The 71,195-nt window shown below is 38.0% G+C and overlaps 6 protein-coding genes across 12 annotated transcripts in view; 1 reads left to right on the top strand and 5 right to left on the bottom strand.

The window, feature by feature from the left end:
- Positions 1-1,112, bottom strand: part of LOC127425338 (cytosolic non-specific dipeptidase-like) — a 10,997-nt gene extending 9,885 nt beyond the window's left edge. Inside the window, exons 1-2 of one of the 3 annotated variants that reach the window (XM_051671194.1) lie at positions 1,084-1,112; positions 1-80 (exon numbers count right to left, since the gene is read on the bottom strand). The exon at positions 1-80 is cut by the window's left edge and continues 36 nt beyond it. In XM_051671194.1, coding sequence (XP_051527154.1) covers positions 1-24 — 24 coding nt within the window. In that variant the 5' untranslated portion in view covers positions 25-80; positions 1,084-1,112. Of the gene's footprint in view, positions 81-465; positions 595-1,000; positions 1,020-1,083 lie in introns of those variants that run through there. The other 2 variants (XM_051671195.1, XM_051671192.1) reach the window with 2 other exon arrangements.
- Positions 1,113-7,467: 6,355 nt separating this feature from the next.
- Positions 7,468-14,326, bottom strand: LOC127425382 (activity-dependent neuroprotector homeobox protein 2-like). Its single transcript, XM_051671310.1, has 4 exons — positions 14,126-14,326; positions 11,345-11,462; positions 11,134-11,226; positions 7,468-11,000 (listed from the first exon to the last, which is right to left on the bottom strand). The coding sequence occupies exons 2-4, from the start codon at positions 11,450-11,452 to the stop codon at positions 8,304-8,306; spliced, it is 2,898 nt and encodes a 965-aa protein (XP_051527270.1). The 5' UTR covers positions 11,453-11,462; positions 14,126-14,326; the 3' UTR covers positions 7,468-8,303.
- A 2,691-nt stretch (positions 14,327-17,017) lies between these two features.
- LOC127425534 (nuclear transport factor 2-like) lies at positions 17,018-22,895 on the bottom strand. Of its 3 annotated transcripts, none has more exons than XM_051671631.1 (5): positions 22,759-22,895; positions 22,452-22,613; positions 22,198-22,269; positions 21,161-21,259; positions 17,018-17,359 (listed from the first exon to the last, which is right to left on the bottom strand). In XM_051671631.1, exons 2-5 carry the CDS (start codon positions 22,548-22,550, stop codon positions 17,243-17,245), a joined length of 387 nt encoding a protein of 128 aa, XP_051527591.1. In that variant the 5' UTR covers positions 22,551-22,613; positions 22,759-22,895; the 3' UTR covers positions 17,018-17,242. The 3 variants fall into 3 exon arrangements, with proteins under 3 accessions (XP_051527591.1, XP_051527592.1, XP_051527593.1); XM_051671632.1 differs by having other exon boundaries at positions 22,749-22,859; XM_051671633.1 differs by having other exon boundaries at positions 22,768-22,827.
- Positions 22,896-23,263: 368 nt separating this feature from the next.
- LOC127424905 (peptide-N(4)-(N-acetyl-beta-glucosaminyl)asparagine amidase-like) lies at positions 23,264-37,462 on the top strand. 2 transcript variants are annotated; one of them, XM_051670445.1, is made up of 11 exons: positions 23,264-23,282; positions 23,837-23,951; positions 24,117-24,350; positions 25,388-25,550; positions 25,805-26,024; positions 26,199-26,320; positions 34,087-34,343; positions 34,448-34,624; positions 34,887-35,075; positions 35,303-35,480; positions 37,193-37,462. In XM_051670445.1, exons 2-11 carry the CDS (start codon positions 23,937-23,939, stop codon positions 37,366-37,368), a joined length of 1,731 nt encoding a protein of 576 aa, XP_051526405.1. In that variant the 5' UTR covers positions 23,264-23,282; positions 23,837-23,936; the 3' UTR covers positions 37,369-37,462. The 2 variants fall into 2 exon arrangements, with proteins under 2 accessions (XP_051526405.1, XP_051526404.1); XM_051670444.1 differs by lacking the exon at positions 23,264-23,282 and adding an exon at positions 23,471-23,647.
- A 653-nt stretch (positions 37,463-38,115) lies between these two features.
- Positions 38,116-53,433, bottom strand: LOC127424904 (histone acetyltransferase KAT2B-like). The gene is made up of 18 exons (XM_051670443.1): positions 53,015-53,433; positions 52,112-52,250; positions 51,467-51,612; positions 50,487-50,573; positions 49,209-49,390; positions 48,027-48,218; positions 47,837-47,934; positions 47,434-47,559; positions 46,927-47,066; positions 45,695-45,903; positions 44,636-44,762; positions 44,396-44,506; positions 40,382-40,525; positions 40,181-40,295; positions 40,033-40,063; positions 39,844-39,907; positions 39,663-39,747; positions 38,116-39,457 (listed from the first exon to the last, which is right to left on the bottom strand). Exons 1-18 carry the CDS (start codon positions 53,213-53,215, stop codon positions 39,264-39,266), a joined length of 2,391 nt encoding a protein of 796 aa, XP_051526403.1. The 5' UTR covers positions 53,216-53,433; the 3' UTR covers positions 38,116-39,263.
- A 1,375-nt stretch (positions 53,434-54,808) lies between these two features.
- LOC127424906 (ras-related protein Rab-5A-like) lies at positions 54,809-70,453 on the bottom strand. 2 transcript variants are annotated; one of them, XM_051670446.1, is made up of 6 exons: positions 70,284-70,453; positions 62,995-63,227; positions 62,757-62,908; positions 62,368-62,490; positions 62,180-62,273; positions 54,809-56,750 (listed from the first exon to the last, which is right to left on the bottom strand). In XM_051670446.1, the coding sequence occupies exons 2-6, from the start codon at positions 63,158-63,160 to the stop codon at positions 56,635-56,637; spliced, it is 651 nt and encodes a 216-aa protein (XP_051526406.1). In that variant the 5' UTR covers positions 63,161-63,227; positions 70,284-70,453; the 3' UTR covers positions 54,809-56,634. The 2 variants fall into 2 exon arrangements, with proteins under 2 accessions (XP_051526406.1, XP_051526407.1); XM_051670447.1 differs by having other exon boundaries at positions 70,293-70,452.
- Positions 70,454-71,195: the final 742 nt, after the last annotated feature.

Below are 71,195 nucleotides of genomic sequence, written 5' to 3'. Positions count from 1 at the left end.
GAAGAGAGTTGGAAGGTAAGACATTTCTGCTCCACAGTGATCCAATCACTCAGTGACAGAAGACCAACTGAATTTTTTCTCTATAAGAAAGGGAGATTGACGTGAAATAAAGATTTAGTCGTGCTGAGAGAAACAGAAACTCCTCCCAGCTCTGTAAGTGCTGACATACTCATTCCCTCTGTCAATGGATAACAAGGATGAGAAAAGGGCTGCGCTACAAAGTAACAATCTATTCAAAACAGAACACAGTGTGACATTTTAATCGCTGTTAAAAATGTGTAACATTTATTGTAGAGTTTAAAAATCCGTTAATATAACACTTTCAGAAGTACGTTGTCGCTAACTAATAATTCTTACTGGTAACTTATAAATCACTCTCCGTAATCCATTTATCTTGCAATGGCTACTAACAATCAAATAAGCAACATTTAACAAAATAAAGGAACTAGATAAAAAGCACGTTACATCTCACTAAAGTCATAAGCTCTCTTCGCAAGTGGTGTGAAACCCCGCTAGTAGAAGCAACAACCTGACTAATGTTTTCAGGGTTGGGTTGCATCAGCTGTGCGTATGTTCTCACGTAAGTTAGCACGTAGAGTTCACACTTAGGGCTTAGTAACTACTAGTTATTAAGTGAGTGCTTAATTTGGATGCACCACCTGTTCTTAAGGCAATACTTTAGTAGGTTGTAAGCTCTCCCTAAAGTAATGCGTAGTCGCATAATATGACGTTTACCTGTCTTTATCCCATAAGCAGCCTTCATATTTATACACAGAAGTATTAAAAATTTCAGGTTTCATGCTGAAGAGCCACTTAAAAGTAAGTTGTTTTTTTCTCTCTCCCGTAAATGCAAACATCATACTGTATGTCGAAATTATTGATGCCTGTCACGCAAAACATGAGCTCATTGATGTCATAAAATATCAGTCTGCTTTTTTATTCCAGCCGTTACTCTTGGTCTTCCGTAAATATTTAGTTTATAAGTAGGGTTACATCCTACCTAAGTTTAATGGTGCAACGCTCAGTGCGTAAATTGTGACTTAGTGCCCATTTACGCCACAACTAGGCTAAGTTTTAACTTACGTATAGCTGGTGCAACCGGCCCCAGAAGAGACTCATGATTTTCAAAATAAAAGTCCGAGTGAGGCGGATGTATGGGTTGTTTTAAATATACGTAACATAAATGTAACATACATGGGCAGTTCTCTCACTCAGACATTTCAGTTTGGGTCAAGTTTGTCATTGGTTTAATGAAAACTTATTTAGACAAAGGCCCAAGCGTCTGGAAAGATAACGAGACTTGAGTCATTTTGTGAAAGGTGATGTTTAAGGTACATTTCTGTAAGATTTAAACATTCTATCAGACAAAGAATGTCTTTAAAAGTGCCACTTTTTCATTCAGCATTTGGAAGTGTAATCAAAGTTCCATTTTAATGTGATCATTTGCATTTTATTGGTGTGCATATGTAATACACCGTTCAGCCACAACATTAAAACCACCTACCTAATATTGTGCAGGTCCCCCTCCTGCCACCAAAACAGCGCCAACCCGCATTTCGGAATAGCATTCTGAGATGCTATTCTTCTCACCACAATTGTACAGAATGGTTATCTGAGTTACCGTAGACTTTGTCAGTTCAAACCAGTCTGGCCATTCTCTGTTGACCTCTCTCATCAACAAGGCATTTCCATCCGCAGGACTGCCGCTCTACTGGATGTTTTTTGTTCTTGGCACCATTCTGAGTAAATTCTAGAGACTGTTGTGTGGGAAAATCCCAGGAGATCAGCAGTTACAGAAATACTCAAACCAGCCCATCTGGCACCAACAATTATCTATGCGATTATCTAATCAGCCAATAATGTGACAGCAGTGTTGTGCATATAATCATGCAGATACGGGTCAGGAGCTTCAGTTAATGTTCACATCAAAAATTAGAATGATGAAAAAAATTTGATCTCAGTGATTTGGAGCGTGACATGATTGTTGGTGCCAGATGGGCTGGTTTGAGTATTTCTGTAACTGCTGATCTCCTGGGATTTTCACACACAACAGTCTCTAGTATTTACTCTGGGGAAAAAAAAAAAAACATCCAGTAGAGCAGCAGTTCTGTGGATGGAAATGCCTTGTTGATGAGAGAGGTCAACAGAGAATGGCCAGACTGGTTCGAACTGACAAAGTCTATGGTAACTCAGATAACCGCTCTGTACAATTGTTGTGAGAAGAATATCATCTCAGAATGTTATTCTGAGATGCAGGTTGGCGCTGTTTTGTTGGTATGAGGAGGACCTACACAATATTAGGCAGGTGGTTATAATGTTGTGGCTGATCAGTGTATGTATGTAAAATGATTATGCCAGATAACAGATTATGCCATATCCCATATTGACAACCATTCAGATATTAATCAGGAAATCAGAAATTAAAAACCAAGTTGATAGACTGAATGGTGTTTTGACTGCGAAAAATACATTAGACTATGATTGCCAACTTCAACAGAGACAAATAATGGACACTGTCAGTGTCTTTTTAGGAAAATATGGGACAACCCATTTCTTCACTCTGCATATGCAATTTGAGATTTAACACAACCCTTAAAACAAGAAACATATCCAGTTACATAGCTTCTACTACCACAGCAAATTATAACACCATATATATATAACACTAGATGGCGCTAGGAAATGTAATCAAGCTTGAAATTATGATTGCCAAGTTAACTGCTGTTGTGAAGATTTTTCAGTGAAAAAGGAGTTATATTTTGGTCTGTTCTCACCCAAAACCAATTAGATTGCTTCAGAAGATATGGATTACTGTTATGCTGCCTTTATGTGCTTTTTGGAGCTTCAGCGTTTTGGACTCCATTCACTTGCATTATATGCACCTACAGAGCTGACATACTCTTCTAAAAATCTCAGTTTGTGTTCTGCAGAAGAAATAAAATCATACACATCTGGGATGCATGAGAATAAGCAAATTAGATCATTTTTATTTGGGGGTGAACTGTCCCTTTAAGGTGTTTCAGTTCAACTGTGCCTCGCCTTTGCTTTAAGGCAGGCACCGATCGGTCTGCACAGTGACTTAATTTACAATATCTCAATCGTTGCATTTTATTTTTTAAGATGGGCTAATGTCAATAATACAAATTCCCAACTTACCGATAAAGCAATTAACAGTTTAACACTAGTTTCAACACAAGCCTTCTCTTCTTTGTCGTTAATTCATGGTCATTCTAGTTGAATCCACAAGAGGGCAACGGTGAGGTGGCAGCTGTTCAAAGTCGATGATTTCGAAATAGCATACTACAACTCTTAATACTTGTGCCATATGTGTCTATGGCAGAAATAGTATGAGTAGTATGGTAGTATGCAAATACAAACTCAGCTTCTCAGTATGTATATACTCATCTATGGGATATAGTGTAGATATAGGGCAAAATTTGTCATCGTATACATATACTTTTGATATAGCAAGACATTTTTGAGTAACATTTAAGCAAATACTACTTCAACAAAGACTTTTTACTTTATCTGTTCATTTTAGTCATTTTGGCATTTCATAACATGCACGACTCTATAGAAACTGCAGTATTATTATGCTTTTTGTAAGCAATTGGTGTATATATTGGAGCGCCAATGTTAGTACATATTTTATAAATGAATCTCCACTGTGATTGGAGCAGTCAATGTAATCCCACATTGCAACAAATCCCAATGTAAAACCCTGTCCTTGCATGAGCTCATCAATAAAGGCAGTTCATTTTGATTTCACACACATATTTAGTTCTGATTTTGGTATTTAATTTGGATAAAATGAACTATTAGCATTGCCAGGGTAAATCAGATCTTGGAAACACAAACAGCATAAACACAAACATTAATTAATTAATTTAATATAAAGTGGCATATTCAGAAGAACAAAACTAGAAAAGACACATTTCTGGTGACCATAATTGCAACAGTGCGACATTTAAATATAGTTGAAAATCCCCATGACCTTATTGCTGAATGCTTGGATCTTTTCCAACCAAGATGTTGATGAGAAGAAAAATTTTTATGAAAAAATAAAATAAAATAGGTGCACAGAGATTAGTATCTATATTTTGTGTAGTCTTTAGGGGACACCACAAGACCTCTTCCTTTTCTTGGCCCCCTGTAAACCGTCTCAACAATGTCTATCATTTCCTGTTTGTCCTCCATGGTCCAGTTTATCTTGCTGTTGTTACCAGTGCCAAGATCAATCATGATGTGCTTGTTCCTGAGATACACATGAAAAAGCATAAACAGGCATGTTAAGGAAAAGCATGCACTATAAAACTTGCATAACCTTTAATGGGATAGTTCACCCAAAAATGAAATTCCCTCATCATTTACTCACCCTCATGCCATCCCAGATGTGCGTGACTTTCTTTCTTCTGCTGAACAAAAATTAAGATTTTTAGAATATTTCAGCTGTAGGTCCATACAATGCAAGTAAATGGTGACCACATTTTAGAAGCTCCAAAAGCTCATAAAGGCTGAATAAAAGTAATCCTTATGACTCCAGTGGTTAAATCTTAAGAAGCGATATGAAAAGTGTGGGTGAGAAACAGAACCATGTTTAAGTCATTTTTTACTATCAATCTCCACTTTCACTTTCTTTTGATTTTGGCAATTCACATTCTTCATGCATATCGGCACCTACTGGGCAGGGAGGAGAATTTATAGTAAAAAGGACTTAAATATTGATCTGTTTCTCAACCCACACCAATCATAAATCTGATGATTATGAAAATAAGAATTTAAATTCATTTAAACTGTGTACAAGACATTGATACATTCCGCACTACTCAGTCCAGTGTTTGGAGGGAATCTGCTTGGAAGATACAAATGAAATGTTTACAACACCTGTTACACACAATATATTTAGGGTAATCAGAATAGCAGCTTTGAAACAGATGGAAAAAAAAAAAAAAGAGAGAGAGAAAGAAAAAAAATTTGGCTTAAACCAGAACCCCCACAATTTCAAAGATGGAGAGAAACAATTTCGGAAATATACCAAATGGAGAAAGTAACATTTAAAATTAATAATAAAAGTCTGGAATGTGAACATAATTGGGGTTTGCTTAAAAAATATTATAAATTAATTTAGATTGATTGTTTCCCTCAGATTCTTGATTTTGAACAAAATTATTTAAAATATGAGGTATGATGTCCTATATTCCTTAAATAAAAGGAAGTGATGCCTTAACTTTCTTTCCCCTTTATTTGAAATAAAATATAACATGTAAATGAATGAATTATAATATGTTGTGAATGGTTATTTGATATGGTTATTCAAAATAACACTGTTTTTTTTATTTCTCTTTCTTGATGTACAATTTGTACATTGTCTTTAGTAAAAAAAAAAAAAAAAATAAGAAATTTAAATAAAAATTTAAAAAGAAAAGCATTAAAAAAGCTACTATTGATTAATTACAAAGTGAGCACTTGGAATACTGTATGCAAAAAAACAGAAACAAAAAAATTATATGCAATAATAAGACGTATTTGTTATTTTTTATAAAAGACGTATTTTGTGTACTGCTTATGTTGCTTATTGCTTTTATTATTATAACTTCAAGTAAAATACTGTATGTTCATCTCGAGTCCATGAAAGAAAGAATGGGTTTGGGTGGCATTCACCTCTTTCCATTGCAATCTTGAGCTTTTAATATTTTAAAAACGATTATTTTTTGCAGGTATTAATCCATTTTACTGGCTGTTTTATATGTAGCCTAATATATTATGTTTCTATTTTCAAAGATATTTTTTGCTATGGCTAAATAGGGTAAATGAAATAAAATACAACACTCTATCTGCTGAAAATCTACATTTAGATTCTCAAATAAATAATTTGTCATGAAGGGTCGATTTTGTGGATTTCTAAGATTGTATTTGTAAAGTGTGCTTTAAGAGACACGGGGGAGTGGCTTGATTGCGTCAGAGATGTCATTTTACTTACAGCTGATTGGTTCAGCATCTGTTAGCGATCTGTAATCCAGAACGAAACCTGCTCCGGAGCAGGTTAGCCGTGTAGTGTAAATTGCTATGACAATGAATTGAATACCGCTAAAAGCAAACCAACTTTCATGGTACCTAAAACCTGGGGTTGAGGCAGACTAAACTAAAATGTACCTGGCTAGCCACCGAAACCGGCATCATGGTCATCTTGCCAGCCATTGTGAAGATGAGGGAGCATGTACGACATTTTGATTGCGATATAAATGTGGTCCTATAAAATCACATGAAAAATTGGTGTTCAACTTGCATGCATGCGAACCATTCAAATCTTATAATGGCGCTTATAACCCATTTCTAAAGCATACGCACACGAGAAATAGAGGAACATTCAAGTTATAACATAAAAATACGACACGGATTGTTTACATTTTAAAAGTTGGTTTCTAGTTAGCTATTAGCATTTGCTTTGAACATTTTGGAAAACACTGACATAGGTTGCAGGATATCTTCAATGAATTTGCTCTAGAGCAATAACGAGTAGAAATTGGAATTGCAGTTCTTACAATATAAATTAGGTTTCAAATGAGTTTTGTGATTTTATTAACTGTATAAGAGTGCTTTATGGTGTTTTAGTACTGCACCACGGCTGTAGGATTGTGTCCAGAAAAGAGAGTAGGACCATATTTAATTTTTGACGGGAATGAGAACAACTCGTGTTTTTCTTTTTGGGTTAAAACAAACAAATGTTTGTTAGCAGAACGATCAACACTGCATCCCTTACTCGCCTCATTTTGATTCACGTCAAATATTAAATGTGGTGCTACTCTGAATGAGGTCTATAAAATATTTTAGGATCATCAATTGTTAATGGCATGTGTTAAAAGTCGAAATTGAATTTCCATTAAAAATAAATCAATAGAATGGACTTAAAAGAGTCACAGCTCGAAGATGTGTGGAAATTTGCCATTAATTTGGTCATTATACCCAATCGTTTAGTTTTTTTTTTTTAAAATCAGTGGACGGAATACCCTTTAAAATTAATTGTATTAAATATTTCTACTATTCTAGATATTTTTCAAAAATTAAGTTCTTTAAATAAAATATGTTATCACATTAAAGGTATTTATTTTCCCAAATGCGTTTAACTGATGATTTTTCTCTTAATGAGTTCACCCAAAAATCACATTTACTCACGCCCATGTAGTTTCCAAACCATATGACTTTTTCTACCACTGCACACAAGAAACTGTGAAGAACGTCAATGCTGCTTTTTTACCCCATGGTGACTGAGGCTGTCAGCCCCTAACATGTCCTTTTCTGATACACAGAAGAAATGAAGTTATACAGGTTTGGAACAACATGAGGGTGAGTCAAAGACAGAATTTGTATTTTTGGGTAAACTAATCCCTTTAAGTTTCCGAAGTTTGACAAGGCCCATTATTAATTAACACATGGAAAGTATAATTAAATGAAGTGCACACACATATATACAGTATATGCTGTCATTTATTTACTCACCCTTTATTGTGTAAGCTTGGATGTTGGCATCCATATTTATAATACTCAATATTGAAATGGGGAAATAAAATGCGAAACCAAGAGTCTACTAGATACAGATACAGTTTAAATATACTATAATAACTAATCCATTTGCAAAGCTCCACACTTCTGTAATGATCATTAGCCATTAATGTCACTGCATGTAGCATTCATTCGTACTAGACTGAGGAAAACAATTTGGCAAATACCTGATCAAAACAATAATTTGAATACAAGATTTATATAAGAATAAGGCAAGCAAAACAGAAATAAATTTGACAATACACAAAAGTGATTAATATAAAGATACATGAAAATGGAAAACTTCATAAATGCTTAAGTTACAACAAATAAATTATGAAAATGTCAAAACAAATTGTGGTTTGGCAAACAAAAAAGGTATAACAGCATACAATATCAAAGTTTTCAACCCTAGAACTATAAATGGGCTACAAAAACTAATTTTACTTTACGTTAATGAACCTTGCATAAAGCAATGCCTCATTAAAAAGTAATGATTGTATACTTTAAAATGTTTTAGTATGAAAAAAAAAAACATGTTTAAAAGTACACGTACATTAATGAACAGCAGCCAAACTCAAACACATCATTTTTGCTTGTTTCAATCTCTCAAGTTTCTACCCAAATAGCAGTTCAGTTATTTAACACTAGTTTCAGTGTGAAAGGTACATCTTTTGCATTGTTTCAAGGGACACATTACTGTTTAGGCTCTAGATAAAATTAGCATTGTAAGTCTCTCCCTTGTCTTTATTACAGTTGGGAAGCTACTCTTGCTCCATTTCTGCTTCTGTCACCGTTTCTACTTCTGTCACCCTTTCTGATTCTTTCACCGTTTCTGATTCTGTCACCATTTCTGATTCTGTCATAGTGAGCATCTTCTCCGGCTCTATCTCTGGGATAAAAAGATCATGCTTGACTTTCATCAGCTCTGCCATATTGAAGCCTAACAGTACTACAGCCTTGTTTTTCTGTATGTTCTTCAAACACCTGGTACGTTTTCCACCAATCTGACAAGCGACATCCGTTTTGTTAAGCAGTAATCGGCTACTCAGGGCAACTATCTCCTTCTTGAGCGGGTAAGGCTGCGTATTAAAATACTTGTTGACAAACTCACGTCGTTCTTCGAAGGGGCGCAACTCCATTCCGGTAGGATCTATTGCGAATGTCACAGAGGGATCAATGATTATTTCAGGTGGGGGGACAGTCAGGCCAGCCAACCTATCTTTCTCCATCTTTCTCCTCCTTGCCAACCGTTCTTCTCTCTCTCTCCTATTTGCCTCCATAGCTTCTCGAAAGGCTATTTCTAGACGTAGCTGGCTCTGTAACTCTGCTTCTGTTTCTGGTGTCTTTATGGCAGGAACAGAGGCTTGTACTGAAGCTGGAGTTGGACCAGTGATCTGTTTTGGATGGGCTGGGTATGACACATATGCACTGTTAGCTTTGGGAGTAACAGCTAATCCAGAACTCATTTTTTCAGCAACTTTTAGGCCCTTGGGTGCACTGCGACATTTACCCAAGTGGACAATGATGGCCTTGGTAGTGGTCTTCCCAGTGTAGACGCCACCACAGTAGAGGCATCTGTATGATGGGGTTTTAAGTATTGCATGCAGGGTGGGCACAATGAAGTGCTTTTCTTTGAGGTGCATCTGATAGGCTTCCATGTTCAGAAGCTTCTCGGAGCAGAAGGGGCACTCCATGTAATCAGGCTTGGGTGTGGGCATCTTGGATGGTGTGGGCGCCTTGCAAACAGCCTGAGGATTGTTGGGCAACATCTTCACAAAGATCAGATCGAGCGAGCTGGTGACCAATGCAAGATTGAGCTCTTTTTCCCCCATTATTAGTTTAGGAGCCGTGGTCCTGATGTCAAAATACGGGAAAAGCAGATTCCCTGCCTCATCCGTATAAAGTCTGTATTCTCGTCGCATGAAGTCGCAGTTGCTCTTTTGGGTCTGATTATGTTCCATCTGTATATGGTCGACAAGCTGCTTAATGGAGTAGAATATCCCTGTACAAAACAAGCAGATCATGCCATGAAGCAGGTGTTCAAAGACACCCTTTTCCGATATCAAGATCCTGCAAGTCAGGCATTTCACCGTCTTGTCTGGCATCTTTTTTAAGAAAGGAGCACGAGCAGCCAGGCCGAGTTTGGGCTTATTAGATGACTCTTTGTGAACCACTGGATGGGACTCGTAGATATCAGATGGGAAGAGTTCATTACAGATAGGGCATGTGATCCATTTCTTGGTTTGCTTGGGGACTGGCAGGGCACTGTTTTGTTTGTTCTGCTGAGTCACTGAGATGTTCTGAGACACAGGCAACGGTGCTTTGCTGACTCCTTGCGAGTTATTTGACTGGACTGATAAGACCTGCAAAGGAGCAAGAGTATAGGTGGGCAACCCATCCACTTTGTTGCCTGTGGGGATCAAATGACTCAGCAGGGACTGTGAAGTCATCATGGTGCCTCCTGGGCTGGGTTGGGGTAATCTTGGATTAACAAGTACGGACTGAGGAGCCGGTGGCCTAACAGCAGGTACATTAATGCGAACACCTGGTGGAAGGACAATCTGGCGGGATACAGGTTGCAGCTGTGACTGACCAGGAAGGCCTACTCTGACAGACACCTGGTGGGGAGCTGTAGGAGGAACAGCAGATGCAGGTCTTCCAATCTGGGGGTTCTGAAAAGCCAGTGGTACTCCAGGCCTCAATAAGCCCTTCGCCTCAGCACTCGCAAGCTGAACCAGGGCAGACGCCTGAGTGGGGAGAAATGGTTGGCTGGTTCCAGGGGTAGCTATGACAGGGGAGCTACCATTTTCCAACATTTTGATTCCACCAGCAGCCAGTGTACCAGTTACTGCTGGCTGATCTTTCATCATTACAACAGCAGAAGTGCCTTGGGCTTTTGGTGCTAGAGCAGGGTATTGTTTCTTACTTTCAGTTTCAAAAATTAGAGCTCTGATATGCACATCCAGCTCCTTGTGCTTTTCTGAAGTTAGAAGATGATACAGTAAGTGTTCAGATGTCTCAGCTGATACGTAACACTTCTTGCAGTAGAATTTCTGAGAAATATCTCCTAGGGCTTTAAGTTCCCTCTCTGGTCTCTGCCCAGCGTATTTGTTCAACGTGGAGGTGTAGTGATAAAGGAGAACATGCTTTTTTACACTGTACAAGAGAGTATCTTGTAAATGACATTTCCGACACTGAAATGTGGTGCCGCTCACAGCTCTTGGAGGCAGTTGGGGGACTGCACCAGATTCTAACTTTGGGTCCTCGACATGGAACAATCTGCAGTGCTTGGAGACCACTCTGGGGTGAGCAATAAATGGGCAGGAAGTACAGGAAGAAAGCTTGCAAAGACGCTCTTCTTCATCATGGCAACGCTGAACATGAGTTCTATAGGCATGCCAGGACCTTGCAGAGAACTTGCACAAGCTGCAGCACAATCCTCGTGTCCGATATTCCCACTGAGGACGGAGAAGGTGAGATGGCTTGATAAGAATTTCAGCCAATTTTTGTCAGACAACATTGCTCATTGTTTAAACAGATTTTGCGCAGTAAAGCTAAGCACATTCAATAAAAGTGAATTGCTAAGATCACCTTTTTTATCCAACGCCCATCAAACCCATCAGATAAATCGCACCAGTCTGTGGCATCAAAAACATTGTCTCCAGGGTAAAATTCCTGGAGATCCTGTTTAAAAGAGAGGATAGGGAACATCTTTACATTTTAATGTAATTAAAGTGAAAAGGCTATTAGGTGAACATTGACAGCAGATCACTTCATCAGTGGTCATGTTTCATTGTAATACCTCGGTCCAACTAAGACATTCTTCAAGTCCAAATTCTCCGAGAATGTTTTTCACTTTTCTTCTTGTTCTGCGGATTTTCTCCAACCCTCTAACTGGAAATTGATACATGGTCCTAAACCTGAAAGAGAATCCATTTGGAGATGTCATTATGATTTTTATTTTAGGAAGAATATCACAAAATACATATTTCTTTTAAATCTTCTTAAAATCATGCAAGTCAGTCAAACACATCCTTTATTCTAACTTTTCAGAAATGCATTTCCAAAAATCTGATTGTGTGTGTGTGTATATATATATATATATATATATATATACAGCTCTGTAAAAAATGAAGAGACCACTGCAAAATTATCAGTTTCACTGGATTTACTATTTATAGGTATGTGTTTGAGTAAAATGAATATTTTTGTTTTATTCTATGAAGTACTGACAACATTTCTCCCAAATTCCTGAGAGCATTTATTTGCAGAAATGACAACTGGTCAAAACAACAAAAAATACCTTGAATAATGCAAAGAAAATAAGTTAATATTCATTTTTAAACAACACAATACTAATGTTTTAACTTAGGAAGAGTTCAGAAATCAATATTTTGTGGAATAACTCTGATTTTCTAATCACAGCTTTCTTGCGTCTTGGCATGCTCTCCACCAGTCATTCACATTGCAGTTGAGTGACTTTATGCCACTCCTGGTGCAAAAATTCAAGCAGCTCGGCTTTGTTTGAAGGCTTGTGGCCATCCATCTTCCTCTTGATCACATTCCAGAAGTTTTCAGCGGGGTTCAGGTCTGGAGATTGGGCTGGCCATGACAGGGTCTTGATATGGTGGTCCTCCATCCACACCTGGCTGTGTGGCATGGAGCATTGTCCTGCTGGAAAAACCAATCCTCAGAGGTGGGGAACATTGTCAGAGCAGAAGGAAGCAAGTTTTCTTCCAGGATAACCTTGTATGTGGCTTCATTCATGCATCCTTCACAAAGAATCTGCCCGATTCCAGCCTTGCTGAAGCACCCCCAGATCATCAGCGATCCTTCACCAGATTTCACAGTGGGTGCGAGACACTGTGGCTTTAAGGCCTCTCCAGGTCTCCGTCTAACCATTAGACGACCAGGTGGAGGATCGGTGATGATCTGGGGGTGCTTCAGTAAGGCTGGAATCTGGCAGATTCTTTGTGAAGGACGCATGAATGAAGCAACATACAAGGATATCCTGGAAGAAAACCTGCATCTTTTGTTATTTTGACCAGTTGTCGTTTTCTGCACATAAATGCTCTAAATGACAATATTTTTAATTGGAATTTGGGAGAAATGTTGTCAGTACTTTATAGACTAAAACAAAAATTTTACTCAAACACATAAATAGTAAATCTAGAGAAACTGATAATTTTGCAGTGGTCTCTTAATAATAATAATAATAATATATATATTTCTGTAACTGCTGATCTCCTGGGATTTTCACACACAACAGTCTGTAGAATTTACTAAGAATGGTGCCAAAAACAAAAAACATCAAGTGAGGGGCAGTTCTGTGGATGGAAATGCCTTGTTGATGAGAGAGGTCAACAGAGAATGGCCAGACTGGTTCAAACTGACAAAGTCTACGGTAACTCAGATAACCGCTCTGTACAATTGTGGTGAGAACAATATCATCTCAGAATGCTATTCTGAGATGCGGGCTGGTGCTGTTTTGGCAGCAGGAGGGGGACCTACACAATATTAGGCAGGTAGTTTTAATGTTGTGGCTGATCGGTGTATATATAGTTAATTTTTGTATTTCCATTTTTGTCATATATTTTATATAGTGGGTCTCATTATATTCCCATTATTGTAATACAGAAACTTTTATTGCATTACTGTAAAATGATGCAGAAGTTTTTTTTTTTTTAAATCAGCATTAATTAAAAGCAGTACAATAACTAAAACAATGTTTAAACACTTTATCTACAATTTAAATAACCTTTTTCCTGTTACAATAATAAGAATGTTTTTCCATTACAGTGATGAGAAATTGTTTTTAACTGTCAAAGCAAAATAATAAATTAAATCGTAGTATTACTTTTGAATTTGGGGATTCGTCGAATTCACTAGGCGCTTAACATATTATTGTAAGTTAAACAGGCAGATAACACAATCTGATCAATTTAGTTAAACAACAAAAATATAACTTGTCTCACACACACATAAAATGAACGTGGAGGACTAACTAAAATAAAATCAACAACTTCACATTCCCGATTTTTGTAAATGGACAGACTAATAATGGTCATGACAAATGTACTTGGTTTGTTTCGACATTTATTGTGTACCAATATATGACCCCATGCTCAAACTAATCCCCGAATCAGACGATCAAATGCAACACTCGCTATCTCTACTAAAGTTATTGTTTTCATAGCCAGTATGCGCGCAAACGCACATCTAACCTAAATTATTTACTGCAAGCATCAACTGCGAGGGTTGACCCAACACCCGCCAAATCCACCACGTTATAAATTCGAAACAATGGGTAGCCCCCTGTAATTTTTATATACATAAAATGGAATGTATCATGTGCTTCACATCTAAACAAAATCGTCAAGGAATGATTCAAACCGCAGGACAACTAATTCGTTCCAAGCGGCGCTTTTCTTTATAACGCAGTGATGTCATAAAGTAACCTCTTCGCCGCTCTCGGTCAGTGGGATCCGTTGCACTTCCTGCACAGCACACCATCATATCGAGCCCGCTACAACTGAACGCAATTGCTAATGTTCCCATTGCTATCTAATTGTGAGGACATTACCTTTTTCAGCGCCACACCGATTCTGGGAGGGGATTTAGCTACTTTCAGCAATCCGTGTGCACGCCAAAACCGATGATAGAAGATATGGAAGCAGAATAGGACGTTCAAACAATAAATCAGCGCTCTCAACTATGATAAACAGCAACAAAGAGTAATTAGTATTTGGAAATAGGACTCATTTATTGTGCTTGCCGTTCAGAGTCGAGAAAATGGCGCATTGAACAAATGGGAAGTGATGTAAGGGAAAAATTATCATACTGCCCGCCTGGCCAATCAAATTTCAGTACGCCTGAAGTGGCAAAACTTTGTTATATATCTCTCATCTTGCTTATTAGGTGCAATCACGTGGTGTAGTATTCCAACTTTTCTGTTATTAACTTGTTTGCATTGTGGTTAGTTTCAGTCTTTCAAATATTCCTCTTTATACAGCATTTACTTAAAAGTAGTGTGGCCACAAGGGGGCGCCAATACTTGTAATGTGTAAGGCTAGCCACTAGAGGGCCATGTGAGCAGTCAGCAGGTTGCTAAGAAACAGCACTAGATGGCAGAACCCCATTGGCTGAGCACATATCACCCCACTACCCTTCAGCCAATGGGCAACGAGTAATTGATACTAGCAAAGGCATATGAAAAAACAGCTACTTGTAATGACGGTGCTTGAAATTTGTTACGATTCAGTTGTGTCCTGTCACGAAACACACAAAAATAACTTAAAGAATTCATGATAAGTAATTTGTTGTTTTATAGAAAGGTTTGATCACACGTATTTATTCTGTTCGCAATTTTCTTTTAAATTGCGATTTACGTTTCGATCCATTTTATTTTTAAGTCAATATTTATAACAAGCTTCGACATCTTTTTTTTAAACAACTTCGAGGCAATTTTTAAACAACATCTGATTTTTTAAAATGCAGTAGCCTAAAACATTTCAAAGAACGCTCTTAAGAATATCGTAACATTCGTCAAACATTTTAGGGACTTGCCACTTTTTCCCACATCAGCGCATAGATTTTTCTTTAAAATGAAGAACCCATGTGCAATGTTTGAAGGGTTGTAAGGTCCGAACTAGGGGTCAGGAATTGGCTGGTTAGCGTCACCCTGTTAGCCCCTGCTGGTAGTTGCTGGAACTTCACCATATGGTGCTAAAAAGAATGTTTCCCCAGATTGACGGCCTTGCAAAAATAACCATGCAGCTCTGCCATAGAGATGAATGGAGATGCTAACAGATAGTTGCTGGGTACCAAAGTGCAAGTTTGGTGAAATCTATCCTGCGGGTTTGCATAGTGAAACAATGTATTTTTTTTTAACACAGCTGAAATGCTGTATTGACCAATCAGCATCCAGGACTGGAGCTATATGTTTCAAAAAATCTGTATTTTTGTTTTTAGGTGGTCTCAAGCTATTTTTGTAGCCAAATATCCCAATAACGTTTATCATGTTTTTATCTGTAATGAACTCTTTTTACATTTCTGGGTTTGGAGCGTGGGAGTAAACTAAAAACACCCTTAAAAGGCAAGTCAGTCCACTCGGCGGCCATCTTGGGAATGCTGCCGGGCAGCTATTTTCTATGGATAAAAACGGCATAAAAGTAAAGCTCTTATCTACTTGAATAGGGAAAGACCAAAATCTCCAAAATGGCTGGTCAATATTATGATCAAATAAAAGTATTTCAAATAAACTGTAAAATAGGACAACAATGGTATTATAAATTGTGCTACTTTAGCTCAGATCATGCTAAAAATACTCTGTCTGTATCTGAGAGGTGATGGGCTTTTTACCTGTAAGGCGGAAGTCATTTTTTTACACCCGCCATATCGGGAATTCCAATTTCTCACATTCATTGTATTACAAGTGCTCCGTCTCGGGCTAAATAGTCTCTGGTAAACTATAGTGGGGTACATTTTTATAGCGATGAATGGGAGACGACAGCAAATATTATTTTTGAGTTCCCATTTGTTCTAAAATAAAACAAAAATCCATTATTACGTTTCCACGACTTTCCAAAAGAGGAAAAAAACAAACAGACAGCGATAGATTAAGGAAGTCAGCCAAAATATAAAGATGCCAAATATACTGTCACTCCCTCAGCAGTTGTATTTGAAACCCCATCGCAGCAGTGTTGACCAGTTTTTATTAAATGCAGGGTAATATAACCCAATAATAAACATATAAATTTCAACTAAATAAAAAAAAATTCAAAAACATAAACAAGTTACCAGTTTTACGCAGCTAAATAAGGTGGAAACACATTGTAACAAGCTGTGAAAAGGGAACAAAAGTGTTAAATATGCAAACAGTTTGTTTTTTAATGAAAGATTTAATTAGAAAGATTCATTGCAAGACACTCTATGCAAGCCTTTACTCAATTTAGCTTTACTTTATAAGCCAACAGAATATTCTAATTAAGCATTTCTAACTTCATTTTGGCTATCTGCACTGCATGCTATTGGCTAGCCTACAACTAACGATTACTTTTCCGTCAAATAAAAGCAATTTTATTATAATTATTTAAATGCTCTTATGAGGAAAAATACAAACAAAAGTAGAATTTAAGTGCCACTGATCTGAACTGACACATTTAAATTGACTGGCTTTTATATAATGGAAAAACTTCAGACATTATGGAAAAAATATCACAGACTGCAGCATCGTTTTTGAATAGCAATGAGTAGAGAAACATGTTTTATATACAAGTCTGCAGACCCCCTTCAGTACCTTTCTGTACCCCCAATTGACAACTCAGGATTTTGATGACCACAAATCAGGAATCCAGACATTTCACCAAACAACTTAATTAACAAACACCAAATACTTGAAGCACATGTATTACAATATGGATTTTAGGGTAGTCAAATGACTAACTAATATAATGAATACACAATGACAATGAGAAAATGTATTATCAATTTATTGTTGAGTCATTTTCACACAGTGCATGACACAACATACAAAACAGATAATTATAATTGTCATTTTTAACACGTCCTTTTCTTGCCTGGAGATATCGTGGCCATTAAAGATTCTTGGAGGAAGAAAACAGTTCCAAGTGTGAAATGTGTAACTGTACTCCAGATACAAAAGATGCATGAACTGCAAACACTTGAACTTGAGATCATACTACGCTCCAAAGTTATGAAGAGCTAATCGGAACATGTCATTAGTGCAGACCCATTTGTTATCTACATTCTTCAGCAGGAAGACTTGTTGAAAGCCCATAACTTGGTCTTGATCAGCCTTTAAAACATAAGAAAACAAATGTCAATGTACTTGTTTTACAATCTATATAATAGGGTTTAAGATCATATTTATTAGCACTAGTTTTGAAAGGTACTGAATATGCACCACCACAAAAATATATTAACAACACTATTATCCAGTTACTTTTTGACAGAAATTTTTCACCGAATCCAAACGATTCAGTTATATATATATATATATATATAACACACACACACACACACACTGAGCACTTTATTAGGAACACCTGTACATATACTTTTTCATGTGATTATCTAATCAGCCAATCTTGTGGCATCAGTGCAATGCAAAGAATCAAGCAGATACAGGTCAGGAGCTTCAGTTAATGTTCACATAAACCATCAGTATGGGGAAAAAATGTGATCTCAGCGATTTCAACCGAGGCATGATTGTTGGTGCCAGACGGGCAGGTTTGAGTATTTCTGTAACTGCTGATCTCCTGGGATTTTCACACACAACAGTCTCTAGAGTTTACTCAGAATGGTGCCAAAAACAAAAAAACATTCAGTGAGCAGCAGTTCTGCGGATGGAAACACCTTGTTGATGAGAGAGGTCAACGGAGAATGGCCTCTTCAAGCTGACAGAAAGGCTACAGGAACTTAGATAACCACTCTGTACAACTGTAGTAACCAGAACAGCATCTCAGAATGCAAAACACGTCGAATCTTGAGGTGGATGGGCTACAACAGCAGAAGATCATGTCGGGCACTTTATTAGGACCATAGTGTTCCTAATAAAGTGCTCAGTGAATCTATCTATCTATATATATATGTATGTATGTATACACACACACACACTGATCAGCCACAACATTAAAACCACTATCAGGTGAAGTGAATAACACTTATTATCTCGTTACAATGGCACCCGTCAAGGGGTGGGATATATTAGGCAGCAAGTGAACAGTCAGTTCTTGAATTTCATGTGTTGGAAGCAGGAAAAATGGTTAAGCGTAAGGAACTGAACGACTACAACAAGGGCCAAATTGTGATGGCTAGACGACTGGGTCAGAGCATCTCCAAAACGGCAGGTCTTGTGGGATGTTCCTGGTATGCAGTGGTTAGTACCTACCAAAAGTGGTCCAAGGAAGGACAACTGGTTAACCGGCGACAGGGTCATGGGTACCCAAGGCTCATTGTTGCGAGTGAGGAGCGAAAGCTAGCCAGTCTGGTCTGATACCACAGAAGAGCTACTGTAGCACAAATTGCTGATAAACTTAATGCTGGCCATGATAGAAAGTTGTCAGAACACAGAGTGCATCGCAGCTTGCTGCATATGGGGCTGCGCAGCCGTAGACCGGTCAGAGTGCCCATGATGACCCCTGTCCACCGCCGAAAGCACCTACATTGGGCATGTGAGTGTCAGAACTGGACCATGGAGCAGTGGAAGAAGGTGGCCTGGTCTGATGAATCATGTTTTCTTTTAGATCATGTGGACGGCTGGGTGCGTGTGCATCGTTAACCTGGGGAAGAGATGGCAGTAGGATGCACCATGGGAAGAAGGCAGGCCGGCGGAGGCACTGTGATGCTCTGGGCAAAGTTCTACTGGGAAACCTTGGGTCCTGGCATTCATGTGGATGTTCCTTTGACACGTACCAACTACCTAAAGATTGTTGCAGACCACGTACACCTCTTCACGGCAATGGTATTCCCTGATGGCAGTGGCCTCTTTCAGCAGGATAATGCACCCTGCCACACTGCAAAAATTGTTCATGAATGGTTTGAGGAACATGACAAAGAGTTCAAGGTGTTGACCTGGCCTCCAAATTCCCCAGATATCAATCCGATTGAGCATCTATGGGATGTGCTGGACCAACAAGTCCGATCCATGGAGGCCCCAACTCGCAACTTACAGAACTTAAAGGATCTGCTGCTAACGTCTTGGTGCCAGATACCACAGGACACCTTAAGAGGTCTTGTGGAGTCCATGCCTTGATGGGTCTGAGCTGTTTTGGAGGCACGAGGGGGACCTACATGATATTAGGCAGGTGGTTTTAATGTTGTGGCTGATCGGTGTTGTAACAGTATAAGGACGGGCAAAAAGGAGGCAGGCACTGGCTAAACAATGTAAAGTTTAATGATAAAACTCAACATAAAACAAACATAAACACAAGACACACATGCAACGCCCACGTGCGTCTCTCTCTCCTGAACCGGCGTCTCTGGCTGCCCCTTTATTTCGCTCTCCCGCCAATCAGCTGATTCAGCGCCGGCCGTGCTCCATCACGGACCGGCCATGACATCCTCCTCGTCACATTCCTCCCCCGCCCGATTCAGGCCGGGGCACCACCGGTCAGACTAACTCTACCCCTCCCCCCATCTCTGGGGGGGAGACGCTGCCCTTCCGGCCATTCTGTCAGCCGGTGGCCCACCCCGCCTCCTGTGAACCTGAGGGGAGAGACAGGGGGAGGCATGGGGAGAGGGAAAGGGCGAGCGGAGACACACAGAGAGAGAGAGGAGAGAGAGAGAAGAACGTGCTCGCTGGCTTCCGGATGCGCTGTTGCCCGGTCCTCAACTGCTCCTCCGCCCTCTGGCAGAACCGCTCCTCCCCTTCTCGGCATACGCCGCGGTTCCTCCGGCTCTCGGCTGCGACCCTTCCATCCCCAGGCAGACGGCCACGGCTGCCCCCCTGGTGGATGACAGCGGCGAGGACTCCGCAACAGCGCATCCCTCCTCCCTCCTGGATTTTGGCACCACTGTAACAGGTAAGGACGGGCAAGGAGGCGGCGGGAACCAGCCGAACAGTAAACAAAGTTTAAAAAGAAACTGAACATAAACATAAACACAGACACACATGCAACGTGGCCGCATGCGTCTCTCTCTCTCTCTCTCTCGAACCGGCTTCTCCAGCCGCCCTTTATCTCGCTCTCCCGCTGATCAACTGATTCAGCGCTGGCCGTGCTCCATCAAGCCCTCCTCCTTGTCACAGGTGTGTGTGTGTGTGTGTGTGTGTGTATATATTAGAGGTAGACCGATATACTGTATCTGTTTTTCCGATTAATCAGTGCCGATAGTTGCTTTTTGGAACTATCAGTTATCAGCAAAAATCTACGGCAACAGTTTTTTTTTTCCCCTATGTGTTCCTCTGTAGCAGGCGATATTTTGATTAGATAATCAAGTAATCTAAATTGAAGCGAAGGCATGCAAAGAAAAATGTGACTATATGGAAACGTGCCCTATCAGCACATACATTGTTTCTCCAACTTAATTTCTTGTGAATAATAATAAACATTATTCCTAATTAAACAGCATCTGGTGACATAAAAAAAAAACTCATCTGGTGAATATATAAATATAAAATATAAAAGCTTAATTTGGTAAATACTTAAATATAGAGCATTGTAATGGAGCCAAGTCTTCGTCAATTCAAATTAAGAGCCCCTTGTGTGATCTGTGCTTGTTTGTAGTTAAAAATCCCACAGCGTGTACCAAATCTTCATTTTTTCTGGTTATTATTGGGATTTTGGTTGAACAATAATCCTAATATGGGATTTATTTATTTATTTCATTTTGGACTCTTGTAGCCTCTATGTCTGTGCCCATTACAATAAGGAAATAAATGTTTAAAATATTCTTTAAATCAAATTTAAAAACTATTGGCCTTTTCCACCACCTTAGCAATCAGTATCTGCAAAATCCACAATCAGTTGACCTCTAATCTATCTATCCATATATATATATATATATATATATATATATATATATATATATATATATATGTATATATAAATTATGGGTTCAAAGTGTTTAATTAATGCAATCTTTTGTCACAGCTTACTTTGAGCTGGCCCATGACCATACTCATGACACAGCTGTCTGGAGTTGGATGATGGTCCTGAGCTGTGATGCTGTGCTGAATGGTCTGGAAGGGAAGGCTCTGCAAACAGGGACATTCTGTTAGATTAAGTCAGGATGGTATGACAGATCAAATTCCCCATAAGGCACTGAGAAACTTGCAAAGCAATAGATGGCAGGGTTGGGGAGTAACAGAATACATGTATTTAAAATACAAAATATAAGTAACTGTATTCCACTACAGTTACAATTTAAATCATTGGTAATTAGAATAGTTACATTCAAAAAGTATTTTGATAACTGAAGAGATTACTTTGCATTTTATTGTCATTTGTTTCATTTAATATTTAGTCCTTTCAGATGAAAAACATTTATACATATAAATGATGCGATCCAAAGTGCATTTGAACAGCGGTGAAACACCTTCTTATGATGTGTTACATTCATACGAGCAGACAGAGAAGTAAGTTTGAAGTTAGTTTGGAGCAGAAGAAATAGAAATAAACCTTGTGTAAATTTTCAGCTTTACGCTAAGCTAAAATGCTATTTCTAGCCATTTTACATGCACGTTACCAGGCACGATCATATTTTTTTATCAAGAAAATTCACGTTGGATCATAATTTCTTTGTTTCTAGAAAGACCTTTGATATTAGGGCAAAAATTGTATTCTTGATAATAATTTTTGTATTGTTTTCCTGTAAAAATATCTAAAAATCCTTAAAACAAGATCAATTTGATTTATCTTGTTTTAGAAACAACACCACATAACATATTTAGGTTTTTCAGAGAATGTATTTTTAACATGTGTATTTTGTCTTACTGTACTGGCAGAGTTTTTATAGTCAAAACAAGTGAAAAAATCTACCAGTGCTGAAGAAGTAATCCAAAGTATTTAGAATACGTTACTGACCTTGAGTAATCTAACAGAATACGTTACAAATTACATTTTACAGCATGTAATCTGTAGTGGAATACATTTCAAAAGTAACCCTCCCAACCCTGACAAGAAGTTAACTTACATTTAGTTTGTTCATGATTGCAGACTTCCCTTGAAACCCCTCTCCTTCCCATGTCAAACAGGACGCATCAGTCTAGGGATAATTGGAAAATCATGATCATTTTCAAAGGCATCTGACAGAACTTCATGAAATTGGCCCATAAAGCTAAATCCTTATAAAACTGCATTAAAGAGCGGTAATCAGGTTTTCCGTAGTTATCTTTTGAGACAATGAGGTTCAATGACAGTCTCGCAATATTTGTTGCAGTTACTTACATAGAGTTCGGAGAGCTTCATTCGGTCGGAATCAAACTGCTGATAATAGTGTTGCACGAATCCTGTGCCGATTTGCTCCCACATTGGTTTGTCTGTCATGGCTTTTCGCCGTTTAAAAGATTCCGCCAAAGCTTGAGGAGACCCTTCCACGTGCAGCTGTATCTGCGAACATTGAAGATGAACTAACTTGTAAAAACTATGACCACAAAGTTAAACGTAAAGACATATAATGACACTTTACTGTGTGTGTATATATATATATATATATCTTATTTTTATTTATTTATTTTCTTTTACATTTGCTTACAGTGAACACCTCAAAGTGATGCCAACGCAGTGTATCCTTGGCTGAATTGCTTCGCGCCTTATTGGCCGGAAAAAGAAGCAGAATTCACCAATAATGTCGCTCAAAATGATGAAAGTGTTCGAGCTCGATCAACAAATCTAAGATTAGAAAAATCTGATGAATTAGTAAAGAACTATTATTATTATTATTATTATTATTATTAATGTAAGATTTTTTTATAAGAAATATAATCGTAAAAAGTATAATACTGTAAATTATTTTTTATAATCAATCTGTTAAAAGAGTGCAGTACTGATACTTGCTGAGACGAACTCTTGTTGTTCACTGTAAAATATAATTTCAAGCACAATGTACCATAACGTAGTTAATAATCAGAAAAATACATATAATTAAAATGAACGATTATTTATTTATTTATTTATTTATTTATTTAGACTTTTCAAAGGGGAAGTTTAAAAGACTTTTATTATGCCACAATTTCCGAAGTGGTGTGTTTAGAGGCCTCTGTAATCGCCTCCCCATAGGTAATTTATGATTACACTCTGACACTTAGGGTTTTTTGCAAAAACTTCTACTTAAGTGTGTTTAATATATATATATATTATTTTTAGCTTAATAATTATATTTAAATAAAAATGTATGTCACTGTCAGTATTATTTCTAGAAAATATTCAGCAGGCACATAACGAACAGCTATGAATACACAACTTTCAGTACTACTGCGGGCTGTGTTGTAATGTGTACGCGGGTTTGTTGAGTGAAAATATTTAGAAGTTAAATGTATAATCATGTCTGGGTCTCAAGGAGTCAGCGCTTTGTGTGAGAATCCCACCGAGGTGTTTTTGGAAGTTTCCAAATTGCTCATTACGTATGCAGATAATATTCTGAGGTAAACTCAAGTGTTTTGGAGACATTGCTGAGCGCTACTTGGAATGTTGTTATGCCATATCATTAGAAATGTTGTCATTCAGACAGTCTGTCCATCCATCTTTTTATATACTTTCCCTAAGACATCTCTTATTATTTTATAACTGCATTGTCACCCTTTGGTTTGGTCTTGTGGATGTGTGTTTAATAGGAATCCAAATGAGGAGAAATACAGATCGATCCGTATTGGGAACACAACATTCTCCACAAAGCTTTTGCCTGTGAAAGGAGCAGTTGAATGCCTTTTTGATATGGGATTTGAGGAGGTTGGTGACCTTCATATGGCCACGTTGTTCATTAAATAGAGATGAAATCATGAAACATTGCCTGATTGTATCCAATACAGAGTCTGTGTTTGACTGAGTGCTTCACAGGTGTTTAAAACATTATCATATGTTATATCTGCAAGTATCTGTGTGTATGCCTGTTAGGCTGAGACCCACCTGGTGTTTCCTAAATCGGCATCAGTGGAGAGGCTGAGACAGGTGCGGGAGACAATTGCTGCTGAGAGAGACCAGAGACTTGGGGCGAGCAAAGTTGCATCCAATCCACAAAGTGCCAGAGTTACTCCGAGTCCTGCTCCAATTCCACCCTCCACTCCTTCTGCAGGCCCAGAATGTGCTGCTGCCCCCCCTACGCCTGCACCAGCAGCTCTGCCATTCACTGTAAGATTCTGTTTCATTTTATCTCATTTTGTTTTTCACATATGCGTTGGGTTTTGTTTTATTTATTATATAAATTTGAGTTCCATTTTAGAAGTTTAAGTCTAAAGTTTCAATATTTTCATCTCTTATCTGTACACTATAAATTTGGTACAATTATTAGCTAAAAAGAGGTAATAAAACTTGTTCTGGGTACAATACAAGTTTAACTCTATTGACAGCTTTTGAAGCATAATGCTGATTACAACAAGAAATGACTTATCCCTAAGTAAAAAAAAAAATATTTTTTTACAATATGAAGCTTACTTAAAGGAATATTCCGGGTTCAGTACAAGTTAAGTTTAACTTGTCCCTCCTTTTCTTTAAAAAAAGCAAAAGTCAAAGTTATACTGAGGCACTTATAATGGAAGTGAATGTGGCCAATCCGTAAACAATAAAATACTCACTATTTTAAAAGTATAGCAACAAGACATAAACAATATGCGTGTAAACATGATTTTAGTTTGATAAAATAATTTACTATCCTTTTCTGTGTAAAGTTATAGCCAATTTTACAACTTCATTGCCGTGACGATGAAATGTCAACAAACCCTAAAATGACTGTAAAAATTATGATTTAAACAACTTTACACCTCAAATAATACACTTATTAACAGAAGAATGAATGTAAGTGCTTTTATAAAATTATAAGCTTCACAATTCTGCCTTTAACCCCTCCAAAAAATTGGCCCCATTCACTTCCACAGAAAGTGCCTCTCTATAACCTTGATTTTTGCTTCTTTTTTTAAGAAAAGGACTGGCAAGTTGAAATTATTTTTTGTGGTAATAAACATTATGCCACAAATGCTGTTGATTGAGCTTAATTTGTATTGAACCCGTAATATTCCTTTAAGTAAACAGGGCAATGCAATAAATGTTGAAAATCACACTAATGATAAGCATTTCAAAAGAATGCGTATCATACCACAATTTGAAGTTTTTTTGTCTAATTTATTATTGCACTCATTTTACATAATCATTTCTCTTTTTATCTTGACTAGGCAAGCAGTGTGTCATTTCTTCGAACTTTGCAGTCAAACTTCCAACATGTGATAATATATGAGAGCCCTGCATTGCAGAAGAAAGCTTTGAGCTGCATACCTCATGAACTGCTCAAGTCCAGAGCTAAAGAACGCCTCAAACAAGCCAATGATGCAGATCCAGGTAAACAGATTGTGACAACTTGTTGGCTGAATCACAGCTTCATATATGACTGCGTGCACAGCTCCTAGACAGTAGTGCAGCTTGCTTACTTCCTTCCTCTGCTTGGGAGATTTTCATAAAATGGAAAGGATACCAATAAAGAAATCACATTGATATTAAATTATTAAACCTTTGTTTTATACAGCGCTTCCTTCATTTTATTATAACAAATTTACTGATGTCTCAACTCATGTTGTGTTGTGTTTTGCTCTTAGCATGTAGTCTATCTGAGGAGGACATGTTGGTTCTAGACCTGTTGCAGTGGTTTAAAGGAGAGTTCTTTTCCTGGGTGGATAGTCTGCCATGTAGCCGATGTGGAGGCAGAACACAAACTTCCGGATCCTTACCCCCCTCAAATGATGACCTGCGCTGGGATGCAGGCCGTGTAGAAAACCACTACTGTCAGACATGCCATCTCTCCACCAGATTTCCAAGGTGCACCTAGTTTTTCAGTGTATTCTGTTAGGTTTGTCTTAATATAAGGTCCATAAATCTTTGTCCTTTTACATTAAATTATTGATTGTTTTATATCTCAGATTTGCATGCTTATTTTCAATATTTATAATACTGTTTAGCTAGAATGAAAAAAACGCATTATCCTTTGCACAGGTACAATAACCCAGAGAAGCTCCTGGAGAGCAGAAGAGGGCGCTGCGGAGAATGGGCAAACTGTTTCACATTGTGCTGCCGAGCCTTAGGCCTTGAGGCAAGGTATATCTGGGACAGCACAGGTACAAACCTCACCAATTTTACCGCATTACTGTACCACTATGACATCTCCACATTTATAGTGGTTAACCGATATAGGATTTTTAATGGCCGAGAAAAATATCAAGAGTGCAAGGTGGCTAATATAATACAGATACTCAGGGCCTGAAATTTGACATGTGATTACGGGTATTGCACACAATTTTTGTCATTCCTGCATGTTCCACTTTCATAATGTGGGGAATTCCCACACACTTTTATTCACTTTAACATGTAGCTGACAATTAGTAAACCAATCCATTCAGATTGACAAATCAAATCAGTAATCTTGTTTTTGAATCAAACTGTAATAATCTGCGCAAGGAAATCATCTCTACTGCATCTCTCTCTCTCTCTCTCCCTCTCCCACTCTCATGCAAATGCCAACAGTTCATTGAATGCTTGTTGAGTTTAGTGTGAGCGCACAGTGAGGAAGCACATATTTACTGAATTTAAGATGTTACAGATGTATAAACCTTCATAAACCTGTTAATTCGACATGCAAATGGCATTATTATTTATATGTATATATAAAAATTATATGATATAAATGCTATAATATTAATAAAATACATGGTAACACTTTACAATAAAGTTCAATTTGTTAACATCACTTAACAACATCAGTTGACATGAACTAACAATGAGCAATACTTTTACTGCATTTATTAATCTGTTAATTAATTCCAACATGTACTAATACATTTTTAAAATCAAGTTTTATATGTTAACATTAGTTAATGCACTATGAACTAACAATGAACAATTGTATTTTTATTAACTAACATTAACTAAGATTTAATACATGCTGCATTGTTAATTGTTTGTTCATGATACTTAATGCATAAACTAATGTTAACGAATGGAATGAATTGTAAAGTGTTACCAAATACATTATCTGAAAATATATTATATCTCTATATATATATATATACACACACACACACACACTACCAGTCAAAATTTTGAAACACTTACTCATTCTTTATTATAATTTCTTTTCTTTCACATTTTAGAATAATAGTAAAGTCATCAAAACTATGGAACAACATAAATGGAACTATGGGAATTATGTTGTGACTAAAGAAAATCCCAAATAAATCAAAACTGTGATGTAGTTTAGCATCTTCAAAGTAGTCACCCTTTGCCTAGAATACATATATATATATATATATATATATATTAATTCATATTCTCTCTCGGGATTTCATCTGTTAACGTTTTCAATGCATTTTGTCAGCATAAATGGCCATTTTTATGTAACTGTTGAGAACTGACTTGAACTCTTAAAGCGATAGTTCACCCAAAATTGAAAATTCTGTCATTATTACTCGCCCTCATGTTGTTGCATACCTGTGTGACAAGCATTCGTGGAACTCACTGAATGGTGATTGACATTCTGCCTAAAATCTCCTTTTGTATTCTCGGAAGAGAGAAATTTATACAGGCTTGAGCAGGGGCGCAACTACCAATTTTCAAGGATGTATGCGACACCTACATTGGCGCCCTCTTTTGGTCTCCTCGTTTTTGGCGCCTCTATGCGTTTCATACATTGCATATATGGTTTTTGCTTCTCTGGGCTTGAGGGTGAGTAATGATAACAGAAATTGTATTTTCGGGTGAACTTCCCATTTGTTAAAGTATTTGTTAAAGGTATCTGCCAAGAACAATATAAATGTCAGTCAGCACATGTTTGCATCACGTCTTGTTGGGAAACAAGTAGGGCTGGGTATCACAGCCACCTCACGATATGGTATGTATTGCGATACACGTCACGATTCGATATATCGCGATACATCACGATATCATGGTTCGATTTTGCTTTTAATTTAAATTAATTTGGGTATATTTCAGTTATAATGTCCATTTTGCTTGCATACAGTATGAAAAATTATCTTTCAGCAAATGCTTTTATTCATTATACAAGGGACCTTCTAACTTGTTAAATTACGGACATATCAATTTTATAAATTTTAGTTTATCATTAGTTTTTCATCATTTTGGTTACATTTGTGCTTTTTTTTTTTTTTTTTAAATGTAGTCCATGTATTATATCAATAAATATGGTGTATTGAAATTGCATATATTATATTGCATATAGAGGTGCATCTCAATAAATTAGAATGTTGTGGAAAAGTTCATTTATTTCAGTAATTCAACTCAAATTATGAAACTCGTGTATTAAATAAATTCAATGCACACAGACTGAAGTAGTTTAAGTCTTTGGTTCTTTTAATTGTGATGATTTTGGCTCACATTTAACAAAAACCCACCAATTCACTATCTCAAAAAATTAGAATATGGTGACATGCCAATCAGCTAATCAGCTCAAAACACCTGCAAAGGTTTCTTGAGCCTTCAAAATGGTCTCTCAGTTTGGTTCACTAGGCTACACAATCATGGGGAAGACTGCTGATCTGACAGTTGTCCAGAAGACAATCATTGACACCCTTCACAAGGAGGGTAAGCCACAAACATTCATTGCCAAAGAAGCTGGCTGTTCACAGAGTGCTGTATCCAAGCATGTTAACAGAAAGTTGAGTGGAAGGAAAAAGTGTGGAAGAAAAAGATGCACAACCAACCGAGAGAACCGCAGCCTTATGAGGATTGTCAAGCAAAATCGATTCAAGAATTTGGGTGAACTTCACAAGGAATGGACTGAGGCTGGGGTCAAGGCATCAAGAGCCACCACACACAGACATGTCAAGGAATTTGGCTACAGTTGTCGTATTCCTCTTTTTAAGCCACTCCTGAACCACAGACAACGTCAAAGGCGTCTTACCTGGGCTAAGGAGAAGAAGAACTGGACTGTTGCCCAGTGGTCCAAAGTCCTCTTTTCAGATGAGAGCAAGTTTTGTATTTCATTTGGAAACCAAGGTCCTAGAGTCTGGAGGAAGGGTGGAGAAGCTCATAGCCCAAGTTGCTTGATGTCCAGTGTTAAGTTTCCACAGTCTGTGATGATTTGGGGTGCAATGTCATCTGCTGGTGTTGGTCCATTGTGTTTTTTAAAACCAAAGTCACTGCACCCGTTTACCAAGTAATTTTGGAGCACTTCATGCTTCCTTCTGCTGACCAGCTTTTTAAAGATGCTGATTTCATTTTCCAGCAGGATTTGGCACCTGCCCACACTGCCAAAAGCACCAAAAGTTGGTTAAATGACCATGGTGTTGGTGTGCTTGACTGGCCAGCAAACTCACCAGACCTGAACCCCATAGAGAATCTGTGGGGTATTGTCAAGAGGAAAATGAGAAACAAGAGACCAAAAAATGCAGATGAGCTGAAGGCCACTGTCAAAGAAACCTGGGCTTCCATACCACCTCAGCAGTGCCACAAACTGATCACCTCCATGCCACGCCGAATTGAGGCAGTAATTAAAGCAAAGGAGCCCCTACCAAGTATTGAGTACATATACAGTAAATGAACATACTTTCCAGAAGGCCAACAATTCACTAAAAATGTTTTTTTTTATTGGTCTTATAATGTATTCTAATTTTTTGAGATAGTGAATTGGTGGTTTTTGTTAAATGTGAGCTAAAATCATCACAATTAAAAGAACCAAAGACTTAAACTATTTCAGTCTGTGTGCATTGAATTTATTTAATACACGAGTTTCACAATTTGAGTTGAATTACTGAAATAAATGAACTTTTCCACGACATTCTAATTTATTGAGATGCACCTGTATACAGTATATTGTTACATGTTTGTTGTTTAAATGCCTAATTTGTATGATTTACAAGTATTTACTTAGATATGTAGAACAAGTGCTAAAATGGTACTGTCTCTTTAAGATCTGTGGCAGGGACTTTGACAGTAGTGTTTGTTTGGTCGAATGGCTTCTTTACATCATCCGTGCTATGTGTGATTAGAATTAAATGTTTATTTTGTTATTTTTGATAAATAACTGACTGTAGAGAACAGAAAGGATATTAAAAGAGACATTATTCAATTACAAATGGTTTGCTTGGATCTAGTCTTTGGACTCGCATTACACAGAAAGAGTCAAAACTTTTACTCTCAGCATGCAGTGAAAAGATCTTCGTGCTGAACTTTCACACTACACAACTCAAACACTGGTGAGCGAAATCTAAAAAATTACCAGCCAGTAGCTAATCACAGATATTTTTTTGTAGCAAATGGGAAGTATTTACGTACATCTGATTGTTGTGTAAAGAAAAAAGTGCGTAAATCCCCCCATATGAGCCATGTGAGAGAGGAATTCCCCCCGATTTTCAAAAACAAATTTCAGGCCCTGGATACTGTATGAATATTTTACAATTTAATGAAAGCAAATGGAACATACAAAAAAATTGCATGAATTAAATGAACAAAATATGAGAAAATAGACAATGTTTGTCCTTGGACATGGATATAGATGTAGGTATTTTTGAACTGATACAAGAGGAAACTCTTCTGTTCAAGAAGTCACAGTTATCTGCCGATAATCTCCAAATGGCCAAATATCAGCCGATTATTTGGCCTGGCTGATATATCTGTCTATCACGGCACAATTCCTCATCAAAATATGTAAAATTGACTCCTGGCAACGTTGTATCTCTAACTTTTGTCCTTCTTTCAGATCATGTGTAGAGTGAAGCAGTAACAGTCATCGGCTGAGACTGATAATCTTAAAATGGCCAAATATTGGCCAAGATATCTGCCTATCACTGCACATTTCCTCATCCAAATACTTAAAAAAGAACCCTGGCAACATCATGTCTCTAAATTTTGTCCTGCTTTTAGATCACATGTGGACAGAAGCAGAAACCGATATCGTCTGATACCAATAATCTCAAAATAGTCAAATATCAGCTGACATTTCTGTCTAATGCTGCACATTTCCTCATCTAAATATGGTAAAATTACCCCTGGCAACATCATTTCTCTAACTTTTGTCATGCTTGTAGATCACATGTGGACGGAAGTAGGAACAGTTATCGGCGATACTGATAATCTCAAAATGTCCAAATATCGGCTGACATTTCTGTCTAACGCTGGACATTTCCTCATCTACATTTACATTTATGCATTTGGCAGACGCTTTTATCCAAAGCGACTTACAGCGCCCTTATTACAGGGACAATCCCCCTGGAGCAACCTGGAGTTAAGTGCCTTGCTCAAGGACACAATGGTGGTGGCTGTGGGGATTGAACCAACAACCTTTTGCTTACCAGTTCAGTGCTTTAGCCCACTACGCCACCACCACTCCAAAATGGCCAAATATCATCTTACATTTCTGTCTAATGCTGCACATTTCCTCATCTAAATATGGTAAAATGACCCCTGGCAACATCATGTCTATAACTTTTGTCCTGCTTTCCGATCACATGTGGACGGAAGCAGGAACGGTTATCGGCTGATACCGATAATCTCAAAATAGTCAAATATCGTCTGACTTTTCTGTATAATGCTGCACATTTTCTTGTCTAAATATGTTACAATTGCCCCTGGCAACATCATGTCTCTTAACTTTTGTCATGCTTTTAGATGACATGTAGACGGAAGCAGGAATAGTTATAGGCCAATACATATAATCTCAAAATGGCTAAATATCTGCCGATATATCTGTCTATTGCTGCACATTTCCTCATCTACAGTGCATCCGGAAAGTATTCACAGCGCTTCACTTTTTCCACATTTTGTTATGTTACAGCCTTATTCCAAAATGGATTAAATTCATTATTTTCCTCAAAATTCTACAAACAATACCCCATAATGACAACGTGAAAGAAGTTTGTTTGAAATCTTTGCTAATTTATTAAAAATAAAAAACGAAAAAAATCACATGTACATAAGTATTCACAGCCTTTGCCATGACACTCAAAATTGAGCTCAGGTGCATCCTGTTTCCACTGATCATCCTTGAGATGTTTCTACAACTTGATTGGAGTCCACCTGTGGTAAATTCAGTTGATTGGACATGATTTGGAAAGGCACACACCTGTCTATATAAGGTCCCACAGTTAACAGTGCATGTCAGAGCACAAACCAAGCCATGAAGTCCAAGGAATTGTCTGTAGACCTCTGAGACAGGATTGTATCGAGGCACAGATATGGGGAAGGGTACAGAAAAATTTCTGCAGCATTGAAGGTCCCAATGAGCACAGTGGCCTCCATTATCCATAAATGGAAGAAGTTTGGAACCATCAGGACTCTTCCTAAGAGCTGGCCGCCCGGCCAAACTGAGCGATCGGGGAAGAAGGGCCTTAGTCAGGGAGGTGACCAAGAACCCGATGGTCACTCTGACAGAGCTCCAGCATTTCTCTGTGGAGAGAGGAGAATCTTCCAGAAGAACATCCATCTCTGCAGCACTCCACCGATCAGGCCTGTATGGTAGAGTGGCCAGACGGAAGCCACTCCTCAGTAAAAGGCACATGACAGCCTGCCTGGAGTTTGCCAAAAGGCACCTGAAGGACTCTCAGACCATGAGAAACAAAGATTGAACTCTTTGGCCTGAATGGCAAGCATCATGTCTGGAGGAAACCAGGCACTGCTCATCACCTGGCCAATACCATCCCTACAGTGAAGCATGGTGGTGGCAGCATCATGCTGTGGGGATGTTTTTCAGCGGCAGGAACTGGGAGACTAGTCAGGATCGAGGGAAAGATGAATGCAGCAATGTACAGAGACATCCATGATGAAAACCTGCTCCAGAGCACTCTGGACCTCAGACTGGGGTGAAGGTTCATCTTCCAACAGGACAACGACCCTAAGCACACAGCCAAGATAACAAAGGAGTGGCTACGGGACAACTCTGTGAATGTCCTTGAGTGTCCCAGCCAGAGCCCAGACTTGAACCCGATTGAACATCTCTGGAGAGATCTGAAAATGGCTGTGCACCGACACTCCCCATCCAACCTGATGGAGCTTGAGAGGTCCTGCAAAGAAGAATGGGAGAAACTGCCCAAAAATAGGTGTGCCAAGCTTGTAGCATCATACTCAAAAAGACTTGAGGCTGTAATTGGTGCCAAAGGTGCTTCAACAAAGTATTGAGCAAAGGCTGTGAATACTTATGTACATGTGATTTTTTCCGTTTTTAATTTTTAATACATTTGCAAAGACTTCAAACAAACTTCTTTCACGTTGTCATTATGGGGTATTGTTTGTAGAATTTTGAGGAAAATAATGAATTTAATCCATTTTGGAATAAGGCTGTAACATAACAAAATGTGGAAAAAGTGAAGCGCTGTGAATACTTTCTGGATGCACTGTAAATACATGAAAAAGAACCCTGGCAACATCATGTCTCTAACTTTTGTCCTGCTTTCAGATCACATGTAGACGGAAGCAGAAACAGTTATCGGCTGATACCAATAATCTCAAAATGGCCAAATATCGTCTGACATTTCTGTCTAATGCTGCACATTTCCTCATCTAAATATGTAAAAATGACCCCTGGCAACATCATGTCTCTAACTTTTTTCCTGCTTTCCGATCACATGTGGACGGAAGCAGGAACAGGTATTGGCTGATACCGATAATCTCAAAATGTCCAACATTTCTGTCTAACGCTGCATATTTCCTCATCTAAATACTTAAAAAAGAACCCTGGCAACACCATGTCTCTAACTTTTGTCCTGCTTTCAGATCATGTGTGGACGGAAGCAGGAAGAGTTATCGGCCGATACCGATAATCTCAGAATACACAAATATCAGCCAATATATCTGTTTATTGCTTCACATTTCCTCATCTAAATACATAAAAAGAACCCTGGCTACATCACACCCGTAACTTTTTCCCTGCTTTCAGATCACGTGTGGACGGAAGTGTATTCTCACTCGCAACATCGCTGGCTGCACTGCGACCCTTGTGAAAATGCATGCGATAAACCCCTCCTGTATGAAGTCGGCTGGGGGAAAAAACTCTCCTACATCCTGGCATTCTCCAAGGACCAAGTTGTAGATGTGACATGGAGGTACTCTTGTAAGCACCCAGAGGTCCTGTCTAGACGCACACAGATTCAGGAGACATGGTTGCTTCATAAACTTAATGAACTCAACACTATGGTATGTTACTAGTTTTCATGCCCTCCTCCAAAGTATAGCACTTTTCATCAGTGCCTGGAAAACAATACATGAATCTGACTGTCATTACCACTTGATGCCTGTAGAGACAGCAGTCTTTAGGACCAGAGAGGAAGAAAGAGCTGATGCAAAGGCTGGTGGTGGAACTAGTGGAATTTATTTCTCCCAAGACCCCTCAATCTGGAGAGCTGGGTGGCCGTATATCAGGATCTCTGGCTTGGAGGGCAGCTCGAGGCGAGACTGGAGCAAGCAATGCCAAATGGGTGAGATGCTCAACTTGAATTACTGTTTTGTTGAATTACTGTTGTTTTTGTTTTTATAGAAAGGATATAATATGATGGCTCAGGCACAATTGCTAGTTCAACTATGTTCATATTTGGCATTCATATTTTTCACTTTGGATTTCACAGCTGTTTATTATTTAATAAATGTGCCATGATTTTAAAATATTTTCAAAAAAGATAAATGCCGTCTTCCTTGTTAAATTAATGTACTTTTTTTTTTTTTAATCATTTTTCTTCACAGGACACAGAGGAATGTGTCTTCATTCCTTCAGAATCTGAGAAGCAAACAAAGTTGTTCCACATTTGTTACAATGTGGCCAAAGACTGTTACATCAGAGTGAGCAATGGCCAAGAGACTCTCTCAGGATGGCAGAGGGGTGCTTGGAGAAAAGAAAACATGTTCAGAAAAGAGGAGCTTGATTGGCAGATGGTTTGTTTCTTTTAGCAGTTCAGGTTTTTAAGATTGAAAAAAAAAGATCTTCTTTTGGTTTCTATATACCCCTCCTCCTTACCATTTTTTTTTCTTTTATATTTTTAAAAGTGTGGAACCCTAATATTTGTTAGACATTTTGGCCTTTTTATCATATCAGTCATTGTCCACAAGACTTTTACCTGTGTTTTGATGTAATGCTCACAATAGTAGTTCTGTCATTGTAGGTGTACTTGGCACGAACAGAGGGCTCTTTCTCTGGAAGGATAAGCTGGAAGTTTGACTGCGCTTCTGTAGGGATGAAGATAAAGTCAGCTTCAGTCAAAGCCTTCAGCCAGACCTTCCATTCAGGCAGCGTGCACTGGAGTTTACATTCCACCCAGACAACCATAGAGTTCCCAGGAGGTATCAGCCTTACAACTTGATATATCAGTTATCGCCATCAAGTATATACTGTGTAGGGGGCGTTCACACACAGTGTGTAGCATTCTGTCTGTGCTAAACATTTTATTTTTGTTGTTGGCTGTTGGGTTGGGTATTGCTGTTGTGTCTCACAGCATGACCATTGCATTTCTTTCAGACACTGTCAAGTTTAAAGGTCTTGAGACCCCTGATTTCTGTCCCATTTGGTTATGCTCTGTCTAGTGGTTTTTAAAAGCAAGAACGCATCCTTTGTGAATGCCCCCATTTCAGTTGAAATACTGATTTCGATTATACACTGATGAGCCAAAATATTATGACCACTCACAGGTGAAGCGAATAACGTTGATCATCTCCTAACAAAATCATATGCCACGGTCTGGGTAGATTAGATGGTAAGCGAACAATCAGTTCTTGTAGTCAACATGTTGATGGCAGGAGTAAAGACCCAAACGACTTTGACAAGGGCCAAATTGTTATGGCCAGACGACTGGGTCAGAGCGTCTCTGAAACGGCAAGGCTTGTGGGGTGCTCCCAGTCAGTGGTGAGTACCTACTGACAGTGGTTCGAGGAGGACAAACCACAAACCGGCGACAGGGTGTTGGGTGCCCAAGGCTCATTGATTAGTTGCACCCGCACAGGCTATCTTGTCTGGTCCGAACCGACAAAAGGTCTACTGTGGCATAAGTCACAGAAAATTGTAATGATGGTTACTGGACGAATTGGGTCACAAAACGCAGTGCATCGCACCCTGCTGCCTATGGGGCTGCATTGAAGCAGAAGGGTCAGAGTGCCCATGATGACCCCTGTCCACTGTTGAAAGCACCTACAATGGGTATGCGATTGTTGGAACTGGACTTTGGAGCAGTGGAAGAAGGTCACCTGGTCCAATGAGTCTTGTTTTCTTTTACATCACGTGGACGGCCGTGTACGTGTGCACAGTTTACCTGGGTAAGTGATGGAACCCAGGATGCACTCTGGGAGGACGACAAGTCGGTGGATGGAGTGTGATGCTCTAGGCAATGTTCTGCTGGGAAACCCTGGGTTTCCATTCATTTGGACGTCAATTTGACACGTGCCGCCTACCTTAACATTGTTGCAGACCACACATGGTATACCCTAGTGGCAGTGGCCTCTTTCAGCAGGATAATGCGCCTGCCACACTGCACACATTGTTCAGGAATGGTTTGAGGAACATGATGAAGAGTTCAGAGTGTTGCCCTGGCCTCCAGATTCCCCAGATCTCAATCCAATTGAGCATCTGTGGGATGTGCTGGACCAACAAGTCTGATCCATGGCAGCTCCACCTCACAACTTACAGGACTTGAAGGATCTGCTGCTAATGTCTTGGTGCCAGATTCCACAGTACAGCTTCAGGGGTCTTGTAGAGTCAATGCCTCGGCGGGTCGGCGCTGTTTTGGAGGCACGCGTAGGACCAACAGCATATTAGGCAGGTGGTCATAATGTTTTGCCTCATCTGTGTATATTTGTCGTTCATATGGCCTTATATGAATGCATTATCCTCCCATCACCAATGCAATGTAATGAATTATAGTTTTTACTTTTATATAGTTATTGCATTACTTGGGTGAATCATTGCTCTCTGTGCTTTAAAAAACTGAAGTCACAAATGGGTTGTACTATTCCCCACTAATTAAGCTCGATATAATACAACAGTAATGGGCTTGTTTTCACAGATGGCGAACTGCACTCTGCTGCGAGTCTGTCTGGAGGCACGGAGCTGATTGTAGAGGCAGAGCTTAAGGGAGGAGATGGGGACGTGTCATGGCAACACGCTCAGCTGTTCAGACAGAGTTTGGAGGAAACTGAGAAAGTTTTATTTGAGCTGCGGGTTGAAATGGAACAGTCTTAACGAAAGATTTAGTCAGCATCTACAAATCCCTTGCATATATGTTTTGCGAGTACAAATGTGAAAAACAAAGGAAATGTGTTACATTTTTCTGGTTTGTCACAGGTAAGAGAAGTGAGTTTTAGATTATTTTTTAAATGCATTCAAGAAATTAATTAGACACTAGTGTGATTTCTTTAAAACCCTGTATTAATGTGTCTGTCTGCTTGTATTCTTATTGTAAGTCAATCAGTTTTTAGTTTCTTTTTAATTTGTTGTAATACTCGCCAGAAATATTTGATCGTGAACTATATTAGCTGTTCTGTACATTTATTTTATTGCAATACATCAGATACTTTTAGTAATTTTAAATGTTACCAAATTTGGAAATGTATAATCTGGTATTGTTATAGATTTTATTTTGATTTGCAGGTATTAGTTGTACATTTTCAATAAGACTGTACATTATCTTTTTAAATCCATAAGTGTAATAAAATATGACCATGTAACCATACATTCAATTATTGAATCCTAAACTATACTTGTACCACTTAATAGTAGACAAAAATTTCCTAATTTGTGTCATTCAAATGCTTATCAGTCTCTTAAAAAAAGGGTGAGAGTTCTAAGGGCTTTTTATTTCCGGTCTTTTGCTTCTAAATTTGACATTTTGTTAGAACTTATTTTAAATCAATCAACCTAGGGCAAGCCCTGTACTGACAATCCTTTAAATCTACTCTTGCAGACAATAAATAATACAATAATAATAGCAACAGTAAATATAAACTTTCCTTTACTTGTGTAACATACAGTATATGTTGATACACTAGACTACAGCAGCAAATTAACGGATTTATGTTGAATCATTTTCAGTAAGACAAGGTGTACAGATGTATGCATTTTCACAATGCAAAAAATTTATTACCTGCTGAAAAATAAATTGGTTAAAACTTGCCAACAAAACTAGCATCTGAATAATTTATATTCATGAACAGGTGTATTAAAACAAAATGTGGACAATCGTGACAAATATTTCTTTAACACAATTCTATATCTAAAAAAAGTACACACAAAATAGCTGTGCAACGTTACCCTCAACAGAAACATTCTCACATAAAAATGTATTTCACATTGGTTCTAAAGTTTTACTCATTCTATAAAATATTGCTATGTCTTTAAAACCAAAGGTACAAAGACCTTAATATAGCTTTATACCCCCCCAATCCCACAAATGTAGTAAAAAGTCCATCTCTTCTAGTATTTAAAAGTACAAGCATTACACAAAACATTTCTCGGAGTCATTATACATGTCATCTTTACATATAAAGCATGTACGTTCTCTTAAGTAGGACAGCCATAAAGATGAAGCATATTAAGACTTTGTTGTACAGGGAATGCTCCTCAGTTCGCCACATCACTTAAACACTCTGGTACAAACCACAAATGTGCAATTTTCTGATTAGAAAGCTTATAAATGCAAGTATTTACCACATTTTCTTTAGGTTAAATAATAAGTGCTCTTTGAAGGTACAACATTAAAGTATTTTTTCTTGATTGATTTGCCCTTCCCTCCCATCTATATAAAATATACAGTTTTTCATAAAATGTATCTATATAAACAGATTTTTACTATTATATACAGTACACATGCACACCAAATTCATACAGCCATACATACAAACACTCGAGCAAAACTGTTCCGCAATGTTCTGATTTTGGCAGAAGGAAAAGATAAGAGACTTTGTCACATATGGTTATGTCCTGCACATACACACCAATGACTCATCACCAGACATTCGTCTTGGACAAACGGCACTCAACACTAACACAGATGCAGCTATAAGATAAATGCAAGATAAAGAGGTAGATAGAAATTGGAGGGAAACAGAGATAGCAAACTGTGCTGCCTAATAACTGGACTACTTGTCGATGAGGCCTGCCTCTTTGATCTTGGTGTAAAAGAACTTCTCAAGTAGGTTGGCACATTTGTAGTACTCGCTTTCGGGAGGGTTGTACTCTCGACAGTTAGTGAAGATCCTCTGCATGTCGGCCATGAACAGTTTCCGTGTGGTATAGTAACGACTCTTTAGCCGCTCACTCATGGTCTTCAAATCTAAACGAGCAAATACATCCAAAAACACTTAGTCAAAAAGTACTAAAAACATTTAAGACCTACTCCAAACATAGTAAACACTATATTAGCAATAGGTCAGTATAGTTAACTGGTCGTCCAACAATCTTTGTCTTGGCTCAAAGAATCTCACTTTCTGAAACCCAAGTGTAAGGTGTAATGTGTCCATAAACGGATCAGTGCATACCCATAGGGAAGCGGATGACTTGGTAATAACAAGGTGCCTCATTCTTCTTCACTGGCTCCATAAAGGGCCATGCATTCTGGTGGGACTGTAAGAGATTGAGAGAGAAACAATTACATAATACTCATAAGCCACGTTCATATGTTGTTTCTGAAACATTTAAACCAGTGCAGACATGCATTACCTTGACCTGCTGTAGAATGTTCTTTAAGGTGCAATATAACTGGTCTGGATCCTTCAGCTCTTTGCTGTTAAAAAGATGAGATTCCATAAACATTTTATTCTATTTTCTCACAACTACTACTAACTAACTAAGTTACAGTACATAAGACATGTCTAGCTGTGATGTGCTGTGTAATAGTTAAACACTCACCTCTTCCCAAAAGGTTTCCAGCCTGTCTCACCTGCCCAAAGAAAATATATAGACAAAATTACAGTTGTAAAAATGCAGCTGCATTTGATGACATTCAAACAAAAACAAAAAATAGTAATTAAAAAAAATATATATAATTGAGACATACGGATTCCTGGAATGCTTTCTATGGCAATCTGCCGAACTCCTTCCTTGAAACATGACAGGCCAGGATAGACTTTCCGAATCTGCGCTTGCTTGCGCTCTATAAGCTTCTTGATTATCTAAAAGAGAGGGTGTCAAGATGCCTTGAGACATCAACAAAACAAACTGAGTGAACTCTTTAACACACCCCAGATCTCTCACACACCTCTTTCTGTTTCTTGATGATGACGGAGAACTCTGTGTATGGGATACAGGGGTTGAGTTCACAGCCCATGAGTGTGGCTCCCTCGTAGTCTTTAATGTAGCCTACATACCTAGATTTCGGCACTTTAATGTCCTTAGAAAATCCCTAGCATGACAAAATAAATATAAGGTAAGACAACGAAAATGCTTTCAATGCACTACTCAAAAAGTACCATAGTAAAACCCTTTTTTGGACATGAGTCACAATAACACCATGGCATTTTTGTTGTACTGTGCCTTGGAGTACCATTACTTACCAAAAAAGTAACCTTACAGTACCAAAGAAAACATGGTACTGTCCAAAAAACAGCCCATCATGCAGATTTGCTCTGTATAACATTAGGAAGATACAGTATCCCTTCCTATCTGAGCATGCTACACAACTCCTTGTTCAGGCTCTTGTTATATCTACACTGCACTACAGCAATGTTCTTCTGGCAGGACTTTGACAATGTTCTGGCAATGACCTTACTAATGCAATAACTGTCTTCTTTCTCAATTCTCAAACCACTGTTTTACCACTATCCAGGCCCGGTTCTACGGGGGTGCTAAGCACCCTCAAACGAACCTTAGAGCATCCTCAATTGCAGACCAGGGCAAACTACTGCACGCAGGTTGATTTATCATGAACGTTTTTTATTAGAGCTTTAATTTATCTGGCTTTGGGACCTATCGTGCATCCACAAGCTTGTAATATGCTCAGAGTTGCCAGATAATAGATACAACACCCCAAGCAGATATTTATAAATGCACAAATAGGAAATATTTCACCTTATGTCATACTTAATTTATGCAATCTGGCAACCATGCATGTGAGTGCGTGCTCTCTCTTTCTCCTCTTAAAATAAATAAATAAAATACTTAGCCCTCAATAGTGCAATATTATGCTCAAAGAAAAGTGTGCTGCAGCCACTCCGTGTCCATTCGTGAGGCTGCATGTGCTGTTTAGTGCCAAGTCTGCGAGCAAACCTTTTCAGTGATGAAATTTAGTAAAATCCCAATAGATCTTCGCATTAATCGCACACAGAGGGGACACACGAGTTAAACCAAGTGAGAGAGGAATATGTTTGTTCTTTGTGTTATTTGTGAAATTCTGAAGTCCCTCACACCTGTATGCGAATGTTACTCTGGCAGTAATAATTTATCAGTGTCATGCAGCCTGTTTTATTCAGTTGTGTGCTGAATGGGATGCCAAACAAACCATTGACAAGACCCACATCATGACCCATGAGCGTGTAAACAGGTTGATAATGCTTTGAGAATAAAACAAGTAAACGGGTCCACTTTGCGGCCAACTTTAAACGAAGCTTTTAGAATCTATTATTTCTGAATATTTTATTTTACTATTAAACCAGACTCCTGATGTAGAGTGTTAAATTGAATACTAAATTACCACTGAATTGAAGTATGGTAAAATAAACAACTGAATAATTATACTCAGCCTTTATTCAGTTTTACTAACACATGATAGAAAAGTAGCAGCAAAACTTCAAGCAATCACAGAATGGTCCCATCAGTCTGTATACCCTTCAGAAAATGATGCATCATTCATTGAGTGCATGAGTGCACTACTACTACTGGGTTTAAGATACAACTATGCAGAACTTTTTATCGCCTCTCTTCCATGTTCTACTTAACGGCTGATGTGGCCCCTGTACCAAAATAACTGCACACACCTGCTCAATTGAATATGTAAGACTAATACTGTAAATTGGCAAGCAGATTTCCTTGAATCCCAGCAAACACAAAAATCCCTGCATTTTGTGAACACACAAAATGCTGCATCAATATATGTCCTAATCTGCAGGTGCAGCATTTTGCGGTCATTTTCAGCAACAGATCATGTGAAAAAATTTTTTTTAAATGAAGCAATAAATGTTTTGTACATGAAAAACTGTTCTTTACGTTGTTTTAGTAGAATTTAACATGATTTAATCTATTAAAAAAATTGTAATTACAATTAATCTCCAATTTATATAGAGCACCCCCACTATTTTCAGAAGCACCCTCAGTGATTTTGATCTGGAACCGGGCCTGCCACTATCTCTCACATTCCTATCTACTTGTGCTTCTCTGAGCAATTTGCAGCTTTGTATTACAGCACTTCTCATATTACTGCCTTCTTATGACGAGTCGCTTCTGTTGTGTTCCTCATTTGTAAGTCGCTTTGGATAAAAGCATCCACTAAATTAATAAATGTACAGTAAATGTAAAAAAAATATGGTACTTGGTATTTAAAACTGTGAGGGTATTTCATTGTTGGATGGTGTGTGTGTGTGTGTGTATATATATATATATATATATATATATATATATATATATATATATATATATATATATATATATGTTTGTATATATATAAACATACATACATACACACACTGATGAGCCAAAACATTATGACCTCCTGCCTAATATGCTGTTGGGGAATTTGGAAGCCAGGGCAACACCTTGAACTCTTCATCATGTTGTGCAGTGTGGCAGGGCGTATTATCCTGCTGTAAGAAGCCACTGCCATCAGGGAATACCATTGTCATGAAAGGGTGTACCTGGTCTGCAACGATGTTTAGGTAGTTGGCACGTGTCAAATTGACATCCACATACATTTTCCAGCAGAACATTGCCCATAGCATTGCACACCCTCCACCGGCTTGTCATATTCCCACAGTGCATCCTGGTGCCATCACTTCCCCAGGTAATTGGAGCACACGAACACAGCCGTCCACGTGATGTAAAAGAAAATGGGACCTTATTTCACTGCTCCAAGGTCCAGTTCCGACACTCGCTCTTTCGATGGTGGACAGGGGTCATCATAGGCACTCTGACCAGTCTGCGGCTATGCAGCCCCATACACAGCAGGGTGCGATGCACTGTGTGTTGTGTCACATTCCTCCTGTAACCATCATTAACATTTTCTGTGACTTGTGCCACAGTAGACCTTCTGTCAGTTCGGACCAGATGGGATAGCCTTCTTTGCCCTCATGCATCGATGAGCCTTGGGTGACAAACACCGTGTTGCCGGTTTGTGGTTTGTCCCTCCTTGGACCACTGTCGGTAGGTACTCACCACTGTTGACTGGGAGCACCCACAAAATTTGCCATTTAGAGATGCTCTGACCCAGTCGTCTGGCTATAACAATTTGTCCCTTGACAAAGTCGCTCAGGTCTTTACTCCTGCCCATTTCTCTTGCATTCAATACGTTGACTTCGAGAACTGATTGTTCGCTTACCATCTAATCTACCCAGACCTTGACATGTGGCCTTGTTAGGAGATGATCAATGTTATTTGCTTCACCTGTGAGTGGCCATAATGTTTTGGCTCATCAGTGTATACACTCACTGGGCACTTTATTAGGAACACTATGGTCCTAATAAAGTTCCCGATGTGGTCTTCTACTGTTGTAGCCCATTCGCCTAAAGGTTCGACATGTTGTGCATTCTGAGTTACTATTCTGCTTACAATTGTACAGAGGGGTTACATGAGTTACCTTTGCCTTTCTGTCAGCTTGAACCAGTCTGGCCATTTTCCGCTGACCTCTCTCATCAACAAGGCGTTTCCATTCATAGAATTGCTGCTCACTGGTTGTGTTTTGATTTTGGCACCATTCTGAGTAAACTCTAAAGACAGTTTTGTGTAAATCCCAGGAGATCAGCAGTTACAGAAATACTCAAACCAGCCCAACTGGCACCAACAATCATGCCATGGTTGAAATCACTGAGATCAAATTTTTTCCCCATTCTAATGGTTGATGTGACCATTAACTGAAGCTCCTGACCTGATTTTATGCATTGCACTGCTGCCACACGATTGGCTGATTAGATAATCGCATTAATAAGGAGGTAGACAGGTGTTCCTAATAAAGTGCTCAGTGAGAGTATATAATGGTATCATTCAGTATCATATGATGGTCCTGTCACAGTACTTTTTGTTAGGGCAGCCTCCCTTAGTTCTGAAACAGCAAGTAGAACACACTGACCTGCTTTTTGAAGTACCCAATAGCATATTCATCAGCGTAAGTAAGAAAGTTGAGGATTTCATGCTTGATGTGATATTCCTTCAGATGATTCATGAGGTGAGTTCCGTAACCCTTAGCAACGACAACCAGAATAAACAGATTCACAGTTTAATTCAGCTGAAAATAATAAACGGATCAACTGAAAAGGAGCAACAAAGAGTGACAGGAGGGATGTGAGGAGAGAGGAAGAGAATGACACACCTTGACCTGTTCATTGGAGGTCACAGCACAGAAAACGATCTCAGTGAAGCCCTGAGTTGGAAACATCCGGAAGCAGATTCCCCCAATAACACGGCCATCTTTAATCAGAGAGAGAGTCTTGTGCTTTCTGTAAAAATCAAAACAGCTGCAATCAATTTACTGAATCAAGAGGAAACAGGTTCAAAGATGACTGTTAAATTGTCCTTTAGAAAAGCTCCAGCTTTGGTCTAAGCTCTCCACAATAGACTTGTTGCTACAGGCAATATTTTATGACTTTTGAAGTCTTAAAGGGATAGTTCACCCAAAAAATTTAAATTCTCTCATTATTTACTCACCATCATGCCATTCCAGATGTGTATGACTTTCTTTCTGCTGCAGAACACAAACAAAGATTTTTAGAAGAATATCTCAGCTCTGTAAATCCTTACAATGCAAGTGAATGGTGACCAACATTTTGAAGCTCCAAAAAGGATATAAAGGTAGGATAGAAGTAATCCATAAGACTTAAGTGGTTTAATCAATGTCGTCTGAAGAGATCCAATTGGTTTTGGGTGAGAACAGACCAAATAATAACAATATAAATCTTGACATCAGCAGTCTCCTTGGCGATCATGATTTTAAGCTCGATTACACTCCCTTGTGCTCTGTGCATGCATCAAGCACTAGGAAGAGTAATCAAACTTGAAATCATGATTGTGTCTAGAGACTGCAATGGCAAGATGTACAGTAAAAAAGTTATTATTTGGTCAGTTCTCACCCAAAAACAATTTGATTTCTTCAGAAGACATGGATTAAACCACTGGAGTCATATAGATGACTTTAATGCTGCCTTTATGTGCCTTTTGGAGATTCAAAATTATGGTCACCATTCACTTGCATTGTATGGACCAACAAAGCTGACATATTCTTCTAAAAATCTTTGTTTGTGTTCTGCAGAAGAAAGAAAGTCATACACATCTGGGATGGCATGAGGGTGAGTAAATAATGAGAGAATTTTCATTTTTGGGTTAACTACCCCTTTAAGTGCTTTAGACTGATGATTAAAAGTTGCAAACATACGGATCAAAGACAAGCCGTGTGATGTATTCTTTGGGCATACGGGGCAGTTGGTGAGAAAAAACGTTTTGCAGCCCAACAAGCCAAATGAGGATCTTCTTATTGGGCTTCTGGTTGAGGGAATTTCCAATGACATGGAACTCGATGACGCCACGCCTCTCCTCTAACCGAGCGGCCTCATCACGCGCAGAGTGTGCTGAGAGAAGACTGGTCTGAGAGAGACAGAGACAGGCTTAATGATAACTTTTAGTTTTTTGTTTTAGTCATAGTTTTTATCTTTTGACAAAAATGTCCTTTAAATTTAGTTAATAATGTGTCATGTTAAATTCATTGATTTTAGTCCATTTTAAAATTAATGAATGTGAAATGGCGTGAAATTGAAATGGATGGCATGACATGGCATAAAACAACATTAGCAACACTTTACAATAATGTTCTATTTGTTAACATTAGTAAATGCATTATGTATCATGAACTAATAATGAACAATAATATTTAAATATTATTTATTAATCTTGGTTAATATTGATTTATACAAATAAAATTGTTAATTGTTAATTCATATTAGTTCATAATGCATTAACTAATGTTAACATATACAACTTTTAATTTAAAAATGTATGTATTAGCATTTGTTGAAATAAGCATTAAATAAGATTAATAAATGCTGTAGAACTATTGTTTATTGTTAGTTCATGTCAACTAATGTTAATGAATACAATATTGTAAAGTATTACCCAAAAAATGCTGTTGACAATGCACAATTTGCAAAAAAAAAAAAAAAACTTGTAACAGACCAAACCAAATTTTCAAGGATTTTTTATATTAATTCTTCCTAATTAAAAACGTTAGGCAATCACCAACATACTATGGATTATTTGAATAAATTATTTCTATATTTTTCTTCTTCTAAAGCATTGTTAGTGCATTGTTAATATCTTGCAGTTTTATTTTATTTTTTTCTTGTTGTATTATTCTCAAAGTATGCTTAGTTTAATGAAAATGGTTTAATCATCATCTTTTTTTATATTAAACATGAAGCGTTCATGAACATTTTGTCAGTAATTTCATTGACATGATTAAAACAGGATAAAAGACTGTCTCCGGTCCAGTCTCTACAATTTGAGTTTTAGCACTGATATCTGGTACATTCATGGACTCTTGTAAACACCTGTTCAGATATACAATAATGTATAAAATTAAAAACAGCATCTAAATCCACACACACTCTGTACCTCTGGTACCAGCATGGCTGTAGGGTCTGTAATGGTGGACATGACTTCATTAATAAGCTCCATAGGAATGTCACCAACAACATGAGGTCGTTTACTGTCCTCATAAGATAAGGGCTCAGAAGGCTTTCGTTTTTCACCACCTACATACACAAATAAACATGCATAACGTATAAAGGTAGAGTTGATCAAATTCACTTTATAATTTGGGCTGTTTATAGTGATACCCAAAAAAACTCTGATTCAAAAAAGTTTAACAAAATTGAACTATGATGTTCTTTGTTAATCTGTAAAAATTAAAAAATATTAAAGCCTGTTTTACAATAGATTTACAACAATATATATTAATATAATTAATATTAGAGAGAAAGAGAGAATTAACTACAATGTAACAAATGAAAACTTTTGTAAGGTTTGAAAAAAATCAAGATCTATACTTGAATAATGCGCATATAAATGGTGTTGTTCTTGGTCATTATGGTTATTCAGTCGTGCTATGGTGATTTGTACCTGGATTGGGTTCCAGAGAGGATGCTGTTTTCCGGGCTGGGCTTATGCTGCCTCCTCCAGCCAGATCCACAGAGGCGGGGCTACTGCTGTAGTACAGGGGGCGGGTCAAGGGTGGAGCACTGATCACTGCACCAATCAAAGTTCAACAAAATCTAAGCCCAACCAATATGAACAGAATATGGCTGCCAAGCCATACCACAGACAAGACTGAATAAACATCTAACATTAAAGTGATACACAAAAGGAATGTCCTGGCTGCTCTTTCTGTAAAATGAAAGTGGATGGGGACCAGGGACAGCCATGAATAGAAAAAAAAAACAGCCTGGACATTTTGATAAACATTTTATTTTGTGATCCAGAGCAGAAAGTAAGTCATAGGGCTTTGGAACAACATGGTAATTACCTGTGGGAATCTGTCCACCTGATAAACCAACCATGATGTCTTCGCTCCAAATAGATGAATTGTGACAATAAACCTCCTCCTCCAGCATAGAGAGAAATCTACACACAGTACACACACATATTCACATAAATACAATATCAACCTTTTATGTGGGGTTTTCATGTGTGTTTGTGTGTCAATTTGTGCTTACTTGGGGAAATGTGTGAGAATTAGTGTGCGTTTCTCAGGTGGTAGTTTGTCTTTCTCTTGTCTGGCCTGTTCCAGCAGCTGTTTCCTCATAATAGTGAATACAGAGCGCAGAAAAGTACGCCCGAAAATCTGTGTGGCCTCATACCGAGGAAGACTGTCACAGAACTGGGGTACGTTACAATAACAGAGCCACCTGCAACACAACCATTAAGCTATTAGCAATCTGCCAACACACATACATTTCAATGACAATGTTAAGTGTTAAAACACAAGTAGGGGTGACAGATTCCTTCTATTGCCATTAAAGAAATGTTCCGGGTTCAATACAAGTTAAGCTCAATCTACAGCATTTGTGGCGTAATGTCCCTTCCTTTTCTTTAAAAAAAGATCAAATCTGGGTTCCAGTGAGGCACTTACAATGGAAGTGAATGGGGCCAATCCATTAAAGTTAAAATACTCACTGTTTCAAAAGTATATCCACAAGACATAAACAATAAGCTTGTTAACATGATTTTAGTGTGATAAATTCTCTTACTAATCTTTTCTGTGTAAAATTATAACCAATTTTACAGCTTCGTTGGCATGATTTCTTTACTCCGTAAACCCTAAAGCAACTATGTTAACAACTTTACAGCTCAAATAATACACAAGTTTTAACAGAAGAATTAATGTGCTTTTATAAAATTATCAGTTTCACATTTCTGCTTTTAAACCCTCCAAAAATTGGCCCCATTCACTGTAGTTCACTGTAACCTCGATTTTTCCTTTTTTTTTGTTGATAAAAATAGCAGGGACGAGATGAATTAATTTTTTGTGATAATCAACATTTTGCCACAAATGCTGTCAATTGAGCTTAACTTGTACTGAACCCGGAATATTCCTTTAACAATTTCATTCCATTGGAACAAATTCAATTTCATCTTGCTATTGACTGGATGCCCAGCCAATAGAGGTTATTGGATTTTGAACTCTTGGGGACCAATAAGTGTTTCCTTGTCTACATGTCAACATGAAATAAGACCAGGAATGTGTATTAAGAAAAAATAAAAGGTCAATTTTGATTTAATGTGGACATTAAATGACAATAATCAGCAGAACAGAAGAAAAATAAATAAATCTGATGGAAAACGACACAATCTCTGAGGACAGGTGACCCTAACCATCATCATTCTACGACAGTCACCTGGTGTAATTGACTTTATAACCAGCTACGTCATCATCAGGCGCCCTTTGCCTCCTTTGCGAAGGCGTTTCTAGCTGCCAGTAATTGATCTGGTTGAGGAACATCTTTGCGAGCTCCACAATGGTTTGCCTCTCTTTAGATGGTAGGTGGCTAAACTTGTACTGCACAAAGTTATTCACACCCTGCAACACAAAAAATACATGAAAAGACTCATGAGTGACACTAACAACAGGGGTGTCAGGAATGTGTGTGAGGGAGGGAAATTACAGTACTATTCAAAAGCTTTAGGCACATAAGATGTTTCACAAAAATCTTTGTCTTAAGATGATTATTTATATCTTCAGCTTTAGTGTGTCAATGGGAAATATACATGTTAGACTCCCAAACATTCCTTTTGCAAACAGAAGAACAGGAAGCCCTGCAACAAATGGAATGGTCCCCACAGAGCCCGCCCCACTGAACATCGAGTAAGTCTGGGATAACATGAAGAGACAGGAGCAACTGAGATTCGGTCCTAAATAGATAAAGAACTGTGGCAAATTCTCCAAGAAGCTTGGAACATCTGCCAACAACTGAGGACAATTGTGTCCAGGTGTATCTAGGAGAATTGGTGCTGTTTTAAAGGCAAATGTGGTCACACCAAATATTGATTTATCTTTTTTTATGTTTAATGGACTTTGTAAATGATAAATGAAAACCATTTATGGCATTCTTTTTGAAGAAATTCTCACTATGCAACATTTTTCACAACTGCATAAAACTTTTCCTTCTCCAAATGACGATTGAACAGGTGATGTAGAAAGTTTAAACTCTGAATGTATTTGTCAAGGAAACATAAGTGTTTTCTTGTGTTTGCATTTATACAAACAAGACCAAGCAAGACTAAGAGTCACTACACACACAGCAAACCTGGTGAAATCCAAACCTGACTGACACACTTGACATTCACTAATGTCTTGTCTGGCAGGCTGAAAGGGAAAAATCTTAAATGCTAAAGGTTGTTTTGGTATGACAGTGTGTATACATGTCTCTCTCTCTCTCTCTGTGTCTGATAAGTGCATCACAAGCAAAATACATTTCCTTTGAATTAACACAGAAAACAAAGCTGTGGTTACCCAACTAATGTTTTGTAAAACTTTCAAGGTTCCTCAAAATTTCCTGTTTTCATCATTATCAGCCCCAGAACAAAGACGCTATTGATCTCACATGAGCTCTGTTTATATTGGCACCTCAATATACCCTGACGCTGATATGGTGTTTGATGAGTTGAGTGCCTACCTGTTCAATGCTTGGTCTTTCAAAAGGTGGACTTTCCAGGGCCTCCACCACTGGCCTTCCCATCTGCAGGATGCATTTGCGCAACAACTGAGAAATTTGCAACAAAAGAGTGGTTACATACACAGAATATTAAATTGTATAATGTCTTAGACATTTGCGAATTGGATAGCCTATATATATATATATATATATATATATATATATATATATATATATATATATATATATATACACTCACTAAACACTTTATTAGGAGCACCTGTGCACTTACTTATTCATGTGAATATCTAATCAGCCAATCATGTGGCAACAGTGCAATGCATAAAATCATGCAGATACAGGTCAGGAGCTTCAGTTAATGTTCACATCAATCATCAGAATGGGGAAAAATGTTTATCTCAGTGATTTTGACCGTGGCATGATTGTTGGTACCAAACGGGTTGGTTTGAGTATTTCTGTAACTGCTGATCTCCTGGGATTTTCACGCACAACAGTCTCTAGAGTTTACTCAGAATGGTGCCAAAAACAAAACACAACCAGTGAGTAGCAGTTCTGTGGATGGAAGCGCCTTGTTGATGAGAGAGGTCAACGGAGAATGTCCAGACTGGTTCTAGCTGACAGAAAGGCTACAGGAACTCAGATAACCACTCTGTACAATTGTAGTAACCAGAACAGCATCTCAGAATACACAACGAGTCGAACCTTGAGGCGGAGGGGCTAATACAGCAGAAGACCACGTCAGGCACTTTATTAGGACCATAGTGTTCCTAATATAGCGCTCAGTGAGTGTATGTGTATATAAAAGGGGGAACAGTTTTATTACATTGATTGTAATACAGAAACAGAACTGCTGAAATTTTGTAATTCGAGCATTGAGTCATGTGTGATGTGTTTAACCTTCAGCTGATCAAACTGACAGTGGAACAGTCAACTTAATTAAAGATTCTGGAAGGAGAAAAGTTTGAACAACTACCACTCACTTTGAAGAGAGAAAAGTAAACTTGCTTAGTGTCAGGATCCTCCTCTTTATGGACACATGTGTACAAGTATTCCACATCCAGTACAATTCCAAGCAATCTGTTCATCTCCTCTTCTGACACATTCTCCAGGTGTGTTACATGGTCACCTGGTCAGTAAAAAGAAAACAATAAAGACCAGCCTACTGAGGAATAAATGATGGAATTTGTTTAACTACACTCCTTAAAGGAGTTAATCTCAATCGACAGCATTTGTGATATCATTTTGATTACCACAAAAATTATTTCGACTTGTCCCTACTTTTCTTTAAAAGAAGCAAAAATTGAAGTTGCAGTGAGACACTTACAATGTAAGTGAACGGGGCCAATCCGTAAACGTTTAAATACTATTTCAAAAGTATAGCCACAAGACGTAAAAAATATGCATGTTAACATGATTTTAGTGTATTAACTTACTAACTTTTTCTGTGTAAATGTATATATAATTTTACAACTTCGTTGCCATGATGACGTAACACCGTAAACCCTAAAATGACTGTAAAATAGATTGTGCTAATCAACATTATGCAACCAATGCATTCGATTGAGTTTAACTTGTATTGAACCCAGAATATTCCTTTAAATAGAAAACGTGCACACACTCATTACCAAGGGCGTGGCTGCAGCTTCTGCAGGGCTCCTTAAGGTTAACTGCAATTGGCTGCTCGGCTCTTGGCGGGGTTGGAGGGGGTGGAGTTGGTGGTGGGTTTTGACTCTTCCAGCCATTGCACTTGCAAGCTCCTTCAGCCTGAGTAACGAAACATAGACACTAAAATGACCAGTAGAACCTTGTGTTTACCTTGTGTAAAAACAAAAGAACTTGAATGATGTTAAAATAATATAACAATTTGCAATATGGTCAATTTTACGTCAGTAAATTCCTAATAATCTCTAATATTTTAAACCCCACAGGCCATCTCGCGCATTGGAGCGTGCGCTTTAATGAAAAAGCAGGCACCGCCCCCAGTAGTAGACCCCGCCCATCCAGCAGCTGTCATCCTGTCAAAACAAAGACGCCGCTCTCGCCTCTCGAGTAAACAACTTTATATTGTGCCTTCTAGTTTAGCAAAACTCTCCAAACCAGAGCACTATGACACTTTAGCTTGACCTGACAAAATATAGTCATCAACAAAAGCGTGCATATATAGTTACATAAAAAACAAAAAAACAACAACAATAAATTGACAACACGACACGAGTACCATGTTCAGGTTATCTTGCCCATTATGGGCAAACATACAGCGTATTATCTCTGCAGATCACGGAAATACTTGTGTTTATTCATATATTGTGCATTAATTGCATTCGTAATTGCACAAAAGTATACATTTGAAATGAAAAAGAGTTAAGAACAAAGTAATGACTTTTTGTGCTGTGCTTGCAAATTCAAGAGTGGGTAAAGTAGGTGACAGCCAGTTTCGATCATCAGCTTCATTAATCGGGAAAACTATACAAAACGAATCTTCGCTTTACGCTATGAACGTACGCAATGTTTTTCCTGCTCTAACGTACTTTGCAAGATGAATATACACCGAGTTTCTCCAGTTTCTTCGGGCGCGGGGAGGAGCGGAGCTGCGCTTTCTTCACTGCGATACGCGCAGAGCCGACAACAGCGCCCGAACATTCGGTTCCACCGACTCCTGTTGCAGCCGGAGCCGAGCCCGCCGCGCCCACCACCGGGGAGCCCTGAGGGATTCCGGTGCTTTCTGACATTCTGCGCTTCGACTTGAATCCTCGAAGTCCACCCGCTGTATTCGCTCTCTCTAGCCCTCAATAGCGGGATCAGACATGGCGTTCATCCCTGCGTTTTTATTTGACATTGTAAATCCGCCTTGTCTCCGCTAGGGGAGTCACACAATGAATATCTCGTTATGATTCGGAACGGGGTACAAATATGTCATCATTTCAAGCCTTTCAAGGTCAAATGAATTAAAAGGCTGATAAATTGTTTGAGAAGGCATTATTGCTTCTCGGATACTTAAATATGACCGTAATCTACATAAAATGTGCATAGGGTTGCCACCTTGGTCCTGTAAATTCATGAACACCTCATCAGTGACCGAAAAATGTATTGCTGGCCATACAAGAAATAAAGCATATTATTTATGACTGTTTACTCCTTGTTGTTTATGGTATTACCACATCAATAGCACAGAATTCATCCAAACAATAACATCAATACACACACACACACAAAAATAATAATAATAGTAATAAAAAAAAAATAATCGCCTATTTTTTCAGATTTTTTTAAATTTCATAACAAAATTCCATCAAAATGAATTGTGTAATTTGAAACAAAATTAAATATTTTTTTTTATTTTGTTAAAGATTTCCAATTCAATTTGAAATTTAAATGTGTTAAATATATATATATATATATATATATATATATATATATATATATATATATATATATATATATTTTTTTTTTTTTTTTACTATCACTTATTATAAATATTATTTACTTATTCTGGCCCTAAGCAGTTTTCTTGAGTTTATGGTTCACACTGAACATTTAAATGTTTTTAAATGTTTAAATATGTATGTACAAACTATAATGTTAAGTGTAGTTTAAAAAAGTACATTTACAACAAAATAAATCAAATATTCATAAACATTAACTCAAAAAATATATATTTTCAAGCTTTACACGTTTCATTTTATAAATTTACATTCAATTGAAATGAGTAGTCTTTAACAAAATTATGTAAAAAAAAAATCTTATATATTTTAAGTTTGACTAATTTAATTTTGTTAAAGATCACAAAATTAAATTTTATGGAAATTTATAAATCTTAAAAATAGGCTTTAATTTTTTGTTTTTGGGCATTATGAACTTAAGAGATCTTACACTAAAAGGAAGGACATTCCTTTTTTGGACATTTTCCAGAACATTAAAGAATTATAGTAAAACGTGCAAAATCTCCATCTCAATCATCTGAACAAACCAGTTCACACAATTAATTCCTTATCATTCATTTGACATTTTGCATCCTGGAATGGAATTTAATTTTTCCAGGACAGATGACCAAAAACCACAAGGATCCTGCAAAATCCTGGATGGGTGGCAACCCTAAAACCCTTTTTGTTCCATGAAATAAAAAACGTCATAAGGGTTTGGAACAATATACAGGCGAGTAAATAATGACTGAAATTTCATTTTGGGGTGAACCATCCATTTAAGTTAAAGTTGGTTTTCTTTTGATAGTTGTTTTCTTATTAGTATACATGTATGTTTAACTTCAGATGTATGTTTAAAGACCTAAATACTGATTATCTGTCAGCAATAAATAAATAAAATACAGGCAATTGTAAAACATTTAGTATGGAATCAAAGTGAAACCACAATGTAATATTACACTTTTCTGCAGTCATGGAAAAAATGGAAAATGGAAAAAAAAAACAGCAATCAGTTCTTGATAAGCAAACAAATAAGTGTTGTGACTCAAGGTACAATTGACTTATTATGTGTAATAATGACAAACAAAAGCTATTACACATGAATCTGCACTGTAATGGGAATTCCACTCAATAATAAGACTAGAGGTTAATTTGGCCCTCTGAACACATTTATAAGAAATTTATTTGATACATCAACAGTAATATTAAGGTAACTGCATTTGTTTTCAAAGGGGATCACTTTAAAACAAAAAGACAAAAACTTTGAATGTAGCAGCAAATTTATGTGGTACCAGTATCCTGAAGGGTAGAAGACTGAGAGAATGTTAAAAGTGGATGTTGTTTGATACTGGAACAAGCGAAGGAAGAACCATCATATGCTCTTGATCCACTGTTAGTTCTACCATTGACAAAAACATTGTGAAAGTTTTTTTTATGGAAATGACAAAAAAAGACCACTAAAGAAAAGTTTTTTTTTTTTTTTTTTTTTTTTGGTTAATAACACTACATACATTTTTATAAGACCACCAAGATTATAATTTAACCATTTTGTGAAAAAAGAAACATAACTCCAAACCCCTATCAAAGCCATTCCTGGTTACTGTACAATTTTAATGATTATCGAACTCCCTAATATCAAGCATTAGTCCTGCAACAGTAAATGGAAAAGACGAATACATTGCAACTCCCTATTTACAGTAAATTATTTATATATATTTATATCACTCTGGCTATACTTGCAAGAGATAATATCAAGACCAAAAATTAGTGCAAGGCATGGAGTAAGAAACACCTGGGTGAGTTTCCAGAAAAAGTGAATATGTTTGGTGCATGTTTGTGGAGGGGAAATTTCTAATCCTGAATGTAGACGGGGTGTGTGTGTATTTGTGTGTGAGAGATGACTAAATTAACATCACGTCCTTGTGTAGGCCTTTTATGCTCTTATGTGCAAATGCAGCCATACACACACTCATTTGTAAGGACTGTGCCAGTAATGCAGAAAAAAAGGGAAGGCTTGCTAACTGGTGAGAGAATAACTAGGGGGCAGGATCTTGGATTTGTGTGTATGTGGTTAAGAAGGAGGTGGCCTTTTTATTGGCAGCGCAGCCTCAGGAAGTGGGCAGTCTGCCATTGCACAGTGCCGTGAAGACATGCGGGGCGGGCCAAAGAAAGAGCAAGAGGGCGAGAGCAGGGAATCGAGACGGGGTGGATTAAGGGGCAGGGTAATATGTCAAATCCTCTTTTACCACGTGTGCCATTGGATAAGGTTAAAACGTTGATTTACCTTTTTTTAAGCTTTGTAGTGATACATGCATCCATTATTACATGTCTATAAAACAAAATCGTAAAAAAAGATGAAACAGAAAAGAAACAAAGAGACTGTAGAGTTTTGAATCATGACAGGGTAGATGAACCCTTGCAGAGGCCCCACCCCCTTTGTCCTGGTCAGGCAAATTTGGAGAATTTTTTTTCTGATGGATATCTGTGACAGCATATATTACAAGTTGGAGGCAAGGCATGACTTAAGCATGAATACAGTAAGAGGCTTGAAATACAACAAAACAAAAACACCGCAGATACATGGGCGGGGCAGAGCTTTTGTTACAGCTTAAGATAGTTGTGGAAATGGGGAAAGCAGAGGCAATTCATTAGTTAGTCAAAAACCAAGTTGAAGGGCGGGACCTTGCGTTAGTTGTAGCAGTAACAGAGTTTTTGTTTTGTTTTTTGCATTAGTTGCTGCAGCAGGGGGCCTTAGTGGGTTGGGCTGTTTCTGTGAGGTCCACGCCCCTACTCCGCCCACTGCTGGCTCCGGCAGCTTGGGGCTCACTCTTAGGCAACCTTTTCGCTGAGGAGAGACAAAACAATAAGTGAACACTAAATTCTACTATTGGAAATACATTATGTACTCATACAGTAAAAAATACAAGTTAAGCTCAATTGACAGCATTTGTGGCATAGTACTGATTACCACAAAAAATAAAAAAGTTGGTCCCTCGCTTATTTAAAAAAGCAATAATTGCAGTTACATTAAGGCACTTACAATGGAAGTGAATGGGGCCAGGCCATAAATGTTAAAATACACAGTGTAAAACATTGTATATGTTAACATTATTTTAGTGTGATAAAATCACTTACTATCCTTATCTGTGTAAAGTTCTAACCAATATTACAACTTTGTTGTCATGACAACATAACGGCCTGAATATAATATGGTAAACGCCGTAACACAGGTAAACCTTATTTTATCACACCTAAATTATGTGAACATGTATAATGTTTATGTCTTGTGGCTTTACTTTTGAAACCGTGTGTATTTGAATTAGTGCTGTCAGTCGACTAAAATACATTCCTCGCATGATTTTTCGTGATTAATTGAATGATTTTTCGCTATTCATTAGCAGATTTTGAAAGTGCTTAAATTTGACTATATATTCTTTTCCTGTCAAAATGCATTTAGTTCCTTCTTTTAAAAGAAAACGATAAAACATTATTGTTATACTTTACAATCTTCCACACAAAGTCTAAGTGGGAGGTTAGTCATAGGTTGAGTATTCATTGCAATGGGAATTACATCTCTAAAACCCTCATCCTCCTCAACATTAATCATGGATATTCACTTTGCTACAGCAATCGTGAAGCTGTATTCACATGATTCGCACCATTTTGAATGGCTTGTTTTGCTCTGAGTGCTGGCACTGCACACGTAAATGATACGTCATCCGAAATGTACGGTAAGACGGAAGTACAACACAGCGCCAGGGAAACATGACACTGCAGCTTTTCACAGGTCCCATCTGGGTTTGTTTAGAAGGAAATATATGGTTAAGAGGTCCTTTCTCCAACACTTGATCATTGACACAGAATCACTGTTGTGTGTGTTTGTGGTGTGTGTGTCAGTCTAACGACCATGGACACGTCGCAAAGGTTCCGCCCTATTTCAACCAGTGTTCAGAACTTACACCGAGCTGAATGAAATGGCAGAATCTAATGTGAAAATTGGTAATTGCGTTAATCGCGTCAAAGAAAAATTTGAAAAACCTTAACGTGGTAATTTTGACAGCTTTAATTTGAACGTTTATACACTGGACCCATTTACTTTTACTGTAAGTGCCTTACTGTAACAGTGATTTTTAAAAAAAAATTTTTTTTTTGTTTCAATCAACATAATGCCACAAATGCTGTTGATTAAGCTTAACTTGTATTGAACCCAAAACATTCCTTTAAATATATAAGAGATAATGTACAATAATCCAGTCATTTTTGTAAACAAAACCTCAACAGGGTGATCAGGACTCCAACACAAATATTTTTTTTTTGATAATGAACTGCTGACTGAACATTTCCCATGACTACTTATCAAACATTGAAATATAACACAAAATATTGCTGAAAATTATGTAGGAAATTGGTTGCCAGGGATAACTATAATTTGTGCAGTTAAATGGTCATTATTAGGGTTGTCACTCATCTCACAATTTGGTTTGGTTCACGTTACTGAATTCACAATCCAGTTCGCGATACTTTAAAACAAATCCTGGATCAAGAAAAGTTAAGATGGAAAGTTTTTTATTACTTTTAAGACATATGCAACAGTTCCTTAACCTTTCAAACTTGGCTTAAGTTATAGTCCATTAAAATGCTAAATGACCCATCAGAGATGTATTGGGACTAAAAATCAGCCCAGAACAGGGCAATGGTGACACCTGAATTTTTTTTTCATAATTCTGCTTAGCTGAAAATACAGAATTATGTTAGATAGATACAGTGCATTCAGAAAGTATGCAGACCCCTTCATTTTTTTCACATTTTGTTATGTTGCAGCCTTATGCTAAAATTATTTTTATTGTTTTTTTTCCCACATCAATCTACACTCCATACCTCATAATGACAAAGCAAAAACCAGAATTCTGAAAAAAACTGAAATATCACATAAGTATTCAGACCCTTAACTCAGTACTTAAAGCACCTTTGGCAGGGATTACAGCCTCAAGTCTTTTTGGGTATGATGCGATAAGCTTTGCACACCTGGATTTGGGGATTTTCTGCCATTCTTCTCTGCAGATCCTCTCAAGCTCTGTCAGGTTGGATGGGTACCGTCGGTGGACAGCCATTTTCAGGTCTCTCCAGAGATGTTCGATTGGGTTCAAGGACATTCACAGAGTTGTCCCTAAGCCACTCTTGTGTTGTCTTGGCTGTGTGCTTCAGGTCATTGTCCTGTTGGAAAGTAAACCTTCGGCCCAGTCTGAGGTCCTGAGTGCTCTGGACCAGGTTTTCAATAGGAATATCTCTGTATTTTGCTGAGTTCAGCTTTCCTTCAACCCTGACCAGTCCCCCAGTCCCTGCTACTGAAAAACACCCTCACAGCATGATGCTACCCCCACCATGCTTCACCGTTGAGATGGTATTGCACAGGTGATGAGCAGTGCCTGGTTTCCTCCAGACATTGTGCTTGGAATTGAAACCAACAGTTCAGTCTTCGTTTCATCAGACCAGAGAATCTTATTTCTCAGTCAGAGTCCTTTAGGTGCTTTCCTGCAGTGAGGAGAGGCTTCCATCTAGCCCAGATCAGTGGAGTGTTGCAGTGATGGTTGTTCTTCTGCAAGTTTCTCACATCTCCACACATGATCTCTGGAGCTTGACTAGAGTGACCATCGGGTTCTTGGTCACCTCTCTTACCAAGGCCCTTCTCCCCATTTGCTTAGTTTGGCCGGGTGGCCAGTTCTAAGAAGAGTCCTGGTTGTTCCAAACTTCTTCCATTTAAGAATTATGAAGGCCACCACACTCTTGGGAACCTTCAATGCAGCCGAAATGTTTTGTAGCCTTCCCCAGATCTGTGCCTCAACACAATCCTGTCTCTAAGCTCTGCAGTTCTTTTTACCTCATGGCTTGTTTTTGCTCTGATATGCATTTTCAGCTGTGAGACCTTTTAGAAACAGGTGTGTGCCTTTCCAAACATGTCCAATCAATTGAATTTGCCACAGGTGGACTCCAATCAAAGTGTAGAAACATCTCAAAGATGATCCAGAGAAATGGGATGCACCTGGGCTAAATTTCAAGTGTTATAGTTAAAGGTCTGAATACTTATGTCAATGTGATATTTCAGTTTTATCTTTTTAATAAATTTGCAAAGTTGCAAAAAATCTGGTTTATGATTTGTCATTATGGGGTAAGGAGTGTAGACTGATGCAAAAACTTTTATTTTTATTTTTATTTTTTTTTTTTTTAAGTATTTTAGCATAAGGCTGCAAAATGGAGTCTGAATATATTCTGAATGCACTGTATGCTTATACACTGTCGCTGATTACATAAATGTAAAACATTTTAAATCATTATTGCATTTGTTCCAAAACAGAATTGTCAATGATTATCTAAAATATTATTTTCAAAAATACATTTTAATGGCAGTACATTTGAGCAGATTTACGCTTGCGCTTCAAGCAAACATTCAATCAATCATGCTGAAAAGATGCGTGCTCCCTGTATTGCAATCGCTTACATGGTTAGAGGAAACCATCTAAAATGCTTTAAAAACCTGCAGACTTTGACGCCTGTGACATAATGTGTTTCATGAAGGCTGCACAGTTAATTGCATTAAAACCACAATGTGGATCCGATTATTATAGTGTGCTTTCTCGAACATTACATATTAAATCATACAGATGTTAACTGAAGAAGCACAAACCTCCATCGCTCATTTACCATGAGGATTCAGGTAGACTGCTGTATGTTGAGCGCTTTTGTTAGAGTGAAGCAGAGCAGCAATATCATAAGATGATCAATGTTTATCATATCGCAGTTCTGATCTCAAAGTGTGTCTAAATGATCCCTTTCCAGATGTTTCAGCTATAACTGTCGTAAACTTGAATCATGGGACAGAGCAAACTAACAGTCAGCGATCCATCTGAATCCTAATAGTAAATAAACAATAGAGGTTTGTGCTTGTTCAATTAAGATCTATAAGATCTTTGATATGTAACATCCGTAAAACATAATTATGGTTATTTAAAGACATGATTCATCATGCATTATACCAACACATGACACATAGGCCTATGCTGACTACGCCCTCTGTTGATCAAACTTTTTGTAGGTCAAAATTGAGAGAAATGGTTAATTCGAACTCTTTATTGCAATTCATTTTTATTAAATCCACAACGCAAACTGTCGCATTTTTGTACCGTGATGTATCGTGGCATGAAATATCATTACACCCCTAGTCATTATACATATATAATGGACCGCAGAATTACATGATTGACCAATCAGAATCAAGTATTCCAAAAGCCATGTAATTAGTAGTGTTTATTTGTGAACAGGTTAATAAAATAACTATTTCGACAAAATTTACTGAAATGAACTAGGGAAGTCGAACACAGAATTTTCTGTGATTAATTCTATGAAAAATAGTGTAAAAAATAAAATCACAATTAATTATGCCCCTGACCCATACATAAATTCCATAATAAGGAATGTCCCTACCGGTGGAGCAATTTAAGCTTGATGTACCACCTTGAGATTTTTGCAAACCTGTGGCAGTAGGGGGCAATCAGCGCTCCAGCTGTACAAGCAACACGCCTCAAAGCAACGGGCAAGCAACACACCATTACACAGAAGCACTTTTGATAGCAGGAACAAATGCAGGGATCTTGAGATGCGTTTTTCAACATTTCAAATTATGTTTAACTTGACACAGCTTCCTAAAACACAGCTTATGACTAGAGACACTGAAAACTAGTGAGACACGATGTAACCAAAGTAAGATGCTCCAAAAGCATCCATCTGATGCATGAGTACATAGACCAATAATAGGGTTATGCTCAATGATATGAAAGAATTATCTGAATTATAATATTTAATTAATATTATATTAATCATTATTTTAATTATTTAATTATTACTTTTTAGATTAAAAGGTTGGATCACTATCCACATGCATTTTAAGCACCTCCTGAGCTGAGATATTCTTCTATTTTCCCAGTCATACACATCTGGGATGGCATGAGGTTGAGTAAATGATGAGAGAAATTTTTATTTTAGGGTGAACTATCCCTTTAATTTGATTAAAAATCATAATTTATTGACAGCCCTACAACAATCATTTCCCAGCTGATTTTAAGCATTTACGAATAAGGTATTATAACAATGTATTACATCAAAATATGTCTTTAATGCAAACAAATAAACAGATCAAAATCTGGACAGCTATGCATTTATTATTTAAATAATCACACGCTTCTCTTGCTAGACTACATTGCTGCATTTGTAAAACCTTACCAATTGCCATGAAGATCTCATTCACATTCATGGAAGTCTTTGCTGATGTCTCCATGAACAGCAAACTGTTGTCATCTGCATAAGACTGAGCATCCTGTATGATTTAAAAAACAATACAGGTGAGGGAGACAGCTAAGGTCAGAACAATAAACTCTCTCTGCTTTGTGTCCTTGTAAAATCATGTATACCTGGAAGTCCACAGCTCTCTTGTTGGCAAGGTCAGCCTTGTTACCGGACAGTGCGATGACAATGTTTGGGCTGGCCTGCCTCTGAAGCTCCTTAACCCAGTTCTTTGCTCTTGCAAACGACTCCTTCAGGGTGAATAAAGCAAATGGCATAATTACAGAAGCACAAATAAGACAATATTATTCTTCTATTAAAACTTTAACTTTAGTATTAATTTTTTTTAATAAATCTTCAATAATATTTCAGAATAAAACAATAAATGTTCCAAGATTTCGCCACAGAAATCATTCTGCAACACACTGTAAGTGTTTGGAATAATCCTGTAATTATAATCAAATGCATACTAGCAGATTAAGCCACATACCATGGTCAATCAAACAAATCTACTCACCTCATTGGTGATGTCGTAAACTACAATGGCAGCCTGGGCACCTCTGTAGTACATGGGGGCCAAACTGTGGTAGCGCTCTTGTCCAGCCGTGTCCCAAATCTCAAACTTTACCGTTGTGTCATCCAAGCACACTGTCTGTGTTAGGAAGGCCGCTGGAACCAGAAAGTGTCAAAGTTGGTGAGAGATGTGAAAAAGTGTACATGTAGGTAGAGACAAATTTAGTCACAAAACCCCCTACCTCCTATTGTGCTCTCCTGAAACTCGTGAAACTGCCCCTTGACGAAGCGCAGCACAAGGCTGGACTTTCCCACAGCAGACTCTCCTAGCAAGACCAGTTTGAACTGGCATATCTTATTGCCCGCGTTGGACCCGTTGGGGCGTGTTGCTCCTCCCCTACTGGCCATGACAGTTGTCAATCACCCCGTCTCCTTTAGGTGGTCACACACACTCGGAGAGCCGTCCCAGTACTGGCTATACAGGACAACATGTAACATGACCAAAAAAAGAGAAATGAAAAAGAGCACTCTCATGTTGACTATAGACAAAGATCTTCTCATTCTTCTCTATTCAGAGCTCTCTAACCATTTACTCATCTCAGCTTTATGGCGAAGATATTAACTAGTAACTGAAATGCTATCTTGGTTTTGAGACCTTTGTTAATGTAACACTGTGACAGCTAAATCGCAGTGTACTCAAGCTACATGGGGGAGTAACTAAGGAAGGTGACGGATCCAAGCCAATTAAACTGCTGACTCAGGGCAATGATACAATAAATAATTTAATATTGTATTGTATACTGTAGGGGTGGGTAAAAATTACAGTTTGAATGATAAAAATCTTTGTTTGAATGATCTCGATATCGATTCTTAAACCCCAAGATGGATCTTTTGCTCTATGTGCAACCCTCTACTGCAATGAGAGGAATAACTCACATTTGCAACCAAATTTCGTGCTATGTGACTAAAATGTATATTGGCAACTGGCCGGTAAATGTTTATATTTCACTCACTAGTAATTGTGTAAATATAGTGGTGGAGTGTTCAGCAGCGAGATCCTTTCACTGCGTGTTGAGAGTAAAAGTTGTTCCGTGTATGTGTGTCCAAAGATGAGATCCACACAACCGATTTGTCATTGAATAATATCTTTTAATACCCTTTCTTTTCTGTACAGTCAGCTGATCAAAAACAACAAAAAATAAACATTTAATTCTAATCACGCATAGGACAGATGAGATAAAGCCATTTGAGTCTCTCTTGTTGCTCTATAAATAAATGCCATCTTTCTTAAAGAGACAGAACCAGATTTTAACACATGTTCAACAAATCAATGTAAATACCTGTAAATAGTACAAATTATGCTATTAAACAATAAACACATACCAAAAAAAAAAAAAAATATATATATATATATATATATATATATATATATATATATATATATATATATATATATATATATATATATGCAATATATTATCATATTCACTGATTGAATACATGGATTTGTAAATTTTTTAATGCTAAAATGTGACCAAAATGATGAAAATTACACCCAGTGTAGTCAAATTCCTAAAATAATTATGAACGAATTACTCTTTTGTATCTTCAGCTCAAAACCAGTGTAGTCAGATTCTTGAACGAATGACTGTTTTGAATCTGTTTTTGTTCTTCATCTACAGTACGACCAGTGTAGTCCGATTACCGAACAAATTACTCTTTTGAGCCGGTTCTTTTGAATATACAGCACAGAACATACAGCACGACCAATGTAGTTAGATTCAAGAACAAATGACTGTTTTGAGTCTGTTTTTTTCCCCCCGTCTACAGCGCAACCAATGTAGTCTGATTCCGAATGAATGACTCTTTTGAGCCGGTTCTTTTGAATCTACAACACAAAACATACAGCAAGAACAGTGTAGTCTGATTCCTGAGCGAATAACTCTTTTGAGTCAGTTCATTTGAATCTACAGCGTAAAATATTCAGCACGACCAGCATAGACAGATTCCCAAACAAATGACTCTTTTAAGCCTGTTTTTTAATCTATGGTATGAACCATACAGTGCAACCAGTGTAGACCAATTCCCAAACAAATGACTCTTTTGCGTCGGTTTATTTGAATCTACAGCACAAAACATAAAGCACGCCCAGTGTAGTCCGATTTCTGAATGAATGACTCTTTTGAGGCGGTTCTTTTGAATCTACAGCGCAAAACATACAGCGCAACTAGTGTAGTCAGATTCCCGAATGAATTACTCTTTTAAGCCTGTTTTTTAATCTATGGTATGAACCATACAGTACAACCAGTGTAGACCAATTCCCAAACAAATTACTCTTTTAAATAGGGATGGGCACGAGTACTCGAGTACTCGGAAGTGACAGCAATGATCAATCATGAAAACGATGATCTAAAATGCTTGATGTGACTTTTTACTGAATTCAAAATTCAGTGAAAACTTCCTGCCAACTATACACTACGTATCAAAGAGGGGCCTTATTTTTAATTTGGAAATTGATTAAGTTGTCATTTTCGGCAGTACCTTGATTGTCAACAGACTTCTCATAGCAACCACACTGATAAACGATGCCAATATTTGTTCTACAGGATTACAATAATCAATAGAAAGTTTAAACCACCGTGTTTTGAACATCTGACTATGCACACATTTGCTAAACAGGTTTTATTGTCATATAATGTAGAAACTTTGACTCATTCATGTATACTATTTAATAAAAGTGAAGGTTTATCATTGACTGTCACTCTCCCTCAGCGCCGACATGTTTGCGTGACACACCTGCATCTCAGCAAAATCAGAGCTGAAGATTTCTGCACGAGTTGTAAGTCTTTGGACTTTATGTTGTTAAAGTGGCGTTCCATTGCAGTTTTCCCAGTATGAAGTTTACAATTCCAAGTTAAATGGAAGCATGAATCATCACAGCAACAAACTCCAACAGAGTGCAGTGTGACTTTCTGTCTGGGGCAGAGATGGCGCTCTACACTCTGGTGAAGCGTGCACACACACACACACACACACACAAGGCGAAATCTTACTTTCAAACATCTAGATGGAGCACAGCTGAATGTAACAGAATGCAGGGTCTTCAAAACTATTTTCAACTTAACACAGCATTTTAAAAATGCAATGATTATGGCGTCACGGAAACCACAGTTTGCAGATACACGGTTCAGAAACAGTGGTGCGCACTTACTAAGCTTAATACGGTAACCTGAAGGAAGAACAGAGATGCACGTTCTGAGCATTGTTTCATTGAATTGACCAGCGAGTCTTCACATAATGACAAAATATTTTGCATTATATTTTGATTATGCCCTCTTTTGTACTTATTGTAACAGACTACATTATAACAGCCTGTTAATAAATAGAGGTTGGAATAACGAGACACAATGCAACAGCCAAAGATGTATAACATGTACATACTGTGTTTGTACATGTCTATGTAGCCCCAACCCCCCAACCCCGTCCCCCCCTCCCCGCCTAACACACAGAGTACGCAACGAGTACTCAAGTAATTACTTTGAGTACTCGAGTAGACAAAATTACCAAAACGCCCATCCCTACTTTTAAGCCTGTTTTTAATATACAGTACAAAACATACAGTGCGACCAGTCTGGCCCGATTGCCAAAAGAATAACTCTTATGAGCTGGTCCTTTTGAATCAACACTGCAAAAAATGTAGCATTTTCTACCAATTTTGCAAGAATCTATTATCTCATAGTAACAGGTTGCCGAGGGCAGTAGCCTAAATCCAATAAATATTACATTTCTTTCCTCAAAAGTACTAAAAATATAACTGTTAATGGAACCGTTAAGGTACTGGAATCGTTAAATTCCTTACAATTCCCATCCCTAGTTCCCACCATTTTTGACCAATGAATTTCAATGACGTTTCCTAGGGCTGGGTATCACCAGCCACCTCGCGATACGATACGTACTGCAATACACATCACAATTCGATATATCATGATATCATGGTTCGAGTTTGCTTTTAATTTCAATTAATTTTGGTATAGTTCCGTTATAATGTCCATTTTGCTTGCATACATTGGTGACATTTTATCCATGTATTACATCGATAAATATGATGTATTGAAATTGCATATATTATATTGCATATATACAGTATATAGTTGAATGTTTGTTGTTTACATGCCTATTTGTACTATTTACAAGTATTTACATTGATTTGTTGAACATGTATTAAAATCTGGTTCTGTCTCTTTAAGACCTGTGGCAGGGACTTTGACAGTAGTGTTTGCTTGGTTGAATGGCTTCTTTACATCATCCATGCTATGTGTGATTAGAATTAAATGTTTATTTTGTTGTTTTTCTTTTATAAATAACTGACTGTAGAGAACAGAAAGGATATTAAAAGAGACATTATTCAATGACAAATGGTTTGCTTGGATTTAGTCTCTGGATTCACATTACACTGAAAGAATCAAAACTTTTACTCTCAGCATGCAGTAAAAAGATCTCAGTGCTTAACTTCTATGCCACTACACCACTCAAACACTGGTGAGTGAAATCTAAAAATGTACCACCCAGGGACTAATCACAGATATTTTTTGTAGCAAATGGGAAGTATTTACACACATCTGATTGTTGGGGAATGCAGATTGAAAGAAACAGCGATCTTGGCATTTTAAGAATCGACATTGGGATTGTACAAATGAAGATTAAGTAGAAAATCAATATTTTTGCCCGGCCCTAAATCCAAATGTGTGAGAGAGGTCCAGCATATCTGTGAAAGAAACTGTGAATCCTGCTGGATCAGTTTCCGTCTCTTTCATGCCTCATAGAAGCGTCTCTGTCTGTATGAAAATATCATGATATATCACTGTGACTAGGAGGAGGGCGTGGTTGGGCCATGATGGTGAATGGCCGGCACTGAATCAGCTGATCAGTGAAAAGAGTGAGATAAAGGGGAGCCGGAGGCGCCAGTTCGAGAGAGACCCGCACGCGACCGTGTTGCATGTGTGTCCTTATGTTTATGTTGAGTTTCTGATTAAACTTTACGTTGACTGATTGGCCGGTTCCCGCCTCCTCCTTGCCAGTCTTTATACTTTTCCAGTGGTGCCGAAACCCGGGAGGGAGGAGGGATGCGCTGTCACGGAGACCTTGCCGCTGCCATCCGCCAGGGGAGCAGCCACGGCCATCTGCCTGGGGACGCAGGGGTCGCTGCCAGCCACCTAGAGCCGGAGGAACCACTGCCGTCTGCCGAAGAATGGGAGGAGCGGTTCCGTCTGCCAGGGGCTGGAGGACACGCTGTCGTCCGCCGGGGGAGGAGCGAGCTGGCATCCGCCAGAGGGCGGAGTAGCAGCTGAGGACCGGGCAACAGCGCATCTGAGAGCCAGCGAGCAAGTTCTTCTCTCTCTGTTTTCTCTCTCTCTCTCTCTCTCTGTGTCTCCGCTTGCCATTTCCCTCTCCCCACGCCTCCCCTCGTCTCTCCCCCAGGTTCACAGGAGGTGGGGTGGACCACCGGCTGACAGAACGGCCGGAAGGGCAGCGGGGGTTGAGTTAGTCAGACCGGTGGCGCCCCGGCCTGAATCAGCAGGGAGGAGTGTGACGAGGAGCAGGGTGTGGCCGGGCCGTGATGGTGCACGGCCGGCGCTGAATCAGCAGGAGAGCGAGATAAAGGGGAGCCGGACGCGCCAGTTCGAGAGAGAGAGATGCACGCAGCCGCGTTTCATGTGTGTCCTTATGTTTATGTTTGTTTTATGTTGAGTTTCTTATTAAACTTGAGATTGACTGTTCAGCCAGTTCCCGCCTCCTCCTTGCCCGTCCTTATACTGTTACAATCACAATACATGGATCTAAGTATCGATACAATATCATGAGAAAAAGTATCGCGATATATCGATATTTGATTGTATCGACACAGCCTTAATGTTTCCAGTCATTTGTGATTACTGGATTTAAAAAACTTATAATTCATTCAGACCAATTCACTAACAAATCACATATCTACTGACTTGCAAACATTTTACTCTAGAAAAGCTTTGCAAATGAGCAATATCTATTAAATCTATGAAACATATAAATAAACCAACATTGCTCAAATCTACTCAGAAAAAAATGATGTCTATAATCATGGTAACTCCTTTCAGCACAGAATGTCCTGAGTAAGCAGTCAAAACAAGCATGTCCATTTAGCCAGACTAATGGCAAAATACAACAATTCGACAGCTGGGGAATTGCCCTCAAAAACAATGCAGCGAAGAAACATGTCACATTCCAATAAAATATCTCAGCCTTCTGAATGACTACACAGTCCTGAAACACACGACTAGAGATATAATCACCAACTCAAATGACAGCAATAAAATGTACGGAATTCAGTTGACATTCATTATTGTGACATTGACCTAATAGCTTAAAACGGCATGAAAAACACTTTCCCTGTCAAAAGTGGACCGTTACTGAAATTGTGAAATAGGAGAACACAAAAACAGACCCCTAACGCTTGTTGATCGTGAGCTGTTGCATCATCAAAAGCTGATCCTCCCACAAGTGAAACCAAGAACTGCTCTGACACAAGATTCACACGGTCAACAACAAGATCTCAAACTACATATCAGGACAAATAAACCGACTCTTTGAGAAGGAAACCTGGTACAAGTATGTCTGGTTTTAGATTGTTTAAACCAATCCAAAACAGTTGCATTCATCCATCCGGTATGTATAATAGTAGTTACCTACAACATTTGTCTTCCTTTGAGTCTAATGACTGAAATGTAATTATTCCCAGAAGTAAAAGCCATTCAAGAGCAAAACATCAACAGTGCAGTATTTTGGAATACATCAATAACATATCATGGCAAGAGAGCTGCAAGTGGTCAAAATCCTGTCCCATTTTAATGACAGGCCTGAATATAAAAAAAAACAAACCCGAGATCTCTATGTTGAAGGTTGACACAGTCATCCATGAATCATCAACCCAAAATAAGCATGTATTATCAACATCAGAGCCATATGTATAACCCAGGAAAAGCGACTTAGCACTATAGTTAGACTTTCCTTCACTCAATTTAAGCAATTCCCCTTTTTTCAACACAACCCAGAGCCTCAAGCCAAGGACGAAGTTGTCTTGTTCTCTCGCCAACGCAGCCCACATCAGGTCAGATGCCAAGCCTTTTAAACGACAGTGATCATCCATAGACCTAATAACACCAATATAACAAGCTGATACAGATCAGATAAGATCCATGATTGTAACTTTACTTTCAGTCCAGTATACCCACCCAGTTCGCACTGCATTCCGATACAACCCACAGCTAAACATACACGAGTCAAGCATATGTTAACATCTATAACAATTATATACGCGTGTTATGTTGAAGAGATCAGATTTAGTTGACCCTTGTATGCTGAAACAGGGCAAGGGCCTGTAATTATTATTATTATCATTTTTTACGGATTCTAGCAAGCTAAAGTGGCTAGTTCGCTTGAGGTGATACGCCAAAGCAGAAAACGACACATTCAACGGAGTAATTCGGTGTCTCGTTACCTATGATACCTGAATGCCAGCCGATAGGTCACGTAAACTGATTTCCGGCGAAGGGGTGGTAAAATTCGAGAAATATTCTCCTTATTATTGGGGTCGGTTGATGGGGATTTTGCGAACCCCGATCAAGTCTCCTCCTTTCTTTTCTCTCGCAACTTCCCCTTTAGAACCAAAACACAAACAAGCGTTTCCGCCCCTCATGCCACGTCAGATCACACTTCCGCCCTGCAACGATGTCCTTCCGGTTAACTCTAAAAACTGAAAACTGATTTAGTTATTAAAAAAAATAAGTGATTAAAGTCTCTTTCACCAATCTTTTATGACGCTATTTACAATTATAGTTTAATATAACATTGCAGTTATTGTAATATTACTATGTGTTACATGTGATATTTCCTGTTCATTTTTCTCTGCATGTGTACGTTAAAATATGTCTCAAAGAGATTTAACCTGTAATAAGTTTATTATCAACCACAATAAACAGCTTTTTTTTAGCGCAAATGGGAGAGGGGACAATGTGTAGTTTCTACACTGACATGCAGTTGTAAAATCTATCAACAGAGGGCACAAGAGCACTGTAGCCTATTGTTAATGAAGGTTACTTTTAAATGTATTCCACTACAGATTACAGAATACATGCTGTAAAATGTAATTTGTAACGTATTCTGTTAGATTACTCAAGGTCAGTAACGTATTCTAAATACTTTGGATTACTTCTTCAGCACTGGTAGATTTTTTCACTTTTTTTGACTATTAAAACTCTGCCAGTACAGGAAGACAAAATACACATGTTAAAAATACATTCTCTGAAAAACCTAAATATGTTATGCAGTGTTGTTTCTAAAACAATATAAATCAAACTGATCTTCTTTTAAGTTTTTTAAAAATATTTTTACAGGAAAACAATACAAAAAT

The sequence above is a fragment of the Myxocyprinus asiaticus genome, chromosome 34, assembly GCF_019703515.2.
Source record: "Myxocyprinus asiaticus isolate MX2 ecotype Aquarium Trade chromosome 34, UBuf_Myxa_2, whole genome shotgun sequence".
Taxonomy (NCBI): Eukaryota; Metazoa; Chordata; class Actinopteri; order Cypriniformes; family Catostomidae; genus Myxocyprinus; species Myxocyprinus asiaticus.
This window is presented reverse-complemented; position numbering and strand designations above follow the sequence as displayed.

Excerpts from the sequence above, each read along its gene's own strand:
- LOC127425534 (XM_051671631.1), bottom strand. The coding sequence starts at position 22,550 with ATGACAGACAAACCAATGTGGGAGCAAATCGGCACAGGATTCGTGCAA. Across the intron at positions 22,270-22,451 it reads TGAAGCTCTCCGAACTCTAT|ACTGATGCGTCCTGTTTGAC; the intron begins GTAAGTAACTGC and ends AATTATCCCTAG. Across the intron at positions 21,260-22,197 it reads CAATCATGAACAAACTAAAT|AGCCTTCCCTTCCAGACCAT; the intron begins GTAAGTTAACTT and ends CCCTGTTTGCAG.
- LOC127424904 (XM_051670443.1), bottom strand. The coding sequence starts at position 53,215 with ATGTCAGAAAGCACCGGAATCCCTCAGGGCTCCCCGGTGGTGGGCGCG. Across the intron at positions 44,763-45,694 it reads ACACGGCTTGTCTTTGATCC|AAAGCACAAGACTCTCTCTC; the intron begins GTATGTTTGCAA and ends TGATTTTTACAG. Across the intron at positions 39,748-39,843 it reads ACATTCTACAGCAGGTCAAG|TCCCACCAGAATGCATGGCC; the intron begins GTAATGCATGTC and ends AATCTCTTACAG.
- LOC127425382 (XM_051671310.1), bottom strand. The coding sequence starts at position 11,452 with ATGTATCAATTTCCAGTTAGAGGGTTGGAGAAAATCCGCAGAACAAGA. Across the intron at positions 11,227-11,344 it reads AATGTCTTAGTTGGACCGAG|GATCTCCAGGAATTTTACCC; the intron begins GTATTACAATGA and ends TCTTTTAAACAG. Across the intron at positions 11,001-11,133 it reads ATGGGCGTTGGATAAAAAAG|TGGGAATATCGGACACGAGG; the intron begins GTGATCTTAGCA and ends CTCCGTCCTCAG.
- LOC127424905 (XM_051670444.1), top strand. The coding sequence starts at position 23,547 with ATGTCTGGGTCTCAAGGAGTCAGCGCTTTGTGTGAGAATCCCACCGAG. Across the intron at positions 34,344-34,447 it reads TTAATGAACTCAACACTATG|AGACAGCAGTCTTTAGGACC; the intron begins GTATGTTACTAG and ends TGATGCCTGTAG. Across the intron at positions 35,481-37,192 it reads AACCATAGAGTTCCCAGGAG|ATGGCGAACTGCACTCTGCT; the intron begins GTATCAGCCTTA and ends TTGTTTTCACAG.
- LOC127424906 (XM_051670446.1), bottom strand. The coding sequence starts at position 63,160 with ATGGCCAGTAGGGGAGGAGCAACACGCCCCAACGGGTCCAACGCGGGC. Across the intron at positions 62,909-62,994 it reads TCAGGAGAGCACAATAGGAG|CGGCCTTCCTAACACAGACA; the intron begins GTAGGGGGTTTT and ends TTCTGGTTCCAG. Across the intron at positions 56,751-62,179 it reads TGAGATCTTCATGGCAATTG|CGAAAAGGTTGCCTAAGAGT; the intron begins GTAAGGTTTTAC and ends GTCTCTCCTCAG.